The following is a 72,089-nucleotide window of genomic DNA, read 5'->3' as shown; positions in this document are numbered from 1 at the left end:
AAGCGGATATGACTTCCGCGGCGAAAAGGACGAAAAAGGATATTAAGAACGAAAAATGACAAAGATGGACGAAAGAGGCCGAAAAAAGTCGAAAAAGGACATAAAAGGTCGAAAAAGGACTAAGAAGGACGAAAAAGGATAAAAGGGACGAAATAGAACGAAAAAAGAAAGAAAAATGAAGAGAAGGGCGAAAAGGGCAAAAAGAATTTTGGAGGGGAGTAACTATGATTCTACGGCGGGAGCAACTATGATTCCCCGGTGGGAGTAACTATGATTCTCCGGTGGGAGTAACTATGATTCTTCGGTGGGAGTAACTATGATTCCCCGGTGGGAGTAACTATGATTCTCCGGTGGGAGTAACTATGATTCTCCGGTGGGAGTAACTATGATTCTACGGCGGGAGTAACTATGATTCCCCGGTGGGAGTAACTATGATTCTCCGGTGGGAGTAACTATGATTCTACGGCGGGAGTAACTATGATTCCCCGGTGGGAGTAACTATGATTCTACGGTGGGAGTAACTATGATTCTCCGGAGGGAGTAACTATGATTCCCCGGTGGGAGTAACTATGATTCTCCGGTGGGAGTAACTATGATTCTCCGGTGGGAGTAACTATGATTCTCCGGTGGGAGTAACTATGATTCTTCGGTGGGAGTAACTATGATTCCCCGGTGGGAGTAACTATGATTCTCCGGTGGGAGTAACTATGATTCTTCGGTGGGAGTAACTATGACACTCCGATGGGGTGTCATATGACGCGGAATTTCCTCAGGATTACGATTACATATTCGCTTATGATTCTCCGGTGGGAATAACTATGATTCTCCGGTGGGAGTAACTATGATTCTTCGGTGGGAGTAACTATGATTCCCCGGTGGGAGTGACTATGATTCTCCGGTGGGAGTAACTATGATTCTCCGGTGGGAGTAACTATGATTCTCCGGTGGGAGTAACTATGATTCTCCGGTGGGAGTAACTATGATTCCCCGGTGGGAGTGACTATGATTCTCCGGTGGGAGTAACTATGATTCTCCGGTGGGAGTAACTATGACACTCCGATGGGGTATCAAATGACGCGGAATTTCCTCAGGATTACGATTACATGTTCGCTTATGATTCTCCGGTGGGAATAACTATGATTCTCCGGTGGGAGTAACTATGATTCTCCGGTGGGAGTAACTATGATTCTACGGCGGGAGTAACTATGATTCCCCGGTGGGAGTAACTTTGATTCTCCGGTGGGAGTAACTATGATTCTACGGCGGGAGTAACTATGATTCCCCGGTGGGAATAACTATGATTCTCCGGTGGGAGTAACTATGATTCTTCGGTGGGAGTAACTATGATTCCCCGGTGGGAGTAACTATGATTCTCCGGTGGGAATAACTATGATTCTTCGGTGGGAGTAACTATGATTCTCCGGTGGGAGTAACTATGATTCTTCGGTGGGAGTAACTATGATTCCCCGGTGGGAGTAACTATGATTCTCCGGTGGGAGTAACGATGATTCTCCGGTGGGAGTAACTATGATTCTCCGGTGGGAGTAACTATGATTCTCCGGTGGGAGTAACTATGATTCTCCGGTGGGAGTAACTATGATTCTTCGGTGGGAGTAACTATGATTCTCCGGTGGGAGTAACTATGATTCCCCGGCGGGAGTAACTATGATTCTCCGGTGGGAGTAACTATGATTCTTCGGTGGGAGTAACTATGATTCTCCGGTGGGAGTAACTATGATTCTTCGGTGGGAGTAACTATGATTCCCCGGCGGGAGTAACTATGATTCTCCGGTGGGAGTAACTATGATTCTCCGGTGGGAGTAACTATGATTCTCCGGTGGGAGTAACTATGATTCTTCGGTGGGAGTAACTATGATTCTCCGGTGGGAGTAACTATGATTCTTCGGTGGGAGTAACTATGATTCCCCGGCGGGAGTAACTATGATTCTCCGGTGGGAGTAACTATGATTCTTCGGTGGGAGTAACTATGACACTCCGATGGGGTGTCATATGACGCGGAATTTCCTCAGGATTACGATTACATATTCGCTTATGATTCTCCGGTGGGAATAACTATGATTCTCCGGTGGGAGTAACTATGATTCTTCGGTGGGAGTAACTATGATTCTCCGGTGGGATTAACTATGATTCTTCGGTGGGAGTAACTATGATTCCCCGGCGGGAGTAACTATGATTCTCCGGTGGGAGTAACTATGATTCTCCGGTGGGAGTAACTATGATTCTCCGGTGGGAGTAACTATGATTCTCCGGTGGGAGTAACTATGATTCTCCGGTGGAATTAACTATGATTCTTCGGTGGGAGTAACTATGATTCCCCGGCGGGAGTAACTATGATTCTCCGGTGGGAGTAACTATGATTCTCCGGTGGGAGAAACTATGATTCTCCGGTGGGAGTAACTATGATTCTACGGCGGGAGTAACTATGATTCCCCGGTGGGAGTAACTATGATTCTCCGGTGGGAGAAACTATGATTCTCCGGTGGGTGTAACTATGATTACCCGGCGGGAGTAACTATGATTCTCCGGTGGGAGTAACTATGATTCTTCGGTGGGAGTAACTATGATTCTCCGGTGGGATTAACTATGATTCTTCGGTGGGAGTGACTATGATTCCCCGGCGGGAGTAACTATGATTCTCCGGTGGGAGTAACTATGATTCTCCGGTGGGAGTAACTATGATTCTCCGGTGGGAGTAACTATGATTCTCCGGTGGGAGTAACTATGATTCCCCGGCGGGAGTAACTATGATTCCCCGGCGGGAGTAACTATGATTCTCCGGTGGGAGTAACTATGATTCTTCGGTGGGAGTAACTATGACACTCCGATGGGGTGTCATATGACGCGGAATTTCCTCAGGATTACGATTACATATTCGCTTATGATTCTCCGGTGGGAATAACTATGATTCTCCGGTGGGAGTAACTATGATTCTTCGGTGGGAGTAACTATGATTCTCCGGTGGGAGTAACTATGACTCTCCGGTGGGAGTAACTATGATTCTACGGCGGGAGTAACTATGATTCCCCGGTGGGAGTAACTATGATTCTCCGGTGGGAGAAACTATGATTCTCCGGTGGGTGTAACTATGATTACCCGGCGGGAGTAACTATGATTCTCCGGTGGGAGTAACTATGATTCTTCGGTGGGAGTAACTATGATTCTCCGGTGGGATTAACTATGATTCTTCGGTGGGAGTAACTATGATTCCCCGGCGGGAGTAACTATGATTCTCCGGTGGGAGTAACTATGATTCTCCGGTGGGAGTAACTATGATTCTCCGGTGGGAGTAACTATGATTCTCCGGTGGGAGTAACTATGATTCTCCGGTGGGATTAACTATGATTCTTCGGTGGGAGTAACTATGATTCCCCGGCGGGAGTAACTATGATTCTCCGGTGGGAGTAACTATGATTCTCCGGTGGGAGAAACTATGATTCTCCGGTGGGAGTAACTATGATTCCCCGGCGGGAGTAACTATGATTCTCCGGTGGGAGTAACTATGATTCTTCGGTGGGAGTAACTATGATTCTCCGGTGGGAGTAACTATGATTCTTCGGTGGGAGTAACTATGATTCCCCGGCGGGAGTAACTATGATTCTCCGGTGGGAGTAACTATGATTCTCCGGTGGGAGTAACTATGATTCTCCGGTGGGAGTAACTATGATTCTCCGGTGGGAGTAACTATGATTCTTCGGTGGGAGTAACTATGATTCTCCGGTGGGAGTAACTATGATTCTCCGGTGGGAGTAACTATGATTCTTCGGTGGGAGTAACTATGACACTCCGATGGGGTGTCATATGACGCGGAATTTCCTCAGGATTACGATTACATATTCGCTTATGATTCTCCGGTGGGAATAATTATGATTCTCCGGTGGGAGTAACTATGATTCTTCGGTGGGAGTAACTATGATTCCCCGGTGGGTGTAACTATGATTCTTCGGTGGGAGTAACTATGATTCTCCGGTGGGAGTAACTATGATTCTCCGGTGGGAGTAACTATGATTCTTCGGTGGGAGTAACTATGACACTCCGATGGGGTGTCATATGACGCGGAATTTCCTCAGGATTACGATTACATATTCGCTTATGATTCTCCGGTGGGAATAACTATGATTCTCCGGTGGGAGTAACTATGATTCTTCGGTGGGAGTAACTATGATTCTCCGGTGGGAGTAACTATGACTCTCCGGTGGGAGTAACTATGATTCTCCGGTGGGAGTAACTATGATTCTCCGGTGGGAGTAACTATGATTCTCCGGTGGGAGTAACTATGATTCTTCGGTGGGAATAACTATGATTCCCCGGCGGGAGTAACTATGATTTTCCGGTGGGAGTAACTATGATTCTCCGGTGGGAGAAACTATGATTCTCCGGTGGGAGTAACTATGATTCCCCGGCGGGAGTAACTATGATTCTCCGGTGGGAGTAACTATGATTCTTCGGTGGGAGTAACTATGATTCTCCGGTGGGAGTAACTATGATTCTTCGGTGGGAGTAACTATGATTCCCCGGCGGGAGTAACTATGATTCTCCGGTGGGAGTAACTATGATTCTCCGGTGGGAGTAACTATGATTCTCCGGTGGGAGTAACTATGATTCTCCGGTGGGAGTAACTATGATTCTCCGGTGGGAGTAACTATGATTCTCCGGTGGGAGTAACTATGATTCTTCGGTGGGAGTAACTATGACACTCCGATGGGGTGTCATATGACGCGGAATTTCCTCAGGATTACGATTACATATTCGCTTATGATTCTCCGGTGGGAATAACTATGATTCTCCGGTGGGAGTAACTATGATTCTTCGGTGGGAGTAACTATGATTCCCCGGTGGGTGTAACTATGATTCTCCGGTGGGAATAACTATGATTCTCCGGTGGGAGTAACTATGATTCTTCGGTGGGAGTAACTATGATTCCCCGGTGGGAGTAACTATGATTCTCCGGTGGGAGTAACTATGATTCTCCGGTGGGAGTAACTATGATTCTCCGGTGGGAGTAACTATGATTCTCCGGTGGGAGTAACTATGATTCCCCGGTGGGAGTAACTATGATTCTCCGGTGGGAGTAACTATGATTCTCCGGTGGGAGTAACTATGATTCTCCGGTGGGAGTAACTATGATTCTCCGGTGGGAGTAACTATGATTCTCCGTTGGGAGTAACTATAATTCTACGGCGGGAGTAACTATGATTCCCCGGTGGGAGTAACTATGATTCTCCGGTGGGAGTAACTATGATTCTCCGGTGGGAGTAACTATGATTCTCCGGTGGGAGTAACTATGACACTCCGATGGGGTGTCATATGACGCGGAATTTCCTCAGGATTACGATTACATATTCGCTTTTGCCGGATCTCTTCAAATAAACGAGAAAAATGCAAATTTGTTTGGGGGGGAGTAACTATGACTATTCACTTCAAAGGACGATTCTGGAAAAACCAAGGGAGTTATCGAAGAAGTGAAAGCGGACTTTTTTTTTTCAGAATTTTTAAACGACTTTTTCAAAAGTGAAAATTTTCCAATGGTCCCCCCTTCTTCAAATTTCGCCGAAATTTTGACATTTTCGAAACCTAACTGAGTACATTTTCTTGTAGATTACGAGGTCTAGAACTCACTTCCGGCCTCGATTCTTTGATAGCTGCAACAGTTTTTCCAGAATCGACGGTTGAAATATCGAAATTTTTGAAAATTCGATAAATTAAGCATTTCGTACCGATTTTTTCGAAAATGTCGCTCCGCGACCATCAACAGCCTATATTTTTGGAATCAGCACGTCGAGATCTGCGTCCCTGAATTTTTTCAGAATTTTTTAACGACTTTTTCAAAAGTGAAAATTTTCCAATGGTCCCCCCTTCTTCAAATTTCGCCGAAATTTTGACATTTTCGAAACCTAACTGAGTACATTTTCTTGTAGATTTCGAGCTCTAGAACTCACTTCCGGCCTCGATTCTTTGATAGCTGCAACCGTTTTTCCAGAATCGACGGTTGAAATATCGAAATTTTTGAAAATTCGATAAATTAGGCATTTCGTACCGATTTTTTCGAAAATGTCGCTCCGCGACCATCAACAGCCTATATTTTTGGAATCAGCACGTCGAGATCTGCGTCCCTGAATTTTTTCAGAATTTTTAAACGACTTTTTCAAAAGTGAAAATTTTCCAATGGTCCCCCCTTCTTCAAATTTCGCCGAAATTTTGACATTTTCGAAACCTAACTGAGTACATTTTCTTGTAGATTTCGAGCTCTAGAACTCACTTCCGGCCTCGATTCTTTGATAGCTGCAACCGTTTTTCCAGAATCGACGGTTGAAATATCGAAATTTTTGAAAATTCGATAAATTAGGCATTTCGTACCGATTTTTTCGAAAATGTCGCTCCGCGACCATCAACAGCCTATATTTTTGGAATCAGCACGTCGAGATCTACGTCCCTGAATTTTTTCAGAATTTTTAAACGACTTTTTCAAAAGTGAAAATTTTCCAATGGTCCCCCCTTCTTCAAATTTCGCCGAAATTTTGACATTTTCGAAACCTAACTGAGTACATTTTCTTGTAGATTACGAGGTCTAGAACTCACTTCCGGCCTCGATTCTTTGATAGCTGCAACAGTTTTTCCAGAATCGACGGTTGAAATATCGAAATTTTTGAAAATTCGATAAATTAGGCATTTCGTACCGATTTTTTCGAAAATGTCGCTCCGCGACCATCAACAGCCTATATTTTTGGAATCAGCACGTCGAGATCTACGTCCCTGAATTTTTTCAGAATTTTTAAACGACTTTTTCAAAAGTGAAAATTTTCCAATGGTCCCCCTTCTTCAAATTTCGCCGAAATTTTGACATTTTCGAAACCTAACTGAGTACATTTTCTTGTAGATTTCGAGCTCTAGAACTCACTTCCCGCCTCGATTCTTTGATAGTTGCAACCGTTTTTCCAGAATCGACGGTTGAAATATCGAAATTTTTGAAAATTCAATAAATTAGGCATTTCGTACCGATTTTTTCGAAAATGTCGCTCCGCGACCATCAACAGCCTATATTTTTGGAATCAGCACGTCGAGATCTGCGTCCCTGAATTTTTTCAGAATTTTTAAACGACTTTTTCAAAAGTGAAAATTTTCCAATGGTCCCCCCTTCTTCAAATTTCGCCGAAATTTTGACATTTTCGAAACCTAACTGAGTACATTTTCTTGTAGATTTCGAGCTCTAGAACTCACTTCCGGCCTCGATTCTTTGATAGCTGCAACCGTTTTTCCAGAATCGACGGTTGAAATATCGAAATTTTTGAAAATTCGATAAATTAGGCATTTCGTACCGATTTTTTCGAAAATGTCGCTCCGCGACCATCAACAGCCTATATTTTTGGAATCAGCACGTCGAGATCTGCGTCCCTGAATTTTTTCAGAATTTTTAAACGACTTTTTCAAAAGTGAAAATTTTCCAATGGTCCCCCCTTCTTCAAATTTCGCCGAAATTTTGACATTTTCGAAACCTAACTGAGTACATTTTCTTGTAGATTTCGAGCTCTAGAACTCACTTCCGGCCTCGATTCTTTGATAGCTGCAACCGTTTTTCCAGAATCGACGGTTGAAATATCGAAATTTTTGAAAATTCGATAAATTAGGCATTTCGTACCGATTTTTTCGAAAATGTCGCTCCGTGACCATCAACAGCCTATATTTTTGGAATCAGCACGTCGAGATCCCCGTCCCTGTATTTTTTCAGAATTTTTAAGCGACTTTTTCAAAAGTGAAAATTTTCCAATGGTCCCCCCTTCTTCAAATTTCGCCGAAATTTTGACATTTTCGAAACCTAACTGAGTACATTTTCTTGTAGATTTCGAGCTCTAGAACTCACTTCCGGCCTCGATTCTTTGATAGCTGCAACCGTTTTTCCAGAATCGACGGTTGAAATATCGAAATTTTTGAAAATTCGATAAATTAGGCATTTCGTACCGATTTTTTCGAAAATGTCGCTCCGTGACCATCAACAGCCTATATTTTTGGAATCAGCACGTCGAGATCCACGTCCCTGTATTTTTTCAGAATTTTTAAGCGACTTTTTCAAAAGTGAAAATTTTCCAATGGTCCCCCCTTCTTCAAATTTCGCCGAAATTTTGACATTTTCGAAACCTAACTGAGTACATTTTCTTGTAGATTTCGAGCTCTAGAACTCACTTCCGGCCTCGATTCTTTGATAGCTGCAACCGTTTTTCCAGAATCGACGGTTGAAATATCGAAATTTTTGAAAATTCGATAAATTAGGCATTTCGTACCGATTTTTTCGAAAATGTCGCTCCGCGACCATCAACAGCCTATATTTTTGGAATCAGCACGTCGAGATCTACGTCCCTGAATTTTTTCAGAATTTTTAAACGACTTTTTCAAAAGTGAAAATTTTCCAATGGTCCCCCCTTCTTCAAATTTCGCCGAAATTTTGACATTTTCGAAACCTAACTGAGTACATTTTCTTGTAGATTACGAGCTCTAGAACTCACTTCCGGCCTCGATTCTTTGATAGTTGCAACCGTTTTTCCAGAATCGACGGTTGAAATATCGAAATTTTTGAAAATTCGATAAATTAGGCATTTCGTACCGATTTTTTCGAAAATGTCGCTCCGCGACCATCAACAGCCTATATTTTTGGAATCAGCACGTCGAGATCTATGTCCCTGAATTTTTTCAGAATTTTTAAACGACTTTTTCAAAAGTGAAAATTTTCCAATGGTCCCCCCTTCTTCAAATTTCGCCGAAATTTTGACATTTTCGAAACCAAACTGAGTACATTTTCTTGTAGATTTCGAGCTCTAGAACTCACTTCCGGCCTCGATTCTTTGATAGCTGCAACCGTTTTTCCAGAATCGACGGTTGAAATATCGAAATTTTTGAAAATTCGATAAATTAGGCATTTCGTACCGATTTTTTCGAAAATGTCGCTCCGCGACCTTCAACAGCCTATATTTTTGGAATCAGCACGTCGAGATCTACGTCCCTGAATTTTTTCAGAATTTTTAAACGACTTTTTCAAAAGTGAAAATTTTCCAATAGTCCCCCCTTCTTCAAATTTCGCCGAAATTTTGACATTTTCGAAACCTAACTGAGTACATTTTCTTGTAGATTTCGAGCTCTAGAACTCACTTCCGGCCTCGATTCTTTGATAGCTGCAACCGTTTTTCCAGAATCGACGGTTGAAATATCGAAATTTTTGAAAATTCGATAAATTAGGCATTTCGTACCGATTTTTTCGAAAATGTCGCTCCGCGACCATCAACAGCCTATATTTTTGGAATCAGCACGTCGAGATCTACGTCCCTGAATTTTTTCAGAATTTTTAAACGACTTTTTCAAAAGTGAAAATTTTCCAATGGTCCCCCCTTCTTCAAATTTCGCCGAAATTTTGACATTTTCGAAACCAAACTGAGTACATTTTCTTGTAGATTTCGAGCTCTAGATCTCACTTCCGGCCTCGATTCTTTGATAGCTGCAACCGTTTTTCCAGAATCGACGGTTGAAATATCGAAATTTTTGAAAATTCGATAAATTAGGCATTTCGTACCGATTTTTTCGAAAATGTCGCTCCGCGACCATGAACAGCCTATATTTTTGGAATCAGCACGGAGGGAGGGTATGAATAGACTCTTTTGCTTTCTCTCGCTCCTTGTGCTTTTGTAGCTGCCTGAGGAATCTGAACTGATGGTCGAATTTTACACTCGATGGATTTCTTTCCAAGTCCGAGACTGAGAGTTAAGTCGAAACTTACTGCGTCACCTGCAAGTCCAGGAGGGATCGGAGAAGTCTTCCCGGTATCCTTGCTAGTCGTTTAAGTTAACTTAAGGATAAATTTTTGGAAATGCATAAAATCCACCCAAGTTCCGTGGTGAACAGAAAACTGCATTACCGACTGAGTCTGTCAGTTGTCACTTCGATTCCAGGATGAAAACGCTTTTTCGATTTTCCGGCTTTCCCGGGAGTTTTCGAATGCTCAGCTTACCTTCGGAGCCCCCTCGTGATGTCTCCGGGTGAGTACCTTTGATCGTACGAACGGTACTTTTATCGCATCGTCTGTTAACAGTGAACGGAATTTATTCGTCGGAGAGGCGTACTTTTCGAAATTGAAATTGGAATAACTCGAAAACGGCCGGACCAATGGAGACGAGATAGACGGCGTTGGAATCGTCGCGGACCTGACCTGACTTCTGCTTCCCGAAATCTACAAGAAAATGTATTAAGTGAAATTTCGAAAATTTTGTAAAAAATTGATGGAAAATTGGGGTTATTTTGCATATTTCTGAATATTTCAAAGAACGATTCTGTAAAGGCCATTGCAGCTATCGAAGAAGTGAAAGCGGATTTGACTTCTTCTACAAGAAAATATATATATTAAGTGAAATTTCGAATATTTTGTTAAAAATTGTTGGAATATTGAGGTTATTTAGCATATTTTTGAATATTTCAAAAAACGATTCTGGAAAGGCCCTTGGAGTTATCGAAGAAATGAAAGCGGATATGACTTCCGCGGCGAAAAGGACGAAAAAGGATATTAAGAACGAAAAATGACAAAGATGGACGAAAGAGGCCGAAAAAAGTCGAAAAAGGACATAAAAGGTCGAAAAAGGACTAAGAAGGACGAAAAAGGATAAAAGGGACGAAATAGAACGAAAAAAGAAAGAAAAATGAAGAGAAGGGCGAAAAGGGCAAAAAGAATTTTGGAGGGGAGTAACTATGATTCTACGGCGGGAGCAACTATGATTCCCCGGTGGGAGTAACTATGATTCTCCGGTGGGAGTAACTATGATTCCCCGGTGGGAGTAACTATGATTCTCCGGTGGGAGTAACTATGATTCTCCGGTGGGAGTAACTATGATTCTCCGGTGGGAGTAACTATGATTCTCCGGAGGGAGTAACTATGATTCTCCGGTGGGAGTAACTATGATTCTCCGGTGGGAGTAACTATAATTCTACGGCGGGAGTAACTATGATTCCCCGGTGGGAGTAACTATGATTCTCCGGTGGGAGTAACTATGATTCTCCGGTGGGAGTAACTATGATTCTCCGGAGGGAGTAACTATGATTCTCCGGTGGGAGTAACTATGATTCTCCGGTGGGAGTAACTATGATTCTACGGCGGGAGTAACTATGATTCCCCGGTGGGAGTAACTATGATTCTCCGGTGGGAGTAACTATGATTCTTCGGTGGGAGTAACTATGATTCCCCGGCGGGAGTAACTATGATTCTCCGGTGGGAGTAACTATGATTCTCCGGTGGGAGTAACTATGATTCTCCGGTGGGAGTAACTATGATTCTACGGCGGGAGTAACTATGATTCCCCGGTGGGAGTAACTATGATTCTCCGGTGGGAGTAACTATGATTCTTCGGTGGGAGTAACTATGATTCCCCGGCGGGAGTAACTATGATTCTCCGGTGGGAGTAACTATGATTCTCCGGTGGGAGTAACTATGATTCTACGGCGGGAGTAACTATGATTCCCCGGTGGGAGTAACTATGATTCTCCGGTGGGAGTAACTATGATTCTTCGGTGGGAGTAACTATGATTCCTCCGCGGGAGTAACTATGATTCTCCGGTGGGAGTAACTATGATTCTCCGGTGGGAGTAACTATGATTCTCCGGTGGGAGTAACTATGATTCTCCGGTGGGAGTAACTATGATTCCCCTGTGGGAGTAACTATGATTCTCCGATGGGAGTAACTATGATTCTCCGGTGGGAGTAACTATGATTCTCCGGTGGGAGTAACTATGATTCCCCGGTGGGAGTAACTATGATTCTCCGATGGGAGTAACTATGATTCTCCGGTGGGAGTAACTATGATTCCCCGGTGGGAGTAACTATGATTCTCCGGTGGGAGTAACTATGATTCCCCGGTGGGAGTAACTATGATTCTCCGGTGGGAGTAACTATGATTCTCCGGTGGGAGTAACTATGATTCTCCGGTGGGAATAACTATGATTCTCCGGTGGGAGTAACTATGATTCCCCGGTGGGAGTAACTATGATTCTCCGGTGGGAGTAAATATGATTCTTCTGTGGGAGTAACTATGATCCTTCGGTGGGAGTAACTATGATTCTCCGGTGGGAATAACTATGATTCTCCGGAGGGAGTAACTATGATTCTTCGGTGGGAATAACTATGATTCCCCGGTGGGAGTAACTATGATTCTCCGGTGGGAGTAACTGTGATTCTTCGGTGGAAGTAACTATGACACTCCGATGGGGTGTCATATGACGCGGAATTTCCTCAGGATTTCGATTACGTATTCGCTTATGATTCTCCAGTGGGAATAACTATGATTCTCCGGTGGGAGTAACTATGATTCCCCGGTGGGAGTAACTATGATTCTCCGGTGGGAGTAACTATGATTCTCCGGTGGAAGTAACTATGATTCTCCGGTGGGAATAACTATGATTCTCCGGTGGGAGTAACTATGATTCCCCGGTGGGAGTAACTATGAATCTCCGGTGGGAGTAACTATGATTCTCCGGTGGGAGTAACTATGATTCTTCGGTGGGAGTAAATATGATTCTCCGGTGGGAGTAACTATGATTCTCCGGTGGGACTAACTATGATTCTCCGGTGGGAGTAACTATGATTCCCCGGTGGGAGTAACTATGATTCTCCGGTGGGAGTAACTATGATTCTCCGGTGGGACTAACTATGATTCTCCGGTGGGAGTAACTATGATTCCCCGGTGGGAGTAACTATGATTCCCCGGTGGGAGTAACTATGATTCTCCGGTGGGAGTAACTATGATTCTCCGGTGGGAGTAACTATGATTCTTCGGTGGGAGTAACTATGACTCTCCGATGGGGTGTCATATGATGCGGAATTTCCTCAGGATTACGATTACATATTCGCTTATGATTCTCCGGTGGGAATAACTATGATTCTCCGGTGGGAGTAACCATGATTCTTCGGTGGGAGTAACTATGATTCCCCGGTGGGAGTAAATATGATTCTCCGGTGGGAGTAACTATGATTCTCCGGTGGGAGTAACTATGATTCTCCGGTGGAAGTAACTATGATTCTCCGGTGGGAATAACTATGATTCTCCGGTGGGAGTAACTATGATTCCCCGGTGGGAGTAACTATGAATCTCCGGTGGGAGTAACTATGATTCTCCGGTGGGAGTAACTATGATTCTTCGGTGGGAGTAAATATGATTCTCCGGTGGGAGTAACTATGATTCTCCGGTGGGACTAACTATGATTCTCCGGTGGGAGTAACTATGATTCCCCGGTGGGAGTAACTATGATTCTCCGGTGGGAGTAACTATGATTCTCCGGTGGGACTAACTATGATTCTCCGGTGGGAGTAACTATGATTCCCCGGTGGGAGTAACTATGATTCCCCGGTGGGAGTAACTATGATTCTCCGGTGGGAGTAACTATGATTCTCCGGTGGGAGTAACTATGATTCTTCGGTGGGAGTAACTATGACTCTCCGATGGGGTGTCATATGATGCGGAATTTCCTCAGGATTACGATTACATATTCGCTTATGATTCTCCGGTGGGAATAACTATGATTCTCCGGTGGGAGTAACCATGATTCTTCGGTGGGAGTAACTATGATTCCCCGGTGGGAGTAAATATGATTCTCCGGTGGGAGTAACTATGATTCTCCGGTGGGAATAACTATGATTCTCCGGTGGGAGTAACTATGATTCTTCGGTGGGAGTAACTATGATTCCCCGGTGGGAGTAACTATGATTCTCCGGTGGGAGTAACTATGATTCTCCGGTGGAAGTAACTATGATTCTCCGGTGGGAATAACTATGATTCTCCGGTGGGAGTAACTATGATTCCCCGGTGGGAGTAACTATGATTCTCCGGTGGGAGTAACTATGATTCTCCGGTGGGAGTAAATATGATTCTTCGGTGGGAGTAACTATGACACTCCGATGGGGTGTCATATGACGCGGAATTTCCTCAGGATTACGATTACATATTCGCTTATGATTCTCCGGTGGGAATCACTATGATTCCCCGGCGGGAGTAACTATGATTCTCCGGTGGGAGTAAATATGATTCTCCGGTGGGAGTAACTATGATTCTCCGGTGGGAGTAACTATGATTCTCCGGTTGGAGTAACTATGATTCTCCGGTGGGAGTAACTATGATTCTCCGGTGGGACTAACTATGATTCTCCGGTGGGAGTAACTATGATTCCCCGGTGGGAGTAACTATGATTCTCCGGTGGGAGTAACTATGATTCTCCGGTGGGAGTAACTATGATTCTTCGGTGGGAGTAACTATGACTCTCCGATGGGGTGTCATATGATGCGGAATTTCCTCAGGATTACGATTACATATTCGCTTATGATTCTCCGGTGGGAATAACTATGATTCTCCGGTGGGAGTAACCATGATTCTTCGGTGGGAGTAACTATGATTCCCCGGTGGGAGTAACTATGAATCTCCGGTGGGAGTAACTATGATTCTCCGGTGGGAGTAACTATGATTCTTCGGTGGGAGTAGCTATGACACTCCGATGGGGTGTCATATGATGCGGAATTTCCTCAGGATTACGATTACATATTCGCTTATGATTCTCCGGTGGGAATAACTATGATTCTCCTGTGGGAGTAACCATGATTCTTCGGTGGGAGTAACTATGATTCCCCGGTGGAAGTAACTATGAATCTCCGGTGGGAGTAACTATGATTCTCCGGTGGGAGTAACTATGATTTTCCGGTGGGAGTAACTATGATTCTTCGGTGGGAGTAACTATGACACTCCGATGGGGTGTCATATGACGCGGAATTTCCTCAGGATTACGATTACATATTCGCTTTTGCCGGATCTCTTCAAATAAGCGAGAAAAATGCAAATTTGTTTGGGGGGGAGTAACTATGACTATTCACTTCAAAGGACGATTCTGGAAAAACCAAGGGAGTTATCGAAGAAGTGAAAGCGAACTTTTTTTTTTCAGAATTTTTTAACGACTTTTTCAAAAGTGAAAATTTTCCAATGGTCCCCCCTTCTTCAAATTTCGCCGAAATTTTGACATTTTCGAAACCTAACTGAGTACATTTTCTTGTTGATTACGAGGTCTAGAACTCACTTCCGGCCTCGATTCTTTGATAGCTGCAACCGTTTTTCCAGAATCGACGGTTGAAATATCGAAATTTTTGAAAATTAGATAAATTAGGCATTTCGAACCGATTTTTTCGAAAATGTCGCTGCGCGACCATGAACAGCCTATATTTTTGGAATCGGCACGTCGAGATCTGCGTCCCTGAATTTTTTCAGAATTTTTAAACGACTTTTTCAAAAGTGCAAATTTTCCAATGGTCCCCACTTCTTCAAATTTCGACGAAATTTTGACATTTTCGAAACCTAACTGAGTACATTTTCTTGTAGATTTCGAGCTCTAGAACTCACTTCCGGCCTCGATTCTTTGATAGTTGCAACCGTTTTTCCAGAATCGACGGTTGAAATATCGAAATTTTTGAAAATTCGATAAATTAGGCATTTCGTACCGATTTTTTCGAAAATGTCGCTCCGCGACCATCAACAACCTATATTTTTGGAATCAGCACGTCGAGATCTACGTCCCTATATTTTTTCAGAATTTTTAAGCGACTTTTTCAAAAGTGAAAATTTTCCAATGGTCCTCCCTTCTTCAAATTTCGCCGAAATTTTGACATTTTCGAAACCTAACTGAGTACATTTTCTTGTAGATTTCGAGCTCTAGAACTCACTTCCGGCCTCGATTCTTTGATAGCTGCAACCGTTTTTCCAGAATCGACGGTTGAAATATCGAAATTTTTGAAAATTCGATAAATTAGGCATTTCGTACCGATTTTTTCGAAAATGTCGCTCCGCGACCATGAACAGCCTATATTTTTGGAATCAGCACGTCGAGATCTACGTTCCTGAATTTTTTCAGAATTTTTAAACGACTTTTTCAAAAGTGAAAATTTTCCAATGGTCCCCCCTTCTTCAAATTTCGCCGAAATTTTGACATTTTCGAAACCTAACTGAGTACATTTTCTTGTAGATTTCGAGCTCTAGAACTCACTTCCGGCCTCGATTCTTTGATAGCTGCAACCGTTTTTCCAGAATCGACGGTTGAAATATCGAAATTTTTGAAAATTCGATCAATTAGGCATTTCGTACCGATTTTTTCGAAAATGTCGCTCCGCGACCATGAACAGCCTATATTTTTGGAATCAGCACGGAGGGAGGGTATGAATAGACTCTTTTGCTTTCTCTCGCTCCTTGTGCTTTTGTAGCTGCCTGAGGAATCTGAACTGATGGTCGAATTTTACACTCGATGGATTTCTTTCCAAGTCCGAGACTGAGAGTTAAGTCGAAACTTACTGCGTCACCTGCAAGTCCAGGAGGGATCGGAGAAGTCTTCCCGGTATCCTTGCTAGTCGTTTAAGTTAACTTAAGGATAAATTTTTGGAAATGCATAAAATCCACCCAAGTTCCGTGGTGAACAGAAAACTGCATTACCGACTGAGTCTGTCAGTTGTCACTTCGATTCCAGGATGAAAACGCTTTTTCGATTTTCCGGCTTTCCCGGGAGTTTTCGAATGCTCAGCTTACCTTCGGAGCCCCCTCGTGATGTCTCCGGGTGAGTACCTTTGATCGTACGAACGGTACTTTTATCGCATCGTCTGTTAACAGTGAACGGAATTTATTCGTCGGAGAGGCGTACTTTTCGAAATTGAAATTGGAATAACTCGAAAACGGCCGGACCAATGGAGACGAGATAGACGGCGTTGGAATCGTCGCGGACCTGACCTGACTTCTGCTTCCCGAAATCTACAAGAAAATGTATTAAGTGAAATTTCGAAAATTTTGTTAAAAATTGTTGGAATATTGAGGTTATTTAGCATATTTTTGAATATTTCAAAAAACGATTCTGGAAAGGCCCTTGGAGTTATCGAAGAAATGAAAGCGGATATGACTTCCGCGGCGAAAAGGACGAAAAAGGATATTAAGAACGAAAAATGACAAAGATGGACGAAAGAGGACGAAAAAAGTCGAAAAAGGACATAAAAGGTCGAAAAAGGACTAAGAAGGACGAAAAAGGTTAAAAGGGACGAAATAGAACGAAAAAAGAAAGAAAAATGAAGAGAAGGGCGAAAAGGGCAAAAAGAATTTTGGAGGGGAGTAACTATGATTCTACGGCGGGAGCAACTATGATTCCCCGGTGGGAGTAACTATGATTCTCCGGTGGGAGTAACTATGATTCTCCGGTGGGAGTAACTATGATTCCCCGGTGGGAGTAACTATGATTCTCCGGTGGGAGTAACTATGATTCTCCGGTGGGAGTAACTATGATTCTCCGGTGGGAGTAACTATGATTCTCCGGTGGGAATAACTATAATTCTACCTCGGGAGTAACTATGATTCCCCGGTGATAGTAACTATGATTCTTCGGTGGGAGTAACTATGATTCTCCGGTGGGAGTAACTATGATTCTTCGGTGGGAGTAACTATGATTCTCCGGTGGGAATAACTATGATTCCCCGGTGGGAGTAACTATGATTCTCCGGTGGGAGTAACTATGATTCTCCGGTGGGAGTAACTATGATTCTTCGGTGGGAGTAACTATGATTCCCCGGCGGGAGTAACTATGATTCTCCGGTGGGAGTAACTATGATTCTACGGCGGGAGTAACTATGATTCTCCGGTGGGAGCAACTATGAATCTCCGGTGGGAGTAACTATGATTCTACGGCGGGAGTAACTATGATTCCCCGGTGGGAGTAACTATGATTCTCCGGTGGGAGTAACTATGATTCTCCGGTGGGAGTAACTATGATTCTTCGGTGGGAGTAACTATGAAACTCCGATGGGGTGTCATATGACGCGGAATTTCCTCAGGATTACGATTACATATTCGCTTATGATTCTCCGGTGGGAATAACTATGATTCCCCGGCAGGAGTAACTATGATTCTCCGGTGGGAGTAACTATGATTCTCCGGTGGGAGTAACTATGATTCTCCGGTGGGAGTAACTATGATTCTTCGGTGGGAGTAACCATGACACTCCGATGGGGTGTCATATGACGCGGAATTTCCTCAGGATTACGATTACATATTCGCTTATGATTCTCCGGTGGGAATAACTATGATTCTGCGGTGGGAGTAACTATGATTCTTCGGTGGGAGTAACTATGATTCTCCGGTGGGAATAACTATGATTCCCCGGTGGGAGTAACTATGATTCTCCGGTGGGAGTAACTATAATTCTACGGCGGGAGTAACTATGATTCCCCGGTGGGAGTAACGATGATTCTCCGGTGGGAGTAACAATGATTCTCCGGTGGGAGTAACTATGATTCTCCGGTGGGAGTAACTATGATTCTCCGGTGGGAGTAACTATGATTCTCCGGTGGGAGTAACTATGATTCTCCGGTGGGAATAACTATGATTCTCCGGGGGGAGTAACTATGGTTCCCCGGCGGGAGTAACTATGATTCTTCGGTGGGAGTAACTATGATTCTCCGGTGGGAGTAACTATGATTCTTCGGTGGGAGTAACTATGATTCTCCGGTGGGAATAACTATGATTCTCCGGTGGGAGTAACTATGATTCTTCGGTGGGAGTAACTATGATTCCCCGGTGGGAGTAACTATGATTCTCCGGTGGGAGTAACTATGATTCTTCGGTGGGAGTAACTATGACACTCCGATGGGGTGTCATATGACGCGGAATTTCCTCAGGATTACGATTACGTATTCGCTTATGATCCTCCGGTGGGAATAACTATGATTCTCCGTTGGGAGTAACTATGATTCTTCGGTGGGAGTAACTATGATTCTCCGGTGGGAATAACTATGATTCCCCGGTGGGAGTAACTATGATTCTCCGGTGGGAGTAACTATGATTCTCCGGTGGGAGTAACTATGATTCTTCGGTGGGAGTAACTATGATTCCCCGGCGGGAGTAACTATGATTCTCCGGTGGGAGTAACTATGATTCTACGGCGGGAGTAACTATGATTCTCCGGTGGGAGCAACTATGATTCTCCGGTGGGAGTAACTATGATTCTACGGCGGGAGTAACTATGATTCCCCGGTGGGAGTAACTATGATTCTCCGGTGGGAGTAACTATGATTCTCCGGTGGGAGTAACTATGATTCTTCGGTGGGAGTAACTATGAAACTCCGATGGGGTGTCATATGACGCGGAATTTCCTCAGGATTACGATTACATATTCGCTTATGATTCTCCGGTGGGAATAACTATGATTCCCCGGCAGGAGTAACTATGATTCTCCGGTGGGAGTAACTATGATTCTCCGGTGGGAGTAACTATGATTCTCCGGTGGCAGTAACTATGATTCTCCGGTGGGAGTAACTATGATTCTCCGGTGGGAGTAACTATGATTCCCCGGTGGGAGTAACTATGATTCTCCGTTGGGAGTAACTATGATTCTCCGGTGGGAGTAACTATGATTCTCCGGTGGGAGTAACTATGATTCTCCGGTGGGAGTAACTATGATTCTCCGGTGGGAGTAACTATGATTCTTCGGCGGGAGTAACTATGATTCTCCGGTGGGAATAACTATGATTCTCCGGTGGGAGTAACTATGATTCTTCGGTGGGAGTAACTATGATTCCCCGGTGGGAGTAACTATGATTCTCCGGTGGGAGTAACTATGATTCTCCGGTGGGAGTAACTATGATTCTTCGGTGGGAGTAACTATGACACTCCGATGGGGTGTCATATGACGCGGAATTTCCTCAGGATTACGATTACATATTCGCTTATGATTCTCCGGTGGGAATAACTATGATTCTCCGGTGGGAGTAACTATGATTCTTCGGTGGGAGTAACTATGATTCTCCGGTGGGAATAACTATGATTCCCCGGTGGGAGTAACTATGATTCTCCGGTGGGAGTAACTATGATTCTCAGGTGGGAGTAACTATAATTCTACCTCGGGAGTAACTATGATTCCCCGGTGGGAGTAACTATGATTCTCCGGTGGGAGTAACAATGATTCTCCGGTGGGAGTAACTGTGATTCTCCGGTGGAAGTAACTATGATTCTCCGGTGGGAGTAACTATGATTCTCCGGTGGGAGTAACTATGATTCTCCGGTGGGAGTAACTATGATTCTCGGGTGGGAATAAACATGATTCTCCGGTGGGAGTAACTATGATTCCCCGGCGGGAGTAACTATGATTCTTCGGTGGGAGAAACTATGATTCTCCGGTGGGAGTAACTATGATTCTCCTGTGGGAGTAACTATGATTCTTCGGTGGGAGTAACTATGATTCTCCGGTGGGAATAACTATGATTCTCCGGTGGGAGTAACTATGATTCTTCGGTGGGAGTAACTATGATTCCCCAGTGGGAGTAACTATGATTCTCCGGTGGGAGTAACTATGATTCTTCGGTGGGAGTAACTATGACACTCCGATGGGGTGTCATATGACGCGGAATTTCCTCAGGATTACGATTACGTATTCGCTTATGATTCTCCGGTGGGAGTAACTATGATTCTTCGGTGGGAGTAACTATGATTCTCCGGTGGGAATAACGATGATTCCCCGGTGGGAGTAACCATGATTCTCCGGTGGGAGTAACTATGATTCTCCGGTGGGAGTAGCTATAATTCTACGGCGGGAGTAACTATGATTCCCCGGTGGGAGTAACTATGATTCTCCGGTGGGAGTAACTATGATTCTGCGGTGGGAGTAACTATGATTCTTCGGTGGGAGTAACTATGACACTCCGATGGGGTGTCATATGACGCGGAATTTCCTCAGGATTACGATTACATATTCGCTTATGATTCTCCGGTGGGAACAACTATGATTCTCCGGTGGGAGTAACTATGATTCCCCGGTGGGAGTAACTATGATTCTCCGGTGGGAGTAAATATGATTCTTCGGTGGGAGTAACTATGACACTCCGATGGGGTGTCATATGACGCGGAATTTCCTCAGGATTACGATTACATATTCGCTTATGATTCTCCGGTGGGAATAACTATGATTCCCCGGCGGGAGTAACTATGATTCTCCGGTGGGAGTAACTATGATTCTCCGGTGGGAGTAACTATGATTCTCCGGTGGGAGTAACTATGATTCTCCGGTGGGAGTAACTATGATTCTCCGGTGGGAGTAACTATGATTCCCCGGTGGGAGTAACTATGATTCTCCGTTGGGAGTAACTATGATTCTCCGGTGGGAGTAACTATGATTCTCCGGTGGGAGTAACTATGATTCTCCGGTGGGAGTAACTATGATTCTCCGGTGGGAGTAACTATGATTCTTCGGTGGGAGTAACTATGATTCTCCGGTGGGAATAACTATGATTCTCCGGTGGGAGTAACTATGATTCTTCGGTGGGAGTAACTATGATTCCCCGGTGGGAGTAACTATGATTCTCCGGTGGGAGTAACTATGATTCTTCGGTGGGAGTAACTATGATTCTTCGGTGGGAGTAACTATGATTCTCCGGTGGGAATAACTATGATTCTCCGGTGGGAGTAACTATGATTCTTCGGTGGGAGTAACTATGATTCCCCGGTGGGAGTAACTATGATTCTCCGGTGGGAATAACTATGATTCCCCGGTGGGAGTAACTATGATTCTCCGGTGGGAATAACTATAATTCTACCTCGGGAGTAACTATGATTCCCCGGTGATAGTAACTATGATTCTTCGGTGGGAGTAACTATGATTCTCCGGTGGGAGTAACTATGATTCTTCGGTGGGAGTAACTATGATTCTCGGGTGGGAATAACTATGATTCCCCGGTGGGAGTAACTATGATTCTCCGGTGGGAGTAACTATGATTCTCCGGTGGGAGTAACTATGATTCTTCGGCGGGAGTAACTATGATTCTTCGGTGGGAGTAACTATGATTCTCCGGTGGGAGTAACTATGATTCTTCGGTGGGAGTAACTATGATTCTCCGGTGGGAATAACTATGATTCTCCGGTGGGAGTAACTATGATTCTTCGGTGGGAGTAACTATGATTCCCCGGTGGGAGTAACTATGATTCTCCGGTGGGAGTAACTATGATTCTTCGGTGGGAGTAACTATGACACTCCGATGGGGTGTCATATGACGCGGAATTTCCTCAGGATTACGATTACGTATTCGCTTATGATCCTCCGGTGGGAATAACTATGATTCTCCGTTGGGAGTAACTATGATTCTTCGGTGGGAGTAACTATGATTCTCCGGTGGGAATAACTATGATTCCCCGGTGGGAGTAACTATGATTCTCCGGTGGGAGTAACTATGATTCTCCGGTGGGAGTAACTATGATTCTTCGGTGGGAGTAACTATGATTCCCCGGCGGGAGTAACTATGATTCTCCGGTGGGAGTAACTATGATTCTACGGCGGGAGTAACTATGATTCTCCGGTGGGAGCAACTATGATTCTCCGGTGGGAGTAACTATGATTCTACGGCGGGAGTAACTATGATTCCCCGGTGGGAGTAACTATGATTCTCCGGTGGGAGTAACTATGATTCTCCGGTGGGAGTAACTATGATTCTTCGGTGGGAGTAACTATGAAACTCCGATGGGGTGTCATATGACGCGGAATTTCCTCAGGATTACGATTACATATTCGCTTATGATTCTCCGGTGGGAATAACTATGATTCCCCGGCAGGAGTAACTATGATTCTCCGGTGGGAGTAACTATGATTCTCCGGTGGGAGTAACTATGATTCTCCGGTGGCAGTAACTATGATTCTCCGGTGGGAGTAACTATGATTCTCCGGTGGGAGTAACTATGATTCCCCGGTGGGAGTAACTATGATTCTCCGTTGGGAGTAACTATGATTCTCCGGTGGGAGTAACTATGATTCTCCGGTGGGAGTAACTATGATTCTCCGGTGGGAGTAACTATGATTCTCCGGTGGGAGTAACTATGATTCTTCGGCGGGAGTAACTATGATTCTCCGGTGGGAATAACTATGATTCTCCGGTGGGAGTAACTATGATTCTTCGGTGGGAGTAACTATGATTCCCCGGTGGGAGTAACTATGATTCTCCGGTGGGAGTAACTATGATTCTCCGGTGGGAGTAACTATGATTCTTCGGTGGGAGTAACTATGACACTCCGATGGGGTGTCATATGACGCGGAATTTCCTCAGGATTACGATTACATATTCGCTTATGATTCTCCGGTGGGAATAACTATGATTCTCCGGTGGGAGTAACTATGATTCTTCGGTGGGAGTAACTATGATTCTCCGGTGGGAATAACTATGATTCCCCGGTGGGAGTAACTATGATTCTCCGGTGGGAGTAACTATGATTCTCAGGTGGGAGTAACTATAATTCTACCTCGGGAGTAACTATGATTCCCCGGTGGGAGTAACTATGATTCTCCGGTGGGAGTAACAATGATTCTCCGGTGGGAGTAACTGTGATTCTCCGGTGGAAGTAACTATGATTCTCCGGTGGGAGTAACTATGATTCTCCGGTGGGAGTAACTATGATTCTCCGGTGGGAGTAACTATGATTCTCGGGTGGGAATAAACATGATTCTCCGGTGGGAGTAACTATGATTCCCCGGCGGGAGTAACTATGATTCTTCGGTGGGAGAAACTATGATTCTCCGGTGGGAGTAACTATGATTCTCCTGTGGGAGTAACTATGATTCTTCGGTGGGAGTAACTATGATTCTCCGGTGGGAATAACTATGATTCTCCGGTGGGAGTAACTATGATTCTTCGGTGGGAGTAACTATGATTCCCCAGTGGGAGTAACTATGATTCTCCGGTGGGAGTAACTATGATTCTTCGGTGGGAGTAACTATGACACTCCGATGGGGTGTCATATGACGCGGAATTTCCTCAGGATTACGATTACGTATTCGCTTATGATTCTCCGGTGGGAGTAACTATGATTCTTCGGTGGGAGTAACTATGATTCTCCGGTGGGAATAACGATGATTCCCCGGTGGGAGTAACCATGATTCTCCGGTGGGAGTAACTATGATTCTCCGGTGGGAGTAGCTATAATTCTACGGCGGGAGTAACTATGATTCCCCGGTGGGAGTAACTATGATTCTCCGGTGGGAGTAACTATGATTCTGCGGTGGGAGTAACTATGATTCTTCGGTGGGAGTAACTATGACACTCCGATGGGGTGTCATATGACGCGGAATTTCCTCAGGATTACGATTACATATTCGCTTATGATTCTCCGGTGGGAACAACTATGATTCTCCGGTGGGAGTAACTATGATTCCCCGGTGGGAGTAACTATGATTCTCCGGTGGGAGTAAATATGATTCTTCGGTGGGAGTAACTATGACACTCCGATGGGGTGTCATATGACGCGGAATTTCCTCAGGATTACGATTACATATTCGCTTATGATTCTCCGGTGGGAATAACTATGATTCCCCGGCGGGAGTAACTATGATTCTCCGGTGGGAGTAACTATGATTCTCCGGTGGGAGTAACTATGATTCTCCGGTGGGAGTAACTATGATTCTCCGGTGGGAGTAACTATGATTCTCCGGTGGGAGTAACTATGATTCCCCGGTGGGAGTAACTATGATTCTCCGTTGGGAGTAACTATGATTCTCCGGTGGGAGTAACTATGATTCTCCGGTGGGAGTAACTATGATTCTCCGGTGGGAGTAACTATGATTCTCCGGTGGGAGTAACTATGATTCTTCGGTGGGAGTAACTATGATTCTCCGGTGGGAATAACTATGATTCTCCGGTGGGAGTAACTATGATTCTTCGGTGGGAGTAACTATGATTCCCCGGTGGGAGTAACTATGATTCTCCGGTGGGAGTAACTATGATTCTTCGGTGGGAGTAACTATGATTCTTCGGTGGGAGTAACTATGATTCTCCGGTGGGAATAACTATGATTCTCCGGTGGGAGTAACTATGATTCTTCGGTGGGAGTAACTATGATTCCCCGGTGGGAGTAACTATGATTCTCCGGTGGGAATAACTATGATTCCCCGGTGGGAGTAACTATGATTCTCCGGTGGGAGTAACTATGATTCTCCGGTGGGAGTAACTATAATTCTACCTCGGGAGTAACTATGATTCCCCGGTGGGAGTAACTATGATTCTCCGGTGGGAGTAACAATGATTCTCCGGTGGGAGTAACTGTGATTCTCCGGTGGAAGTAACTATGATTCTCCGGTGGGAGTAACTATGATTCTCCGGTGGGAGTAACTATGATTCTCCGGTGGGAGTAACTATGATTCTCCGGTGGGAATAACCATGATTCTCCTGTGGGAGTAACCATGATTCTCCGGCGGGAGTAACTATGATTCTCCGGTGGGAGTAACTATGATACTCCGGTGGGAGTAACTATGATTCCCCGGCGGGAGTAACTATGATTCTCCGGTGGGAGTAACTATGATTCTGCGGTGGGAGTAACTATGATTCTTCGGTGGGAGTAACTATGATTCTCCGGTGGGAATAACTATGATTCCCCGGTGGGAGTAACCATGATTCTCCGGTGGGAGTAACTATGATTCTCCGGTGGGAGTAACTATGATTCCCCGGTGGGAGTAACTATGATTCTCCGTTGGGAGTAACTATGATTCTCCGGTGGGAGTAACTATGATTCTCCGGTGGGAGTAACTATGATTCTCCGGTGGGAGTAACTATGATTCTCCGGTGGGAGTAACTATGATTCTTCGGTGGGAGTAACTATGATTCCCCGGCGGGAGTAACTATGATTCTTCGGTGGGAGAAACTATGATTCTCCGGTGGGAGTAACTATGATTCTCCGGTGGGGGTAACTATGATTCTGCGGTGGGAGTAACTATGATTCTTCGGTGGGAGTAACTATGACACTCCGATGGGGTGTCATATGACGCGGAATTTCCTCAGGATTACGATTACATATTCGCTTATGATTCTCCGGTGGGAATAACTATGATTCTCCGGTGGGAGTAACTATGATTCTTCGGTGGGAGTAACTATGATTCCCCGGTGGGAGTAACTATGATTCTCCGGTGGGAGTAACTATGATTCTCCGGTGGGAGTAACTATGTTCTCCGATGGGAGTAACTATGATTCTCCGGTGGGAGTAACTATGATTCCCCGGTGGGAGTAACTATGATTCTCCGGTGGGAGTAACTATGATTCTCCGGTGGGAGTAACTATGATTCTCCTGTGGGAGTAACCATGATTCTCCGGCGGGAGTAACTATGATTCTCCTGTGGGAGTAACCATGATTCTCCGGCGGGAGTAACTATGATTCTCCGGTGGGAGTAACTATGATACACCGGTGGGAGTAACTATGATTCCCCGGCGGGAGTAACTATGATTCTCCGGTGGGAGTAACTATGATTCTGCGGTGGGAGTAACTATGATTCTTCGGTGGGAGTAACTATGATTCTCCGGTGGGAATAACTATGATTCCCCGGTGGGAGTAACCATGATTCTCCGGTGGGAGTAACTATGATTCTCCGGTGGGAGTAGCTATAATTCTACGGCGGGAGTAACTATGATTCCCCGGTGGGAGTAACTATGATTCTCCGGTGGGAGTAACTATGATTCTGCGGTGGGAGTAACTATGATTCTTCGGTGGGAGTAACTATGACACTCCGATGGGGTGTCATATGACGCGGAATTTCCTCAGGATTACGATTACATATTCGCTTATGATTCTCCGGTGGGAATAACTATGATTCTCCGGTGGGAGTAACTATGATTCTTCGGTGGGAGTAACTATGATTCCCCGGTGGGAGTAACTATGATTCTCCGGTGGGAGTAACTATGATTCTCCGGTGGGAGTAACTATGTTCTCCGATGGGAGTAACTATGATTCTCCGGTGGGAGTAACTATGATTCCCCGGTGGGAGTAACTATGATTCTCCGGTGGGAGTAACTATGATTCTCCGGTGGGAGTAACTATGATTCTCCTGTGGGAGTAACCATGATTCTCCGGCGGGAGTAACTATGATTCTCCTGTGGGAGTAACCAAGATTCTCCGGCGGGAGTAACTATGATTCTCCGGTGGGAGTAACTATGATACTCCGGTGGGAGTAACTATGATTCCCCGGCGGGAGTAACTATGATTCTCCGGTGGGAGTAACTATGATTCTGCGGTGGGAGTAACTATGATTCTTCGGTGGGAGTAACTATGACACTCCGATGGGGTGTCATATGACGCGGAATTTCCTCAGGATTACGATTACATATTCGCTTATGATTCTCCGGTGGGAATAACTATGATTCTCCGGTGGGAGTAACTATGATTCTTCGGTGGGAGTAACTATGATTCCCCGGTGGGAGTAACTATGATTCTCCGGTGGGAGTAACTATGATTCTCCGGTGGGAGTAACTATGTTCTCCGATGGGAGTAACTATGATTCTACGGTGGGAGTAACTATGATTCCCCGGTGGGAGTAACCATGATTCTCCGGTGGGAGTAACTATGATTCTCCGGTGGGAGTAGCTATAATTCTACGGCGGGAGTAACTATGATTCCCCGGTGGGAGTAACTATGATTCTCCGGTGGGAGTAACTATGATTCTGCGGTGGGAGTAACTATGATTCTTCGGTGGGAGTAACTATGACACTCCGATGGGGTGTCATATGACGCGGAATTTCCTCAGGATTACGATTACATATTCGCTTATGATTCTCCGGTGGGAATAACTATGATTCTCCGGTGGGAGTAACTATGATTCTTCGGTGGGAGTAACTATGATTCCCCGGTGGGAGTAACTATGATTCTCCGGTGGGAGTAACTATGATACTCCGGTGGGAGTAACTATGATTCCCCGGCGGGAGTAACTATGATTCTCCGGTGGGAGTAACTATGATTCCCCGGTGGGAGTAACTATGATTCTCCGGTGGGAGTAACTATGATTCTTCGGTGGGAGTAACTATGACACTCCGATGGGGTGTCATATGACGCGGCATTTCCTCAGGATTACGATTACGTATTCGCTTATGATCCTCCGGTGGGAATAACTATGATTCTCCGTTGGGAGTAACTATGATTCTTCGGTGGGAGTAACTATGATTCTCCGGTGGGAATAACTATGATTCCCCGGTGGGAGTAACTATGATTCTCCGGTGGGAGTAACTATGATTCTCCGGTGGGAGTAACTATGATTCTTCGGTGGGAGTAACTATGATTCCCCGGCGGGAGTAACTATGATTCTCCAGTGGGAGTAACTATGATTCTACGGCGGGAGTAACTATGATTCTCCGGTGGGAGCAACTATGATTCTCCGGTGGGAGTAACTATGATTCCCCGGCGGGAGTAACTATGATTCTCCGGTGGGAGTAACTATGATTCTGCGGTGGGAGTAACTATGATTCTCCGGTGGGAGTAACTATGATTCTTCGGTGGGAGTAACTATGACACTCAGATGGGGTGTCATATGACGCGGAATTTCCTCAGGATTACGATTACATATTCGCTTATGATTCTCCGGTGGGAATAACTATGATTCTCCGGTGGGAGTAACTATGATTCTTCGGTGGGAGTAACTATGATTCCCCGGTGGGTGTAACTATGATTCTCCGGTGGGAGTAACTATGATTCTCCGGTGGGAGTAACTATGATTCTCCGGTGGGAGTAACTATGATTCTTCGGTGGGAGTAACTATGATTCCCCGGCGGGAGTAACTATGATTCTCCAGTGGGAGTAACTATGATTCTACGGCGGGAGTAACTATGATTCTCCGGTGGGAGTAACTATGATTCTCCGGTGGGAGTAACTATGATTCTTCGTTGGGAGTAACTATGACACTCAGATGGGGTGTCATATGACGCGGAATTTCCTCAGGATTACGATTACATATTCGCTTATGATTCTCCGGTGGGAATAACTATGATTCTCCGGTGGGAGTAACTATGATTCTTCGGTGGGAGTAACTATGATTCCCCGGTGGGTGTAACTATGATTCTCCGGTGGGAGTAACTATGATTCTCCGGTGGGAGTAACTATGATTCTACGGCGGGAGTAACTATGATTCCCCGGTGGGAGTAACTATGATTCTCCGGTGGGAGTAACTATGATTCTTCGGTGGGAGTAACTATGATTCTTCGGTGGGAGTAACTATGACACTCCGATGGGGTATCATATGACGCGGAATTTCCTCAGGATTACGATTACATATTCGCTTATGATTCTCCGGTGGGAGTAACTATGATTCTCCGGTGGGATGTCATATGACGCGCAATTTCCAAAGGATTACGATTACATATTCGCTTATGATTCTCCGGTGGGAATAACTATGATTCTACGGCAGGAGTAACTATGATTCTTCGGTGGGAGTAACTATGATTCTCCGGTGGGAGTAACTATGATTCTTCGGTGGGAGTAACTATGATTCCCCGGTGGGAGTAACTATGATTCTCCGGTGGGAATAACTATGATTCTTCGGTGGGAGTAACTATGACACTCCGATGGGGTATCAAATGACGCGGAATTTCCTCAGGATTACGATTACATGTTCGCTTATGATTCTCCGGTGGGAATAACTATGATTCTCCGGTGGGAGTAACTATGATTCTCCGGTGGGAGTAACTATGATTCTACGGCGGGAGTAACTATGATTCCCCGGTGGGAGTAACTTTGATTCTCCGGTGGGAGTAACTATGATTCTACGGCGGGAGTAACTATGATTCCCCGGTGGGAATAACTATGATTCTCCGGTGGGAGTAACTATGATTCTTCGGTGGGAGTAACTATGATTCCCCGGTGGGAGTAACTATGATTCTCCGGTGGGAGTAACTATGATTCTCCGGTGGGAGTAACTATGATTCTTCGGTGGGAGTAACTATGATTCTCCGGTGGGAATAACTATGATTCTCCGGTGGGAGTAACTATGATTCTTCGGTGGGAGTAACTATGATTCCCCAGTGGGAGTAACTATGATTCTCCGGTGGGAGTAACTATGATTCTTCGGTGGGAGTAACTATGACACTCCGATGGGGTGTCATATGACGCGGAATTTCCTCAGGATTACGATTACGTATTCGCTTATGATTCTCCGGTGGGAGTAACTATGATTCTTCGGTGGGAGTAACTATGATTCTCCGGTGGGAATAACGATGATTCCCCGGTGGGAGTAACCATGATTCTCCGGTGGGAGTAACTATGATTCTCCGGTGGGAGTAGCTATAATTCTACGGCGGGAGTAACTATGATTCCCCGGTGGGAGTAACTATGATTCTCCGGTGGGAGTAACTATGATTCTGCGGTGGGAGTAACTATGATTCTTCGGTGGGAGTAACTATGACACTCCGATGGGGTGTCATATGACGCGGAATTTCCTCAGGATTACGATTACATATTCGCTTATGATTCTCCGGTGGGAATAACTATGATTCTCCGGTGGGAGTAACTATGATTCCCCGGTGGGAGTAACTATGATTCTCCGGGGGGAGTAAATATGATTCTTCGGTGGGAGTAACTATGACACTCCGATGGGGTGTCATATGACGCGGAATTTCCTCAGGATTACGATTACATATTCGCTTATGATTCTCCGGTGGGAATAACTATGATTCCCGGCGGGAGTAACTATGATTCTCCGGTGGGAGTAACTATGATTCTCCGGTGGGAGTAACTATGATTCTCCGGTGGGAGTAATTATGATTCTCCGGTGGGAGTAACTATGATTCTCCGGTGGGAGTAACTATGATTCTCCGGTGGGAGTAACTATGATTCCCCGGTGGGAGTAACTATGATTCTCCGTTGGGAGTAACTATGATTCTCCGGTGGGAGTAACTATGATTCTCCGGTGGGAGTAACTATGATTCTCCGGTGGGAGTAACTATGATTCTCCGGTGGGAGTAACTATGATTCTTCGGTGGGAGTAACTATGATTCTCCGGTGGGAATAACTATGATTCTCCGGTGGGAGTAACTATGATTCTTCGGTGGGAGTAACTATGATTCCCCGGTGGGAGTAACTATGATTCTCCGGTGGGAGTAACTATGATTCTTCGGTGGGAGTAACTATGACACTCCGATGGGGTGTCATATGACGCGGAATTTCCTCAGGATTACGATTACATATTCGCTTATGATTCTCCGGTGGGAATAACTATGATTCTCCGGTGGGAGTAACTATGATTCTTCGGTGGGAGTAACTATGATTCTCCGGTGGGAATAACTATGATTCCCCGGTGGGAGTAACTATGATTCTCCGGTGGGAGTAACTATGATTCTCCGGTGGGAGTAACTATGATTGTCCGGTGGGAGTAACTATGATTCTTCGGTGGGAGTAACTATGTGGTCTTCGGTGGGAGTAACTATGATTCCCCGGTGGGAATAACTATGATTCTCCGGTGGGAGTAACTATGATTCTACGGCGGGAGTAACTATGATTCCCCGGTGGGAGTAACTATGATTCTCCGGTGGGAGTAACCATGATTCTCCGGTGGGAGTAACTATGATTATTCGGTGGGAGTAACTATGTGGTCTTCGGTGGGAGTAACTATGATTCTTCGGTGGGAGTAACTATGATTCTTCGGTGGGAGTAACTATGATTCTTCGGTGGGAGTAACTATGATTCTCCGGTGGGAGTAACTATGATTCTCCGGTGGGAGTAACTATGATTCTTCGGTGGGAGTAACTATGTGGTCTTCGGTGGGAGTAACTATGATTCCCCGGTGGGAGTAACTATGATTCTCCGGTGGGAGTAACTATGATTCTCCGGTGGGAGTAACTATGATTCTACGGCGGGAGTAACTATGATTCCCCGGTGGGAGTAACTATGATTCCCCGGTGGGAGTAACTATGATTCTCCGGTGGGAATAACTATGATTCTCCGGTGGGAGTAACTATGATTCCCCGGTGGGAGTAACTATGATTCTACGGCGGGAGTAACTATGATTCCCCGGTGGGAGTAACTATGATTCTCCGGTGGGAGTAACTATGATTCTCCGGTGGGAGTAACTATGATTCTACGGCGGGAGTAACTATGATTCCCCGGTGGGAGTAACTATGATTCCCCGGTGGGAGTAACTATGATTCCCCGGTGGGAGTAACCATGATTCTTCGGTGGGAGTAACTATGATTCCCCGGTGGGAGTAACTATGATTCTCCGGTGGGAGTAACTATGATTCTCCGGTGGGAGTAACTATGATTCTTCGGTGGGAGTAACTATGACACTCCGATGGGGTGTCATATGACGCGGAATTTCCTCAGGATTACGATTACATATTCGCTTTTGCCGGATCTCTTCAAATAAGCGAGAAAAATGCAAATTTGTTTGGGGGGGAGTAACTATGACTATTCACTTCAAAGGACAATTCTGGAAAAACCAAGGGAGTTATCGAAGAAGTGAAAGCGGACTTGACTTCTGCGGCCCGAAATCTACAAGAAAATATATTAAGTGAAATTTCGAAAATTTTGTTAAAAATTGGTGGAAAATTGAAGTTATTTTGCATCTTTTTTTTGTTTTTCAAAGCACGATTCTGGGAAAACCATTGGAGTCATCGAAGGAATGAAAACGGATATGACTTCTGCGGCCCGAAATCTGTAAGAAAATGTATTAAGTGAAATTTCGAAAATTTTGTTGAAAATTGGTGGGAAATTGAGGTTATTTTGCATCTATTTGTATATTTCAAAGCACGATTCTGGGAAAACGACTGGAGTAATCGAAGAAATGAAGACGGATATGACTTCAGCGGCCCGAAATTTGCAAGGAAATGTATTAAGTGAAATTTTGAAAATTTTGTTGAAAATTGGTGGGAAATTGAGATTATTTTGCATATTTTTGAATATTTCAAAGAACGATTCTGGAAAGGCCCTTGGAGTTACCGAAGAAATGAAAGCGGATATGACATCCGCGGCGGAAAAGGACGAAAAAGGATTCTAAGAACGAAAAATGACGAAGATGGACGAAAGAGGACGAAAAAAGTCGAAAAAGGACATAAAAGGGCGAAAAAGGACTAAGAAGGACGAAAAAGGATAAAAGGGACGAAAAAGGACGGAATAGAACGAAAAAAAAAGAAAAATGAAGAGAACGGCAAAAAGGGTAAAAAGAATTTTGGAGGGGAGTTACTATGATTCTTCGGTGGGAGTAACTATGATTCCCCGGTGGGAGTAACTATGATTCTCCGGTGGGAGTAACTATGATTGTCCGGTGGGAGTAACTATGATTCTTCGGTGGGAGTAACTATGATTCTCCGGTGGGAATAACTATGATTCTCCGGTGGGAGTAACTATGATTCCCCGGCGGGAGTAACTATGATTCTCCGGTGGGAGTAACTATGATTCTCCGGTGGGAGTAACTATGATTCTACATCGGGAGTAACCATGATTCCCCGGCGGGAGTAACTATGATTCTCCGGTGGGAGTAACTATGATTCTCCGGTGGGAGTAACTATGATTCTCCGGTAGGAATAACTATGATTCTCCGGTGGGAGTAACAATGATTCTCCGGTGGGATTAACTATGATTCTTCGGTGGCAGTAACTTTGATTCTCCGCTGGGAATAACTATGATTCTCCGGTGGGAGTAACTATGATTCTTCGGTGGGAGTAACTATGATTCCCCGGTGGGAGTAACTATGATTCTCCGGTGGGAGTAACTATGATTCTTCGGTGGGAGTAACTGATTCCCCGGTGGGAGTAACTATGATTCTCCGGTGGGAGTAACTATGATTCTCCGGTGGGAGTAACTATGATTCTCCGGTGGGAGTAACTATGATTCTCCGGTGGGAGTAACTATGATTCTTCGGTGGGAGTAACTATGACACTCCGATGGGGTGTCATATGACGCGGAATTTCCTCAGGATTACGATTACATATTCGCTTATGATTCTCCGGTGGGAATAACTATGATTCTCCGGTGGGAGTAACTGTGATTCTTCGGTGGGAGTAACTATGATTCCCCGGTGGGAGTAACTACGATTCTCCGGTGGGAGTAACTATGATTCTTCGGTGCGAGTAACTATGATTCTCCGGTGGGAGTAACTATGATTCTTCGGTGGGAGTAACTATGATTCCCCGGTGGGAGTAACTATGATTCTCCGGTGGGAGTAACAATGATTCTTCGGTGGGAGTAACTATGACACTCCGATGGGGTGTCATATGACGCGGAATTTCCTCAGGATTACGATTACATATTCGCTTATGATTCTCCGGTGGGAATAACTATGATTCTTCGGTGGGAGTAACTATGATTCCCCGGTGGGAGTAACTATGATTCTCCGGTGGGAGTAACTATGATTCTCCGGTGGGAGTAACTATGATTCTACGGCGGGAGTAACTATGATTCCCCGGTGGGAGTAACTATGATTCTCCGGTGGGAATAACTATGATTCTCCGGTTGGAGTAACTATGATTCTTCGGTGGGAGTAACTATGACACTCCGATGGGGTGTCATGACGCGGAATTTCCTCAGGATTACGATTACATATTCGCTTATGATTCTCCGGTGGGAATAACTATGATTCTCCGGTGGGAGTAACTATGATTCTTCGGTGGGAGTAACTATGATTCTCCGGTGGGAGTAACTATGATTCTCCGGTGGCAGTAACTATGATTCTCCGGTGGGAATAACTATGATTCTCCGGTGGGAGTAACTATGATTCCCCGGCGGGAGTAACTATGATTCTCCGGTGGGAGTAACTATGATTCTCCGGTAGGAATAACTATGATTCTCCGGTGGGAGTAACAATGATTCTCCGGTGGGATTAACTATGATTCTTCGGTGGGAGTAACTTTGATTCTCCGCTGGGAATAACTATGATTCTCCGGTGGGAGTAACTATGATTCCTCGGTGGGAGTAACTATGATTCCCCGGTGGGAGTAACTATGATTCTCCGGTGGGAGTAACTATGATTCTTCGGTGGGAGTAACTGATTCCCCGGTGGGAGTAACTATGATTCTCCGGTGGGAGTAACTATGATTCTCCGGTGGGAGTAACTATGATTCTCCGGTGGGAGTAACTATGATTCTCCGGTGGGAGTAACTATGATTCTTCGGTGGGAATAACTATGACACTCCGATGGGGTGTCATATGACGCGGAATTTCCTCAGGATTACGATTACATATTCGCTTATGATTCTCCGGTGGGAATAACTATGATTCTCCGGTGGGAGTAACTGTGATTCTTCGGTGGGAGTAACTATGATTCCCCGGTGGGAGTAACTACGATTCTCCGGTGGGAGTAACTATGATTCTTCGGTGCGAGTAACTATGATTCTCCGGTGGGAGTAACCATGATTCTTCGGTGGGAGTAACTATGATTCCCCGGTGGGAGTAACTATGATTCTCCGGTGGGAGTAACAATGATTCTTCGGTGGGAGTAACTATGACACTCCGATGGGGTGTCATATGACGCGGAATTTCCTCAGGATTACGATTACATATTCGCTTATGATTCTCCGGTGGGAATAACTATGATTCTTCGGTGGGAGTAACTATGATTCCCCGGTGGGAGTAACTATGATTCCCCGGTGGGAGTAACTATGTTTCTCCGGTGGGAGTAACTATGATTCTCCGGTGGGAGTAACTATGATTCTACGGCGGGAGTAACTATGATTCCCCGGTGGGAGTAACTATGATTCTCCGGTGGGAATAACTATGATTCTCCGGTTGGAGTAACTATGATTCTTCGGTGGGAGTAACTATGACACTCCGATGGGGTGTCATGACGCGGAATTTCCTCAGGATTACGATTACATATTCGCTTATGATTCTCCGGTGGGAATAACTATGATTCTCCGGTGGGAGTAACTATGATTCCCCGGCGGGAGTAACTATGATTCTCCGGTGGGAGTAACTATGATTCTCCGGTGGCAGTAACTATGATTCTCCGGTGGGAATAACTATGATTCTCCGGTGGGAGTAACTATGATTCCCCGGCGGGAGTAACTATGATTCTCCGGTGGGAGTAACTATGATTCTCCGGTGGGAGTAACTATGATTCTCCGGTGGGAGTAACTATGATTCTCCGGTGGGAGTAACTATGATTCTCCGGTGGGAGTAACTATGATTCTCCGGTGGGAGTAACTATGATTCTTCGGTGGGAATAACTATGACACTCCGATGGGGTGTCATATGACGCGGAATTTCCTCAGGATTACGATTACATATTCGCTTATGATTCTCCGGTGGGAATAACTATGATTCTCCGGTGGGAGTAACTGTGATTCTTCGGTGGGAGTAACTATGATTCCCCGGTGGGAGTAACTACGATTCTCCGGTGGGAGTAACTATGATTCTTCGGTGCGAGTAACTATGATTCTCCGGTGGGAGTAACCATGATTCTTCGGTGGGAGTAACTATGATTCCCCGGTGGGAGTAACTATGATTCTCCGGTGGGAGTAACTATGATTCTCCGGTGGGAGTAACTATAATTCTACGGCGGGAGTAACTATGATTCCCCGGTGGGAGTAACTATGATTCTCCGGTGGGAGTAACTATGATTCTCCGGTGGGAGTAACTATGATTCTTCGGTGGGAGTAACTATGACACTCCGATGGGGTGTCATATGACGCGGAATTTCCTCAGGATTACGATTACATATTCGCTTATGATTCTCCGGTGGGAATAACTATGGTTCTCCGGTGGGAGTAACTATGATTCTTCGGTGGGAGTAACTACGATTCCCCGGTGGGAGTAACTATGATTCTCCGGTGGGAGTAACTATGATTCTCCGGTGGGAGTAACTATGATTCTCCGGTGGGAGTAACTATGATACTCCGGTGGGAGTAACTATGATTCTTCGGTGGGAGTAACTATGATTCCCCGGTGGGAGTAACTATGATTCTCCGGTGGGAGTAACAATGAATCTTCGGTGGGAGTAACTATGACACTCCGATGGGGTGTCATATGACGCGGAATTTCCTCAGGATTACGATTACATATTCGCTTATGATTCTCCGGTGGGAATAACTATGATTCTTCGGTGGGAGTAACTATGATTCCCCGGTGGGAGTAACTATGATTCCCCGGTGGGAGTAACTATGTTTCTCCGGTGGGAGTAACTATGATTCTCCGGTGGGAGTAACTATGATTCTACGGCGGGAGTAACTATGATTCCCCGGTGGGAGTAACTATGATTCTCCGGTGGGAATAACTATGATTCTCCGGTTGGAGTAACTATGATTCTTCGGTGGGAGTAACTATGACACTCCGATGGGGTGTCATGACGCGGAATTTCCTCAGGATTACGATTACATATTCGCTTATGATTCTCCGGTGGGAATAACTATGATTCTCCGGTGGGAGTAACTATGATTCCCCGGCGGGAGTAACTATGATTCTCCGGTGGGAGTAACTATGATTCTCCGGTGGCAGTAACTATGATTCTCCGGTGGGAATAACTATGATTCTCCGGTGGGAGTAACTATGATTCCCCGGCGGGAGTAACTATGATTCTCCGGTGGGAGTAACTATGATTCTCCGGTGGGAGTAACTATGATTCTTCGGTGGGAGTAACTATGATTCTCCGTTGGGAATAACTATGATTCTCCGGTGGGAGTAACTATGATTCCCCGGTGGGAGGAACTATGATTCTCCGGTGGGAGTAACTATGATTCTCCGGTGGGAGTAACTATAATTCTACGGCGGGAGTAACTATGATTCCCCGGTGGGAGTAACTATGATTCTCCGGTGGGAGTAACTATGATTCTCCGGTGGGAGTAATTATGATTCTTCGGTGGGAGTAACTATGACACTCCGATGGGGTGTCATATGACGCGGAATTTCCTCAGGATTACGATTACATATTCGCTTATGATTCTCCGGTGGGAATAACTATGGTTCTCCGGTGGGAGTAACTATGATTCTTCGGTGGGAGTAACTATGATTCCCCGGTGGGAGTAACTATGATTCTCCGGTGGGAGTAACTATGATTCTCCGGTGGGAGTAACTATGATTCTCCGGTGGGAGTAACTATGATACTCCGGTGGGAGTAACTATGATTCTCCGGTGGGAGTAACTATGATGCTCCGGTGGGAGTAACTATAATTCTACGGCGGGAGTAACTATGATTCCCCGGTGGGAGTAACTATGATTCTCCGGTGGGAGTAACTATGATTCTCCGGTGGGAGTAACTATGATTCTCCGGTGGGATTAACTATGATTCCCCGGCGGGAGTAACTATGATTCTCCGGTGGGAGTAGCTATGATTCTCCGGTGGGAGTAACTATGATTCTCCGGTGGGAGTAACTATGATTCTTCGGTGGGAGTAACTATGATTCTCCGGTGGGAATAACTATGATTCTCCGGTGGGAGTAACTATGATTCTTCGGTGGGAGTAACTATGATTCCCCGGTGGGTGTAACTATGATTCTCCGGTGGGAGTAACTATGATTCTTCGGTGGGAGTATCTATGATACTCCGATGGGGTGTCATATGACGCGGAATTTCCTCAGGATTACGATTACATATTCGCTTATGATTCTCCGGTGGGAATAACTATGATTCTCCGGTGGGAGTAACTATGATTCTTCGGTGGGAGTAACTATGATTCCCCGGTGGGAGTAACTATGATTCTCCGGTGGGAGTAACTATGATTCTCCGGTGGGAGTAACTATAACTCTACGGCGGGAGTAACTATGATTCCCCGGTGGGAGTAACTATGATTCTCCGGTGGGAGTAACTATGATTCTCCGGTGGGAGTAACTATGATTCTACTGCGGGAGTTACTATGATTCTCCGGTGAAAGTAACTATGATTCTCCGGTGGGAGTAAATATGATTCTTCGGTGGGAGTAACTATGACACTCCGATGGGGTGTCATATGACGCGGAATTTCCTCATGATTACGATTACATATTCGCTTATGATTCTCCGGTGGGAATAACTATGATTCTCCGGTGGGAGTAACTATGATTCTTCGGTGGGAGTAACTATGATTCCCCGGTGGGAGTAACTATGATTCTCCGGTGGGAGTAACTATGATTCTCCGGTGGGAGTAACTATAATTCTACGGCGGGAGTAACTATGATTCCTCGGTGGGAGTAACTATGATTCTCCGGTGGGAATAACTATGATTCCCCGGCGGGAGTAACTATGATTCTCCGGTGGGAGTAACTATGATTCTCCGGTGGGAGTAACTATGATTCTCCGGTGGGAGTAACTATGATTCTCCGGTGGGAATAACTATGATTCTCCGGTGGGAGTGACTATGATCCTTCGGTGGGAGTAACTATGATTCTCCGGTGGGAGTAACTATGATTCTACGGCGGAAGTAACTATGATTCTCCGGTGGGAATAACTATGATTCCCCGGCGGGAGTAACTATGATTCTCCGGTGGGAGTAACTATGATTCTCCGGTGGGAGTAACTATGATTCCCCGGTGGGAGTAACTATGATTCTCCGGTGGGAGTAACTATGATTCTCCGGTGGGAGTAACTATACATCTACGGCGGGAGTAACTATGGTTCCCCGGCGGGAGTAACTATGATTCTCCGGTGGGAGTAACTATGATTCTCCGGTGGGAGTAACTATGATTCTTCGGTGGGAGTATCTATGATTCCCCGGTGGGAGTTACTATGATTCTCCGGTGGGAGTAACTATGATTCTCCGGTGGGAGTAACTATAACTCTACGGCGGGAGTAACTATGATTCCCCGGTGGGAGTAACTATGATTCTCCGGTGGGAGTAACTATGATTCTCCGGTGGGAGTAACCATGATTCTACTGCGGGAGTTACTATGATTCTCCGGTGAAAGTAACTATGATTCTCCGGTGGGAGTAAATATGATTCTTCGGTGGGAGTAACTATGACACTCCGATGGGGTGTCATATGACGCGGAATTTCCTCAGGATTACGATTACATATTCGCTTATGATTCTCCGGTGGGAATAACTATGATTCTTCGGTGGGAGTAACTATGATTCCCCGGTGGGAGTAACTATGATTCCCCGGTGGGAGTAACTATGATTCTCCGGTGGGAGTAACTATGATTCTCCGGTGGGAGTAACTATGATTCTACGGCGGGAGTAACTATGATTCCCCGGTGGGAGTAACTATGATTCCCCGGTGGGAGTAACTATGATTCTCCGGTGGGAGTAACTATGATTCTCCGGTGGGAGTAACTATGATTCTCCGGTGGGAGTAACTATGATTCTACGGCGGGAGTAACTATGATTCCCCGGTGGGAGTAACTATGATTCCCCGGTGGGAGGAACTATGATTCTCCGGTGGGAGTAACTATGATTCTCAGGTGGGAGTAACTATAATTCTACGGCGGGAGTAACTATGATTCCCCGGTGGGAGTAACTATGATTCTCCGGTGGGAGTAACTATGATTCTCCGGTGGGAGTAACTATGATTCCCCGGTGGGAGTAACTATGATTCTCCGGTGGGAGTAAATATGATTCTTCGGTGGGAGTAACTATGACACTCCGATGGGGTGTCATATGACGCGGAATTTCCTCAGGATTACGATTACATATTCGCTTATGATTCTCCGGTGGGAATAACTATGATTCCCCGGCGGGAGTAACTATGATTCTCCGGTGGGAGGTACTATGATTCCCCGGTGGGAGTAACTATGACACTCCGATGGGGTGTCATATGACGCGGAATTTCCTCAGGATTACGATTACATATTCGCTTTTGCCGGATCTCTTCAAATAAGCGAGAAAAATGCAAATTTGTTTGGGGGGGAGGAACTATGACTATTCATTTCAAAGGACGATTCTGGGAAAACCATTGGAGTTATCGAAGAAATGAAAACGGATATGACTTCTGCGGCCCGAAATCAGCAAGAAAATGTATTAAGTGAAATTTCGAAAATTTTGTTGAAAATTGGTGGGAAATTGAGGTCATTTTGCATATTTTTGAATATTTCAAAGGACGATTCTGGGAAAACCATTGAAGTTATCGAAGAAATGAAAACGGATATGACTTCTGCGGCTCAAAATGTGCAAGAAAATGTATTAAGTGAAATTTCGAAAATTTTGTTAAACATTGGTGGAAATCGAGGTCATTTTGCATATTTTTGAATATTTCAAAGGACGATTCTGGGAAAACCATTGAAGTTATCGAAGAAATGAAAACGGAAATGAAAACTGTTGCGAAAAAGGACCAAAAAGGATACTAAGAACGAAAAAGGACGAAGAAGGACGAAAAAGGATAAAAGGGACGAAAGAGGACGGAAAAGAACGAAAAAGAAAAAAAAATGAAGAGAAGGGAAAAAGGGTAAAGAGAATTTTGTAGGGGAGTAACTATGATTCTCCGGTGGGAGTAACTATGATTCTTCGGTGGGAGTAACTATGATTCTCCGGTGGGAGTAACTATGATTCTTCGGTGGGAGTAACTATGATTCTTCGGTGGGAGTAACTATGATTCTTCGGTGGGAGTAACTATGATTCTTCGGTGGGAGTAACTATGATTCTCCGGTGGGAGTAACTATGATTCTTCGGTGGGAGTAACTATGATTTTTCGGTGGGAGTAACTATGATTCTCCGGTGGGAGTAACTATGATTCTTCGGTGGGAGTAACTATGATTCTCGGGTGGGAGTAACTATGATTTTTCGGTGGGGGTAACTATGATTCTTCGGTGGGAGTAACTATGATTCTTCGATGGGAGTAACTATGATTCTTCGGTGGGAGTAACTATGAGTCTTCGGTGGTGTATCATATGACGCGGAATTTCCTCAGGATTACGATTCCATATACGCTTTTGCCGGATCTCTTCAAATAAGTGAGAAAAATGCAAAATTGTCTGGGGGGATGTAACTATGACTATGTACTTCAAAGGACGATTCTCGAAAAACCAAGGGAGTTATCGAAGAAGTGAAAGCGGATTTGATTTCTGCGGCCCGAAATCTACAAGAAAATGTATTAAGTGAAATTTCGAAAATTTTGTTGAAAATTGGTGGGAAATTGAGGTCATTTTGCATATTTTTGAATATTTCAAAGAACTATTCTGGGAAAACCATTGGAGTTATCGAACAAATGAAAACGGATATGACTTCTGCGGCCCGAAATGTGCAAAAAAATGTATTAAGTGAAATTTGGAAAATTTTGTTAAACATTGGTGGGAAATTGTGGTCATTTTGCATATTTTTGAATAGTTCAAAAGACGATTCTGGGAAAACCATTGAAGTTATCGAAGAAATGAAATCGGATTATGATTCTTCGATGGGAGTAACTATGATTCTTCGGTGGGAGTAACTATGATTCTCCGGTGGGAGTAACTATGATTCTTCGGTGGGAGTAACAATGATTCTCCGGTGGGAGTAACTATGATTCTTCGGTGGGAGTAACTATGATTCTTCGATGGGAGTAACTATGATTCTTCGGTTGGGTATCATATGACGCGGAATTTCCTCAGGATTACGATTCCATATACGCTTTTGCCGGATCTCTTCAAATAAGCGAGCAAAATGGAAATTTGTCTGGGGGGAAGTAACTATGACTATGTACTTCAAAGGACGATTCTCGAAAAACCAAGGGAGTTATCGAAGAAGTGAAAGCGGATTTGACTTCTGCGGCCCGAAATCTACAAGAAAATGTATTAAGTGAAATTTCGGAAATTTTGTGAAAATTGGAAGGAAATTGAGGTCATTTTGCATATTTTTGAATATTTCAAAGGACGATTCTGGGAAAACCATTGGAGTTATCGAAGAAATGAAAACGGATATGACTTCTGCGGCCCGAAATCAGCAAGAAAATGTATTAAGTGAAATTTCGAAAATTTTGTTGAAAATTGGTGGGAAATTGAGGTCATTTTGCATATTTTTGAATATTTCAAAGGACGATTCTGGGAAAACCATTGAAGTTATCGAAGAAATGAAAACGGATATGACCACTGTGGCGAAAAAGGACGAAAAAGGATACTAAGAACGAAAAAGGACGAAGATGGACGAAAAAGGATAAAAGGGACGAAAAAGGACAGAAAAGAACGAAAAAGAAAGAAAAATGAAGAGAAGGGCAAAAAGGGTAAAGAGAATTTTGGAGGGGAGTAACTATGATTCTTCGCTGGGAATAACTATGATTCTTCGGTGGGAGTAACTATGATTCTTCGGTGGGAGTAACTATGATTCTTCGGTGGGAGTAACTATGATTCTTCGGTGGGAGTAACTATGATTCTTCGGTGGGGTATCATATGACGCGGAATTTCCTCAGGATTACGATTCCATATTCGCTTTTGCCGGATCTCTTCAATTAAGCGAGAAAAATGCAAATTTGTCTGGGGGGAAGTAACTATGACTATGTACTTCAAAAGACGATTCTCGATAAACCAAGGAAGTTATCGAAGAGGTGAAAGCGGATTTGACTTCTGCGGCCCGAAATCTACAAGAAAATGTATTAAGTGAAATTTCGAAAATTTTGTTGAAAATTGGTAGAAAATTGAGGTCATTTTGCATATTTTTGAACATTTCAAAGGACGATTCTGGGAAAACCATTGGAGTTATCGAAGAAATGAAAACGGATATGGCTTCTGCGGCCCGAAATGTGCAAGAAAATGTATTAAGTGAAATTTCGAAAATTTTGTTAAAAATTGATGGGAAATTGAGGTCATTTTGCATATTTTTGAATATTTCAAAGGACGATTCTGGGAAAACCATTGAAGTTATCGAAGAAATGAAAACGGATATGACTACTGTGGCGAAAAAGGACGAAAAAGGATACTAAGAACGAAAAAGGACGAAGATGGACGAAAGAGGACGAAAAAAGTCGAAAAAGGACATAACTTAACAGCAGAGTGCAACGAAGCAGCATTATTCTAATCTCAAATAAACGAAGTGCAGCCGGTAACTGCAATGAATTCCCATCCCGTACGAGCCGTACCGAGTTTGGCCTTGTCTAGCCCGACAGAAATCCGCTCTCTAATCATTATTCACCCCACACCAAATAGATATTAAGTTTTTTTAATTTTTTTTTATCGCTTCAATATGCTAGGCTTATCGCTATCGCTTACTATCAGTATTGATAAGAATTATTTTTATATGCTTTCAACTTTATAAATTTCACTTAGAATTTAACTTTATTTTCTATAATATTCATCTAAATTACTTCAGTTAATTTAATTAAGGTTACTAACTTTATTAATTTTAAGCTGCTTCGCAAATTCTATAATTTTTTTTTACAACTTTTGTACAATAATTAATTATTATAATTCTTTCATTCTTCTGTGATCATTTTATAATTACTTGGAAGTTACAATAATGTTTCATTTTCATTAAACTTAGTAAATCAAATCTGACCGAATTTAGTTTGACCCTCTCGCAGTGCACAGAGTGTTAAAAAAAAAAACATCAGACTTTCAGTAACTTAAGTAGGCGTGACACGGCACAGGTAAGTTACTTGGCGCCCAAAGATTATAGAAATATACATATGAACCCATCACCCTGCTCACCAACACCTAACTGAGCTGCCAGTGTAACAAGTTCAAAATAAATTATCCGATATAACTTACTGTAACGACAGAATTTTTTCACTTCTATCCACTTTAAAAAGAATTCGAAATGAAGATCATTATTTTCAGAAGTAATTTTCTCGTGACTAACCCTGTATACAGTGCATCTTTTTTAAAAGTGGCCATAGGGATTTCCAGGTTAAATTTTCTACCCCATGTTAATTTATGTTTGAGTAAAGATTCAGAGCTGAAATTTTTACTGGATGTAACTTGGGTTATCTTTGGTCGATTTTATTAAAAATCATGTTTTAAATTAAAGGATATTTCTTAAAAAAAAAATAAAATATTTGGATATTTTTGTCGCTAATATTATAGACAGCCATGTAAAATCAGACATTTACCTGACGTTTTTAAACTTTGATTATTCGTACAATTACTGTTGTTTTGTGACCGAAATTCGTCAACATACCGCAGTACATAATTAAAGAAAAAATAGAAATGGTCACTGATGGATACATTAAAGCCTTATCGACAACAGAGAAACTCCGCAAAATTTTGCTGCAGCATTCCCACATCGTTCCATACCCGGCAAGAGCACATTTTGAAAATTTTGTGGCAGATCTACAAACACAGGTTTTTTCGATCTTTGACATGGAATTTGAGTGAAATTATCTTTTATTATCTTCATTTAGGTTTGAATTCCATCATTCCGTTTCTTTTCTAAAAACTGCAATTAAGGTATTTAATGATTAAATCAAAATTATGCTGTCAAAAATGACAAGTTAAAATGATAAGTCAAAACCGTCTATGATGTACCAAAACTTTTTTAATCAAAATAATTTTTATTTTTTAAAGCACAAATTAGCAAATTACTGCAAAAAGTGGTAGTGAAAATTAAAGTAGAACCCTAAGGTTATTTTTTCCGCAAAAATCAACTCTGGGTTTTTACCCTAACAAAAGTTAGCATGGGGTCTAAAATTTAACATGGGAATCCCTATGGCCACTTTTAAAAAAGATGGACTGTATAGATAATTTTTCTATGTATGTGCATCGTTTTTGTATTGTATGTATTAGTTGTACTAGATGCGCGAAGAAATGTGTACCATCCTCGCGAAATTTGAAATTTCAAAATAAAAATCTAATCTCAAGCGCTGTGAAAAATAAGTTTTACATTAGTCGAGCATTTTTGTAATGAGTTTCGTTTAGAAGTCATTATTATTATATTCTAGTATATTCCCCAACAGGCCAGAGGCCCAATTACAGGAGAACAGGAGGACATACACGACACTCAGAGGCAGGGTGTTGTGTATGTCCTCCTGAATTGGAGTTGATGTTTTTGCTGCAAAAATGTCTTTTATTAATAACAGAAAATGATGTCTATTATCATTATATCTCCGTATTCTCCTGAAAATTGTTTGAAATATCTGCTAGAACATTCGTCTTTAAAGAAGTACTGGAGCTGAGAGTCAGAAAACTGACATAATCTCAGTAATGGAACCACTAAAATGGAACTTTCAGTAATTTTACATTTTAACAGAGGCAGCGATAGTGTTATGTTGCTGCCAACTTACATGTCAACTGCCAAGAAATCCCAATCTCTCACCGGAACTACCTACTGGACACACTAGTTTTGGTACTTCTTATTTGATGTTCTACTAATTGTCGAAACCTTCACAAGCTGATGCCCCAGGACCATAGCTTCAACTTTTTGAGTCATCTCTTCATCTGTTGCTGGTTTTGATCTTCCATTTCTGGGATCATCTTCCATGGATTCACGGCTACCCCGAAATTGTTCATACCAAAATTATATTTATTATGTAGTAAACTGACTGTGCATCATTTCCATAAACTGCCACCATCCTCTTACGAACTGTCTTTGTTTGCTGGCCTTCCATTGTATGAAATTTTATAACGCTACGATACTCTAATTTTAATTTGCTTATTTTTCTTTGGATAATACCTTATAAAACTCAAATGAATAACCAAAATTAACTCATATTTTCGGTGCAAGGTAAGAATAACTGCCCATTCACAGTGGACATAAGGCATAATAACGAGCGCATAACATAATTTACGTTTTTGGTTTGTGTCTGGCTTATGCTTATGTACGTTCACAGTGGACAGAATGAACTGTGTAAGAATTGTTAAACTGCACAAACGCAGAACAGAATAACTGCCGGCTAACCATAGAGGTGTGAAATGCCAAGTGCCAACTGTCAAAGGGAATGCAATAGCAGCATTCAAAAGTCCCTAGATTTTAACATAATTGTGACATAATTTGTGCACAAAGTTGAACTTATTTCAGCTTTGTGTACGCACACAAGGATTACATAAAACGTTCATAAGCATAAGCATTACGTTCGTTCACTGTGAACAGGGGTATACGTTTTCCATCGTTGCAACTTTATGTATTTGTGTAAGCTTTAAGTACTTGTTATGCCTTATGACCATTGTGAATGGGCAGTAAATGGCACAATTTAACATATTAACGACAACGGTGTCAACTGGTAGGTAGATAATATTTCTAGTTGCCCTCGTAAGTAAATAGTGACACTACATAAATATATCCTGTATCGCAAAATTTAAATTTAAATTGGGGGGGGGGGGGGGAGTACCAGTTGACGCCTTATAAAGGTGTTTTAAAATGATTTTCATCTAGTTAGCTTTAAAATCGCTTCAACTCCTATCTTTCCCTAGATGAAAATCATTTTGAAACACGTTGTATTATACAGGGTTTCAATAAATGGTTATAGTGTCGCAGTGGGTTATGTAATGTTATTATGTTATGATATCTATACTGTGGTGCCACCTCTCATATTTAACTGTACTAAGACCATAAGCATCTGTATATCTGGTTGCCTAAATGCTTCATATTAAAAAAAAAACTACTTCATTACAATAAAAAGAAAAACATTATTGCAGTTAAACATCACATGAAATGGTGAAAATGCTCATCATTTTGTTCAAGGCACATGTTCACTCTCTTTTTAATTTCAAAAATGTTCTGTAACATTAGAGTCCTCTTCTCTGGTGGACTGAATCTTTCCTCACTGATCGCATTTTCAAAGTCATTGTCGGAAACTATTTTAGTCTTTCCGCTCCAGTTTTAAGTGGCGTCCCTGAGGGCTCCATTTTAGGCCCTCTTCTTTTTATCACATCTGTCACCGATCTCAGTGGTCTATTAAAGTCTTCTCATGCGTTTTATGCAGATGACTTAAAAATATATGGTATTTCATCTGACCATCAGAAAAAAAAAGAGATTTGACTATAACTGAACGATGGTGTGAAGATTGGTTACTTCCTCTCAATACCAGTAAGTGCAAATTATTATATATTGGAAAAAATAATCCTAGGCATAGATACTTTATTATAATAACGTGGAACTCTCGACATGTGATGAGTACCTAGACCTATGGGTGTTGATTACATCAAGTCAAGCATTTAACTCGTGTTACTGCTAAGGCAATTCTGGAAAGAGATAAGAAACTATTGGAATCTACTCAACGCAGAGTAACCAGAATGCCGTATGGTATAAATCGTCCGCAATACTTGGATAGACTAGCCACCACGAACCTATCTTCACTCTCTGTAAGAAGAACAAGAGATGTTATTACAACTTTTCAGGCTTTAACAACTGCAAATTCACCTATTAGGCACCTATTTTCACTCAGTCCTGATACACGAACTAGAGGACATATTTTCAAGCTTCAAAAAGAGAATTTCAAAACCCGGAGTAGACAGCACTTTTTGTCAAATAGAGTTTTTGATCCTTGGAACTCACTAACGGACTATGTAGTTTTAAGTAACTCTGTACTGTCATTTAAAATTAACTACGACCATTTCTGCACTGAATAACTTTATATTGTTACTTTTATTATAGTTTTGTAAATAATAGGCTGCGCGGGCATAACAGATTTAACGTCTACCCGAACGCATTTACTTAATAATAATAATAATAGATTAGCACCAATAGGTCAGAGTAGTGTAGGTCACTTTCCACGTGATGCGCGGATAAATAATCGGTAGTTACGCTAGACTTTTGGGGATGGGGTGAGATTAGAGAATAATAGCAGACTAATTTGTATGCTATAATTTTAGAATCTCGAAAGTTGTTTCGTTAATCTAATCAATGCATATCATTACTTGGTCTTAACACCCGTAATGATAGAAGTCTTGCCTGAATACCGGTCATTTCCGGGTCAGTGGTGGGTCTTAATAACATCCTTTCGTCAAAACTTTGGACCAGTCGTTCAATTGTTCAATTCTGCTCAAGTCGTTTCAAATCATCAATAACGTCCTTAGATACTGAAGGTCTTCCACGAGATTTCCCTTTGTTCACACTGCTCTAACGATGTTTCTTGAATTATTAAATCACGGTATTTGGCCAGATATTCTTGCTTACAAGCGATTACAGAGTACATACACTTTTCGTTTACTAAGTCCCATCGCGATAACAAGATATAACGATGAAAGTGTTTTGTTCGACAGAATAAACCATTTTCCCAGACTTCGCTTCCTAGCACAAAAACCAAATTTTGTTTTTGTTGTTTTGATCTTGGATCAACGACAATTACTATAATTCCCACTTGAAAAACGTTAAAACAATAAAAACGGTTACTTTAAATGGCAGGTTACGAATGACATTAATGTGGCAAATGAGAACTGTTATAATGAGGAATAATTTCAGCGAAGTGGGATTTTTGAAATCCATGCCCAACTACACCCTTCGAATCATTTATAAAAGCCCCGTATTATTGTACCGTTGTGAGCACTTTTGCCACAATTACCACTGTCACGTGATTTACTATGAGCGTTATTATTGGTTATTGTAAATAATTTCGAAAAGTCCATAGATATTGAAGGTGTAGATAGAGTATGCCGTATACTTTCCATATATCAACGTGTGCCTAACATCTCCAGGGTGAAAGGAGTGAGGCGCGGGAGGTTTAATTATGTTCTCTGGTTTAATCTTAGATCATATAATATTATATGATCTAAGGGTTTAATCCCTTGAGGTACAGTGGCTGACGCGTTTCACTTTCATACAATTTCAAGAAAAACAAAAAATATTGGTTTTTAAACAAAATGTGTGGTTAATACACTTCCCATACGTTCGTATATCTGGTCTTATGCAAATATCCACTAAAATCTAGAACAATGACAAATGTATTAAAACTAATAGACACAAATAAAATGTAGTTCCGCCACTGACTCGTTCAATTGCTTATCCGTCAATTCACGAATGTGTACGAACATGATACGCACAGAAGAGAGGGTTTGTATATGTGCGATCCAAAATAATGAGCCCGATACTCTCTCTATGCATTTAAACCTCCTTGGAAAAGTCAAACTCTAACCTCAGTTTCACACGTTTATTTTTCGATTGTTTTTTCACATTTTAGCAAGTGAGGAAAAAATAAAAGGTGTTCCAATATCAATAAATGAAAAATGAAGAATGCAAAAACGTGGCGGTTTTGTCAGTCTGAAGCTGAATTGGTCAAAACTAAAACCAACTGTGAAGCACCAAATGGTTACAACGATGATTCGTTAGTTTTGGAATATGATACAAGCAAGAGGAAAAGAAAAGCACAAGCCCTAATTGATTTAGGTGTGGACAGTGGGGCATCAAAAAGACAGAAGAAAAATACACGTTTGTCACAGGAAAGTGTGATAATGGAGGAAACTACAGAGCCTCCAGTTTCCCTCAAAAAGAAGAAAAAGAAGAAATATGTCAATCAGAGTGAGGTTGAGGAACAGTTGTCCCCAGTTGAGCTCGTAGCAGGTGAAGAAAATAGAAAAAGGAAGAAACATAAGAAGAAAAGAAAAGAAAATGGATGTGAGCAACAAAAAAGTGAAATAAATGTACAGTCTGATGAACTACATGATCACATTCAAATTGAAGCACGCTCTGAAGAAGATACAAAAAGGCACAAACGTAAAAAGAAAAAGAATGTGGTTGAAGAACAGTTCCCTCCAGTTGAGCTTGAAGCACGTGAAGAAAATAGAAAACAGAAGAAACACAAGAAGAAAGGAAAAGAAAATGGATGTGAACAACAAAAAAGTGAAATAAATGTACAGTCTGATGAACTACATGATCACATTCAAATTGAAGCACACTCTGAAGAAGATACAAAAAGGCACAAACGTAAAAAGAAAAAGAATGTGGTTGAAGAACAGTTGCCCCCAGTTGAGCTTGAAGCACGTGAAGAAAATAGAAAAAAGAAGAAACACATGAAGAAAAGAAAAGAAAATGGATGTGAACAACAAGAAAGTGAGATAAATGTACAGTCTGATGAACTAGATGATCACATTCAAATTGAAGCACACTCTGAAGAAGATACAAAAAGGCACAAACGTAAAAAGAAAAAGAATGAAGTTCAGGAACAATCGCCCTCAGATGAGCTTGAAGCACGTGAAGAAAATAGAAAACAGAAGAAACACAAGAAGAAAGGAAAAGAAAATGGATGTGAGCAACAAGAAAGTGAGATGAATGTACAGTCTGATGAGCTAGATGATCACATTCAAATTGAAGCACACTCTGAAGAAGATACAAAAAGGCACAAACGTAAAAAGAAAAAGAATGAAGTCGAGGAACAATCGCCCTCAGATGAGCTTGAAGCACGTGAAGAAAATAGAAAACAGAAGAAACACAAGAAGAAAGAAAAAGAAAATGGATGTGAGCAACAAGAAAGTGAGATAAATGTACAGTCGGATGAGCTAGATGATCACATTCAAATTGAAGCACACTCTGAAGAAGATACAAAAAGGCACAAACGTACAAAGAAAAAGAGTGAGGTTGAGGAACAGTTCCCTCCAGTTGAGCTTGAAGCACGTGAAGAAAACAGAAAACAGAAGAAACACAAGAAGAAAGGAAAAGAAAATGGATGTGAGCAACAAGAAAGTGAGATAAATGTACCGTCTGATGAACTAGATGATCAGATCCAAATTGAAGCACACTCTGAAGAAGATACAAAAAGGCACAAACTTAAAACGAAAAAATATGAAGATGATCAGATTGCAGACTGTAAAACATTCAAAATCAAAATTGAAGTACCACAACAGGAATGTCATGCGTTAGTTGCACCTAAAAAAAAGAAAAACAAAGACAAAAACGAACATGAAATGATCAAAGAACAATTTCCAATAGGCGAAACTAACGTCAGTTCCAAAGAAAACGAAAATCATAAAGAAACTGAAAATAATAAAAAACAGAAACGTAAGACTACACGAAGTAAAATAAAGGAAGAGAAAACTGAAAGAGGACGAAAAGGCAACAGTCTAAAGCAAGAAAACACAAAGTGGAGTGTCGTTTTTTCTCATTATAATTTTGACAGCGATAATGAGGACCTATTAAAAGAAGAGGTTGCTTGGTTGGAAGCACGGGCGGAGGAAATAAAAGAAAAAAATCGATTAAGTAGTGCAGAAGAAAAGGTATTTTATAGAAAGTTAGCACATTTTTCTTAAAACTTTGGTTTGTAGAAATTTAGTGAATTAAGAATAACTGTTCCATGGCCAGTTCCTCCTCTTCATATGATAGAAACCAGAATAACCATGAGACCAAATGAACAACAGAAAAGGGCTATAGAAGAACTGGGGGTACCAATTAAGTCAGCGACTTATTATAGTAAGATCGAAGATGAGCAGATTACCAAAAACTGGAAACATTTTTGCAAGGTGAGTAACTGTACGAAAAAGTCGGTTCTTCAATGTTATACATCAGTTTTTATTTAATATTTATTTTCAAAGATTAAGTTTTGCAAACCTCAAAGATTCATTATAATTTATTCTCCTTTTGTAAAATATATCAACGATTACATAACTCATGAGTGAATCGCTTACAGATGCACGATCTCCCCGAAGACCCCAAACCCTTCCACAACACGGTGAATCCTGACGGTCACGTAATCATTTCAGTGCCGGAAAGGCTCAATTTCGTTCGATTTTTAGCTCACAACCTAGAGGACCGTCTTCTGTGTTCAGTGTACAAGAGATTTCGCCGGTTATTCCCCCAGCAACAACAGAAAACCGGAATGTAAAGATCGTCCAGATTTTTTCCGGCGTTAATGAGAATAATCGTTTTTAGTCGATTTACGCCAGAAGAGGACTCCAAAATCGTCAAATACCTAGCAAAATCGTCGAGCAGGACACCGTGTGCAGACTTGGGGGCTTTACTGGGCCGAAATAAGGACTCCATAGAAAAAAGGGCTCGCATTCTCAGGGAGGAGGCCAGTTTTGGAAACCTTGATGTTAAATGGAACACGGACAGGATTCAAGAGTTTATAAATCACGCTGTGAAGGTCACCCAAGTGAAGAAAGTGAAGCATCTGAAAAAACGGGAAATCACGACCAAAGAATGGCGCTTTTTAGAGAAGAAATTGGGCATCCCAGTGCGTAAGCTACAGAAAGGGTGGGCATGCCGGATTTACCCAATGTTGTTTGCCAAAGCCCACGCGAGTACCAAGCAAGTAAAAGAGAGTCTCATAAGGCTGTAAGTTGCAAGACTGGATGACATCTTTCAACTAAAACCAGTGGTGTTTACGGATTTTTTTTAGACTACTACAGAGGGGTGAACGTGATTTCAAAACACTCGACTGGAATTTAATTCAGAAGGAACTGGGTAAAGACGGTCAGGGTTTCACAGGGAGAGGTCTCCACGAATTGCTACAAGGCATGATTTATCATTGTGTTCCGGTTGGGACACGAAACGACGCAAAAGGTACAAATTTCTGTCTTACTGTATTAGATAATAGTGTGTTTTCAGCGTGTTTAGAGTATCTGCAACAAATTTTAAAAAATGGGGGTCTGAGAGGCCGCAAAATAAGAAAGATAAATGTGAATGACAAGAACGAGATACTCACGCAATGAACCACATAGCGTCGAGCACTCAAAAAATTGCGATATGACTTTATTGTAACTTTACAAACTTATACTTATTACGAAATAAATTTTACTTTTGTGAATACTCATAACTTTGAAGCTTAAAAGAACAAAACTGAATATCCTTTACATAATCTAAGGTATATACCGTGTAGGAGGGTAAAGCGTAAGTGTAGACAAATGCAGGTCGCCATGGTTTTTCTAACGTAAGTTTACTCCTATGTTTTATTTTGTTCTTTTGCCTGCCATTTTTCCTTAATAATGTTTCTAGTTTTATCTTTCATAATAAGTATTAAAATGTTAGTAGTGTTTCCTAATTATTACCTCATCCGTGTTCTTTGCCTCATCCCCTAAATGCAGGTTAGCTCCTTAATTTCCAAGGAAATGAGCCTACCCACAAATGAATAATTTTATTAATGTTCAAATTCTCGGCTGCGGTCAATAAATAATTTGGGTACGACATATTTAGGAATACCAAATGTGCAAAATAGTGGTTAACATATAAATAGGTTCTTAACATTCAAATCTTGCAGATCTGTGCTATTAACGAATTCCTTAATAATTGATAATTACGATCAACTTTTATAAATCGTTTAAATTACTTATAAATAAATAAATTAAAGTCAAAATTGCTTTTATTACCGTTAGTGACTACGTAGACACTTCCTAAATTCTGCGAGAGGTTTTGGTCAGAGTCTGCGCATAAAGTTGTTGGGAATATATTGTTCCGTGTTCCGTGAAATGGCGACTGGCGAGTTGGTGCAGTCGTAGGTTGTTTAAATTGGAGGAGTTTATGCATGCTTCATCAAGCAAGAAGCATTTCATTTTGTTTTGTGTTAAATATTTTTGGAAAATAACGTTTTCTTAGTTGTGGTTGTGACAGTTAAATGTATGGGTTGTGCTTGTTTATCTGGTGGTTAAGCATTGTTACTGTGTTTGTAATGTGGGGAAGAGTTTGCATAAAATGGCTACTTTTATTGCTTATGTCCTGCAGATTGTTAGAAAGGTAAGTTTCGCTTTTAAATCGAATACAATTTTTGTGGGAGCGTGGGGTGGTTGACCTTAACAGATTTTTGCCGTTTCCACTTGTTGATTGTAAATTTGGTAACGTTCATAGTTAGATAATTTTCTTACTAAAAGCCGTTCACAATCAACCGAAAACTGTTACTAATTGCTAAATTTTAAGCAAAGTCAGCAGGTAATGTTTCAATGGAAATAACAACGACTTACAGTTGACACAATTTATTTTCGTTGCTACGTAAGAATATCTAAAGGACGGATTTTAGCCTACAAACAGATAAGCAAACAATTTATTTTTCGTAAAAGTTTACAAATGAAATGACCTATATTTACATACTTATGTTCAGACGTCTCTTACCAGTAAATCCACTCTTAAATTTAAAAAATAATTTTTCTACACAAGTCAACTGTGAATACTACAGCGTGATCAATAATTTATATTTCAGTTTGTACCAATCATGGACCAATGAATATAAAGGACGGAGTGGCGTATCTTACATAAGGGACCTCATCTTAAAATCACATTCAATGAAAACAAAATTTTTTAGAAAGTGATGCGCGATCTTTTGAATAATATTTACAAGCATGTATTAAAAAGTAAGAACATTAGCCAATAATAATCCTACGTAATTTTATTAAAGGCACTAAATGGACAGTATTCCACATAGAGCCAATACCATATTTAAAAAATACATAAATAATTTTGGTATGAAAATACAAAATGTGTAATAACTAATTTACAAGTACTAGATACTTACAATCAAAAACTGGTTGGTAAATAAGATTTCAAATAAATCAACTGATATGAAACTGATTCGTGAACACTACAGTTTAACCTAAATAAATTATGACTTACGAGACATTAGATCTATACAAATATTCGATTTCGTCTTCAAGGGTATACAAAATTTCCGAGAGATTAGTTTTGTGTATGTAAATTATATTTTACAATGTTGATTTTGTTTCAAAAGACTACAGACCTAAGGTTAAAAATTAGAGACTGGATGAACTACAAAATAAAAAAAAAACAGAGAAATAATCCTAAAGTACACATAGCATTTCACATTAAAGGGGCAAGTATTTAAGATGAGGAGTATTTGTCTAATATACCCAATACAGTACGTACTCGAAAAATAAAAATGGCAAATTTTAATAATCTGCAGTGCCTTGAAGAAGAAACGAACTTGCACGTCAACGCAATTAAATATGTTAAAAGTTTTCCTCCATATCATAAAACTTGTTATGAACTAATTATTAACAAACTATTTACAAGAAAATAATATTATAAAAATTATTTTCTTGTTAATAAAATAAATTTTGTAATTTTATTGATCTACTTTTTCACGCTTTAAATTTTATGTAATGTAAATTATAGTTTTACATTTTTATTGAATTAGTATGCAATCGCCCGATTTGGCAATTGTAATTAATTTAAGCCCAAGCTGAACAGTTTTATATTTTCGTAAAATTTTTGCATGCCCATACTGTCGTTTTCACAGTAGTTAATCTTTTTTCTTAAACTTGAAACATCTTTCAAATTGCGATTTTGTTAGACAATTATCTTCTAGTATTCGTTAATTTAAAGCACAACCTTTAATAAAATCGACAAAAATGACGTAAATTACATCCAGTAAACATTTTGAGTCAGAATCTTTACTCAAACATCAGTTAGCATGGGGTATAAAATTTTACATGAGACTTTTAAAAAAGATGTATGTCATTATTCCGTATGGAATAAAGGCTCACTGTTTCCTAGGAAATCATGTAAACAATGAATTCAAATTTTAATAAAACCGTTGTACATATTAACTCTTATCAATTTATTGTTATAGTAACATTACTTGAATTTACCATATTAATAAAAGGACGGCTTTCGCCTGCGTCTTCGATGTTTCTACATGAACATAAATCAGTCCGGAACTATTTTTTTGTAATACCCTTGGTATTGCACCACTTTTGGAAATAAACGTATTCTCACCAACGACTACAAATTACGTCAAAATTTTTTGAAAAATTAACTAGAAAACAGACGTTTCCGTGGCGACCGCTTCTTAAAATAACCAGATAGAGTTTATCATTTTGGTGGAAAAAAAAATCACGAGAAAAATGTTGTATTTTCTTTGGAATAAAACTTCAAAATCCCTCGACTGAAGATGACGAAAACTTTTAGATATACTATTCTATGGATGTATTTTGACATTTTGGTTAATTTCAGCCATCAAAGTGACATTCTAATTTATTTTTACAATTTTGATTTTAAATTAGCCGGGAGTGCAAAAAATTGCGCGTATTTACCACAGGACTGAAGTATCATTTAATAATTTCATCGCCGAAGATAAAGTTTCTCAAATGAGAACGATAGAAATTGCTGCAACAACTGATTTATTTGTAAGTTTTCGTATTCTTGAATGTTACTGTAGCAATAGCTTCATAGAACAGTGCATTACACTCTAGAAGTACGTATGAAAACAATAGTTACCTAACAAGACTGGACGAAGGAACATATTGAAAATCTTATTATTATTTATAGTATTTTTAGCTCCTGAGTTTAGTAGAATAGCTGATGACGTCTTTTGTATAACATTTTTCGCACAAATTGTTTAAATTATTTCAAATTCCTGTTTTTAAATAGTTTGTGACAGTCTAATCAATTGTGTGGGAAATGTCTGTGTATCCATTATACATATAAATAAACAATAATGACAGTTTTGAATTTTTGTAATGATTAGTGCTGAATTGTGATACAAAGTAAATCCGGCATTTTCGAACTAGGTGTACCTAGGTGCTTATACGTAATAAAGTAGTTAGGTATATGCCTAGGTGTAAGTAACCGAGGCTGCAGTGATTGTAGTGCGACCTTTATTTCCCACAAAATTACGGGAAATATATGAAAAAACCTATCAAGTTTTGTGATTGGTGTAGGGAAAAAAGTTAAGAAACATGCATGTACTGCTTCTGGAATTGGAAGGGATACCGTACAATTTTAACAGTATTGTAACGTGTACAATATAATTTTTTCACTATTAGTAAAGTAATGCTCAACTTTTCAATTAATATTATTGTACTGCACCTGTTCAAGTTGTTATACGTGTCCTTGATAAAATGTTGACATCGTCAAAAAAATTGTATATGGAAAAACTCACTACAATGCATACGATGCTTCTTTACCTGTACTTTAACAATCCACGCATATATTAATTTTAGCTCGTAGGGCCACCAGAAACAAAAGTCTTAAAGTTAAATTTGATAATTTTTTGAAGTCGTATTTGTTCGACTGTACTTTAAGGGTGAGGGAAGTTCTGTCGGAATAACCTACGACCAATTCTTTTTCAAATATTTTTTTAAATTACTTGATAACGCCTCATTGTTGAAGTGATTTGTAGCCAAAATGAAAATAAAACAACAGTGGAAAACATTATGTCTTGTTTACAATCGAAAATGTACGTGTAACATTTGTTTTTTTGGATAATAATAATAATAATAAAGAATAATATATTAATATGAATAGGATATTAACAAAAAGAGGCGCAGAATTAAGTTCATGTTTTGTATTTAAAGGGAACACATTTATATATAGGTCATGTCTTATCTTTGACTTAATTATCGTCAAAATTCAGAAACAAAAAACTGCAAAAATTTATGTAGACCGAAAGCGAACATTTTTTTCCACAATTCTCAATCCATCAGCGTCTGCTAGTATCGAAATTGTCAAGTTATTTATATTTACCATTTAAAAATTTTGTTGAGTCAGGGGCATGTCTTTTTCTGAAATTTACAAACCAAAAATGAGTTTAGCCTCAATTTTTGCAAATTTTCTTTTTCCAGATCCAGCAACACATTTCCCTATTCCCGACAACACTTAAATGAAGACCAGAATCAGGTGTGTTTGTTAAAGATATTTTTTTAATTAATGTTTTGTGCATTCTTTTTAATATTACCACTGCCTTTCTTTACTTACAAGCCATGTTCATTCGTTTAGCAACACAGCATCGATTCGTTGCAGTGAGTATGTTTACAGCGCTAAGCTTGTAGTGGGCTGACCCATACTCTGACCCAAATCCGACCTACGTAGTCCTCTTTTAGTCTGCGTTTACATCAGCAATAATGCAAGCTATCCAATCCCATTTTTAGGTCGAATTTAGTCCTAGCCTAAATTTTTTGAAACGCCTTCTCACCACGCATTATTAAAGATTATATTGAGGTTATAGTAACGTCAGTGATCACTGATGATGTAAATAAAACTAGATCAGTGATCGTAAATGTGTTGAGCTACTTTCATAATTTTGGGAGAAACAGTGAGTTACCGAGTCGTAAGCGACGTAAGCCAACCTAAATGAGATAATGCATAGTTATATTTGACATACATATATATATATTTTATACTAATACAAGCTAATAACTAATACGTACCACATAACTACATCCATGCCTACCAGTCGTAGGTGTTTAAAAAATAAACAAAATTTTTATGCAGTCACAATGGCATGTCACATACGATTTAGTAACACACTATTTTAAACAAAACCATGTGCAGATAAAAAATGCATGTTCAATGAGAAAGGCTGGCACTCAGACATCGATAATTTTTTTAATGTTTGGAGTATAGTTTGATACAGCCATTCGAATACAATTATCCAAATGTTCTGTAAGTGGATTGCGGTATTTGTTCTTAATTAACTTCATATTGGAAAAACAAGTAAGTTGAACTAAATAACGCTTTCATTTTCAAGACAACACGACATAGAACTGAATATTTGTCTTTACTTTCTAAAGACCACATTTTGTATTTGAAACCAACGATTTTAAAGTTAAATCATTTTGAAACACAATCATTTCCATTTCTGTAGCCGCGATGTCTTCGCCGAAGTTCGGCATGACAAAAGTTGCAAACTGTTGGATATCAATTTCCATGAAGGGTGAAATAACAAATTGCTCCACTAAAGCAGTAAGCGATTTTTGAACTTATTCTTCAAGTTAGAAACTATTTCTACATGATATTTACTGTCATAGAGTCCCAATCGATTTTGAGATATCTTTTCTGAAAGAATAGGAAAATGCTTGGTATCGCGGTGGATTTAGGTTTTGTACCCAAAAGTCAAGTTTTTTTTTGATAAATGGTTTTATATCAGAAATCATTTCTGCTGGTTCTTTGTCTCTCCCTTGAAACTGCAAATTAAGTTCATTTAATTTTTCTGTAAATTTATTTCACTGCCCACATAACAAAACTTACAAGACAACTTTACATGACCATAATCACATGGCAACTTTTTCTCTACCTTACACACACTCTCCCGTCTCTTCGTTGACTCCTCTATTTATCACTTCCTCGTAACGAGGGCAACTGACCATATTCTTACAAAATGCAGAGGAGTCAGCGATTACAAAACATTTGGACAAGCAACCTAATTTAATATAGCTAACAAAACTATGGCGAAATGAAATTATAATGCAACAATAACCTACTTTACTTTACAACAAAGGGACTGTATACTTTTGCTATTTTCATTAGGAGAAATTCTAACAATATTTTCAGGAATGAAAATTGATAACTCAAAGGCTTCTAACGTTTCAGCGGAGTATCTTTCTCGCAGATCTGTGAGGACAAAATCTAATAAAAGTGCATAAATTGCTACACGGTAGCACGATAAATTTGGCTTCCACCCCGGCGAGGGATCCGCCGAATATTCAGCTCGACACCCAGTTGATCGGCTAGATGTTCTGCACGCTGCCAGACGTTCTTAAAACTAGCGTTCATATTTTCCCGACCAGTGGCAAGAACGGAAATTGTGTTTTACTTGTAGCACTAACATTAAGATCGAGCGCTGTCTTTTGTAATAATCTACTCAGAGACTGCGTTAAAGAGAGTACTTCATCCAGACATAATACTCATACCATGAATTGTGTGTTACATAAAGTTGTAACTAGTGAAGCAGTCTTGCCAGCTGTGCTCTGGTCATGCCACTCCGAAATCTCCTCTAGAGTCTCCACAATCTTTGCGAGGTCAACAGAAAATTGGAGTACACCCTCATTCCGCTCTACCCAACGGGTCTCACAAAGCGATGTAAGCGCACATCCCAAAGTGCTCATGAGGACAGTTTTTCGTTTCGGATGTGATTTAAAGAAAGTAATTACTTCTTTCATAACTGTAACAGCTTCCCGGATAGCAGGGACTTTGGGGCTACGCGAAATGGAGTTATTCAGTTTTCGACAGTGAATAGTTTTCTCGTTTCTCTCCAATCTTCTTCATCGGATTCATAATCATTTTCATGCTAGTTCCTCAAACGCATTTACAAAGCTGACGAAATCCTCACGAATATTACCTTCATACACATATCGTAAGGTAAGGCTTAGCTGGGACAATAGAGATACATCTGTTGTCTCGTCAAAAAGAATTGAATCGTCGTCGTGTCGTCTTGCTTTATATGTAGCATTAGAGGAAGATGATTGTAAATGTTTCTCTAGTTTTCTATCTTTGAAATTTTCTTCATTCACAATCACTTCGGATGCGTTGGTGTTATGACGTATCGGTTCATTATCTCTGTATCCACGAAATGCTAAATTTTGCCGCCCGAGGAAGGTAATAGTTTCAACTATAGGACGAAGTCGTTTCCTGTTTTCTTCCACCTCGTTGAGACGCTGTTGATGTATACGGTTGATTAGTTCCAACTTAGGCTTATTAAAAGTTTGGAGGAATGCCATCCCCTATTCTGCAGCTCGTTTATGAAAAATATAATTAGCATGTGTCTCCAAATTCCCAATTTGTCCTGTAGTATCCTTAAAGTTTATCAATGGTTTCGTCACAAGCTTTTGTAAAGGGACAGTCTTTTGTCCTCCACCAACACCACCAGTTGCGAAAAAAGGACAGTGTTTACAAAATAAACTTTGCTTAGCATGTGAAAACACGAGCCAAGGGTATCTGCTGAGATACTTATGCCCAAAATATCGCCATCACTATATAGTATAAAACAAAGTCGCTTTCCGCTGTCTGTCCCTATGTATGCTTAGATCTTTAAAACTACGCAACGGATTTTGATGCGGTTTTTTTTAATAGAGTGATTCAAGAGGAAGGTTTATATGTATAATAACATCCATTATATAGAGAAATACTGTTATTTTTGAGGTTTCTAATGTGATGTCGTAAATAATTACATTTTTTCCGCTTATATTGCAAACGCAGGCTGAATCCTACGAGATTTATCAAAATAATGTACTAAGTATTGTACATCTTGAAAAGGTCTACAGAAAACTCCGCGATGGTATATGTCTACAAAGCTAGTTGTCTATAATTCGTGGCCTGTAAAATTTAGCTTGCTCCAATTCATATTTCCGTCCCATTTTTTCACCAATAGCTGCATGCAACTTTCTAACTTCACTTTGTTCTTCACACTCCACTATAACATTCCCCTTGTTTGTAGTTTTTAATTTACTTACAGCTACATTCACACTTTCTGAGTATACATTAGTGTTAAGATCCTTTAATATATGTTCCACCCCTGTTCTTGTTTTTTTAACCTAATGAGGCTTGGTTTCTTCTTGACTGCCATGGCGTGTTTTTTACTTTCTACTTGTACCGGTTTTATTTCCGTGTTGTTGACATCCAGTTTCTTTATTCCACCTTCTTGAATTTTACTTATTTGTGATGTAAGCATCTCCATGAATGCTTGCTGATTTTGTATTGTCTTCATTTCTTCAACAACCCTTTCCAATTTGTCAACTTTTTGTTCAAGTTAATAACTGTTGTTATTGAACTTAACCTCACTTTTCAAATCACTGTTTTCTTCACTCACATTGGATACTTTTTCCCCTTCTTTAGATATCCTGTGTATGAGTTCTTGTTTTGTACTACTTGCATCAAGGTCCTTACTTGCAGCAGTTTGCTAGGTCCGGTTTTGATAAGTTATTCAGAGACGCCAAGTTCAAGCAATATTATTAACACAAGAAACACTAAAAAGTTTATGCTTAAAATGCTACTAACACTATAAATCGACACAACAACTATAGCACTTCATAAAACTACCAAAACGATACAACCAAACACGCAAGATTCAAAAACGAAGGAAACGAAGTTTGAAGTGACGTCATCACATGACGTGAACCATAAACCACGTGAATTAACTGACAGATTTGGTGGCGAAACTACGTATAACCCATGTGACTAGTTCACTTGTTTGTCATTTAAATTAAATCCTTCTTTCTTCCCGATATGCTTTCGTTCCATAAACATACATAATTGTGGAATTAATGTTTTTTCCCTACGGGAACGAAATATTCATTAAAAGCTATAATTCCTGGCGTAAAAATAATTTCTTTAAACATATCGCAACGTGGCAGCATTATAACTTTTTGTGAGTCAACAGAAAAAGTGGGCCTTCCGGTATTACAATTTTCAACGTCATTTTGATATTCTTTTCCTGGCATCCAGATATTTTTGGTGATGTTCTTCTCACGTTTCACATTGTAAACAATCAACGCTTAAATGATTTTTACGGTGAGTTGTTTCTTTGACATGAATGTTAAATTTCTCACATTGCTAGCACTGCCTAGGTTTGCAAATGAAATATTATTTTTTTCTAACTTCACGTCGGTAGAGAACATAGGAAATTGTTAAATGTGGGTCAGTTTAACAAAACTTTGATACATTGTTGTCACAGAAATATCACTTGGCAGATAAAGCCTAAGAGGAGCATGCTCACGTAGATAATGAGAAATCATAGGATTATAGCTTTCAATATGATTATGGATACAAACCAAATCAACTTTATTATGTGGCAGAGTTCTCCTTTTCTTAGAAAAGTAAGATATTCCTACTTTTGCCTCTTTTGCAACGGTTCTTAAAATTGAGGACTTATTTTTTGTAAAGCCCCGTGTGTGCAGAAAAAACAATTTATAAATATTTACAGTTTCACAATTTTCGCATATCAATTTATAGGTATAAGTATACGATCGCCGAGATTCTTGCCCGTTGGCAGTTGTCCTTTTTACTGTACTAAAAGATATATGATGATTGATGACGAACAAAGTTTTCTCTTTCGCCGTAATCCAACATCCAAAATTGTTGATTTATTTCACATTATTGCCTGTCTTTTCCTACGTTACAGCAATTTTTTTTTACCTTTACATTTGTTTCTTTTTTTCCTTTCAATTAAAGGAATGTTATAACATTTTCTTTTTCTAACAGTTCCTTTTTTTGTGAATTCATTATTCATTATTTTGGTATTTTCCAGATTTTCCTTAACACTTCTACTATCTTCGCTATCACTCTCACTAACATATTCTTGTACAAAATGCATCTACAATATCTCATGTATTTGACACGAAATTTGAATTGAAAATTTAAATTTACCCTGAGAAACGTCAACAATCAAACTGGTGGTCAAATTATAAATCCATACAAAAATAAACGCAACTTCATACAAATTAAAGAAACTAAACTGAATTATAATTGAAATTTGATAGATCAACTTTTGTTTCATAGTGAACTCGATAAAGTGCAGATAGGTTTTAATTGCTTAGTAAAGTTGATGTAATTGTAGATAAGGTAAATTTTTTTAGCAAGTATTTTTTTATTACATGGCGTGAAAATGTGCGCTTTTTTATTAACTATAATGATAATAAAATTGACTCGAACTCTTTGAATTTATTACAAACTCAATTTAAAAAAAATGCAGGCAAGTCATTTTCGCTTAATGCGACAGTATTGCTACCATGAGCTTTTGTTCCCTTTTCGGAAGTATCAGTTACCAACGTTGTCGTACGTTTACGACATTCTAATGTAAAATGTTCCAAAAGTTTGCAATTCGTGCATTCCCTCTTGGGTTTAGTACACTTGTTCGAAAAATGTCCTGTCTCACCGTAGTTGAAACATTTCTTATGTTTCATGTCTCTCCTATTAGAATGTCCTTCGCGTTCGTTTAATGCCTTCCCTTTTGGATGGACAGGTTCATTTGTTTGCCTAAAACGGTTGGCAAAACGTCTTTCACCCAAGCGACTCTTTATACTAGGTTCGTGTTTTCTGTAGGAATCTTTTTCGGTTAACGTCGTAAAGAATTCTGGCACCAGTTCCCACCACAACATTGTCTATGCCATCTGTAATACATGACACTGTGTTTTTCTCCGAGGAAGTAGAGGGCTGTATTTTGACCATTGCTGCCATAATACAAAGAAATGATTTGGCGAACTATTTTTTAACGCCTAATGGTTTTTTGATTAAAATATGTAAAACGAACGTAAGAAAATATTAGAATACTTAAATTAAATCCATTATTTCCCTTTTTATTTCGTTTCTTTTCCGCATCTCTTCTATTTTTGACAGTTCCACTCCGACTATTTCTCCAAACACTGCTGCCTCGTTTTTATTTTTGTTGTCCATGTTGTCCAACGTTGCTAAAATTTTCTCGTCCACTGCTGAGGTGGTTTGTATTTTCGTCTTCTTTTTTCTACCAAAAGGAGTGTTTGTTAAAATATTTGTCTTTGTGCTAGGCACAGGATCGGCATTCTTAACTGATAGATGAACTGATACTATCATTATTGAAATTAGTTTTTTTAATATCGCTTTCTTGGGTTGCTGTGTTCTCACTGTCGGAATATAAAGAGCTTGACGATAGTTTGTGTTGTATAAGTTCTGGATTATTGGAAACTCCTCACACTGAGCTTTCTACAATAAAAGGAATATTCATTATAATATGGGATTTGATAATAAAGCCGATATAATCTAACATTATTTCCAGCATACAACAACCATCTAAAAATTGCAGTTCTTTAAACCAGACCCCAAGGTCTGGTATTGTCTGCACGCAACTACTATGAGTGATTTTAATTTTTTTGCGCTGCCCTCCAAATCGTTGTCGCAAAGAAGCTCCGTCAAATGTTTGCCAGCCTTTATATATTTATACAATATGGTATGGGTGAACATTGCATGGGTGTGGCCTTGTTCTTTTAATTTACGATGCACTACAAACTGTGAAACGCAACTTCAGCTGCAAGTCGGCGAATGCTGATGTCGGACTCTTCTTCGTTGCGTTCCAAAATTTATTCTTCAGCTTGCAGTATTCCTGCTGTCTTATCACGGCCACGATCGTGAGTTTGAGGTTGAAGGTACCATGATGTCGGAGATACTGTACCACTGATGCAAATGTTCGCGCACACCATAAAGGAGTACCATATCGACATATTCTGAATTGGAAAAATTCACCCTGAAACAACTCCCAACCGTTCGATGCAAGCAACGGTTCATCACTGGCCGTTTTCGTGTTTTTGCACGTTGCTTATTGGTCGCTTTTTTGGTTCTTAATCCGAGTCGTGTGTGCCATTGATTGAAAGCAGTTGATGGAAAACTAGAGGTCCGTATTCTGTTCGTGGTATGACACCAGTTGAAGGAATCTCTGACAAACTTATAACTATTTATAAGTTAGACAAAAAGGGTGAAATGTCGATTAATAAAAAGCACCCTTATTTTACCAAATACAAGGGCAACTACATACTTATTACCCGGAGAGAATATTGCATATTTGGTATTTGGACAGAAAAAAGGAAAAATCGACAAAATCAACTACGACAAAAGTTTCTGTAAAACGATGGTGCAAAAGCTTGAGAAGTTGTAGAAAAATTGTGTGCTTACCGGGTTAGTAGATCTTCGGAGACGCCGCTCTCTTGCTATTGAAATCTCCGATTACATTTTGAAATCACACAGAGAAAGGGAACGAAAACGTGCACGCAATAATAAATGGACTCTTGCGTTAATTACATTGACGGTTTTGTAAAGGTACAACACATTATAATAATTACATAATGACAGCATGTTGTTGACTACTGGACTATTGTTTTAACAATCCTATCTGGGATCAGTAGTAATCTATAATAGCTGCTGATGTGTTAAACAATTCCTATGAATTTTGAAATTATTGTAATTTACATTTGTTATATTATTATTGGCCTGTTACGTATTATTTTGGTCAGACCTACCACTGGTTCCGAAAATTGACTGGCATTCAGGCAAGACCTACATTATTACAAACACGAAGACCAAGTAATGATACCTAGACATTGTTGTAACCTTTAACATGGAACCATTCCTAAGATTATAGAACTACAAACTATAACACTATAAGAATCTTATGTGTGTGTTCTAGTCGAGTTCATATGACGTGCCGTTAGTTTTTTTTCTATCAAGGGTAATAAGAATTAAATTTTACCTTCCCACAGCCTATCTATAATAAAATGCGTGAGATCTTCGACATTATACAGGGTATTGCACAAATCAATACGAGCCCGACTGAATTGAAAATGCAACCCACAATACACCATCCAAGCGTACATGGATATTTTTTTAAGTTTTTTTTTTTAATAATAATGAAAAAACTTTCAGAGTTTAAATAATATATTTGTAGTCACTGCTACACGTGTTTCGGTACACAGTACCGTCTTCAGGCAGAAGAGAAACTGGGGTTTTTACAGAGCTATTCCTGAATTTATACCTGATTTAACAATAGTGTTTACAAATTTATGTTAAGTAAGGGAGATTTGTTTATTTCGGTTTGGTCGTTCATTAGTGTATTTAATCTATTGTACCTATTTATTTCCAGACATTTTAACGCATTTTAAGGCGGCACGTTTACATGACCTACTGAGACCATATAATCATTTATAGAAACCCTGTATAAACCAAGCAGTGGTCAGATAAGCAGGTTGTTTTAACTCGTGTGATAAAATCTTGAGAGCACTACTTACACTGTGACTAATGACATTTGTTGATGTCATAATTTTCATTTGTTTAAAGTGGCTAGGTATTAAATCTTCTTCAGTTAGTTTTGGCGCTAGCTTAAATTTAAGGTTTTGTTGGTGGGTGACAACTTCATTAATGTGTGCTGATACAATTTGTCCACTTTGCAGATGAAATTTTTCTTGGATATCTTCAGGAATTGTAATAATTTTATTAGACATTAACATGGCTTTAATATTTTTAAAAAGATGTGGGACGTCCGCAAAAATATATACATCTTCATCTTGCTTGGATATAAAGTATTTGACGTGGGATTGTATTTATTATCTTTTTGTGTCTTCCTGCCATTATACCTCAAGTTCGGCACATAGCTTTATTGGAGGATCCCGTATCTGAAGTTATACCCAAAATATTTAGATCCAAAAGGACTGCCTTTTCAAAAATGTCTTTTATTATTGTTGTAAAGACAGATCCATCCACTGAATCTTTTGTAAAATAATAGGCAACTACTTGCTTCCACCGTGTAGTTATCCCAGCGAGTAAAAAACTAAAACATGGCAAGTAGTGCCTTACGTCCCCAAAATATTTGTTCAGTGATGTATAATACACTTTTGCTGAAGTTATAACCATTTCATCTAAAACTAGTACACAATCTTTTTCATTTGGCTGAATAGATTCAACTTTTAGTTTAAAAAAATCGAATATTTCGCCAAGAATTCCACTGTCAAAATGAAGATTTTGTAATCTTCTCTGAAGTGTTCGTACAGATGGAAGTGGATAACCTTGTTTCAGCATTTCCTCGTACCCGCCTCCACCATAACTAAATTTCAGTCTTAATGCTTTAATGATGGAATTATTAGACCATTTCATAAATTTGCAAGATTCTTTTAATCTTCTTTTATTCATTATTGAAATTTGGTCATCTGTAAAAACTTGATTCAATAAGTAGTATGATTCTATTTCTTTAAAAGCATCAGTTTTTACATTTTTCAATTTTTTTGTGACGTTCCTTAATTTTTTCTTCAGCATTGTTGCTCTTTGTCTCTGTTTTAAATACCAGTTTTGGTACTGTGACAATGTTTTCATATAAGTGAATTAACTGAATTATCTGATTTAGATTCACTTGAATTTTGTTTTTTGTCAAACTGACATGAAACGGTTGGTTCAGTACAATTAACTGAAGTAGGAATATGGCCTGAACTGGATGGTTGAGATTCAGACGGATTTTCTTGTGAATTATTCTACACAAATTGTCAAGATTTTTATCTAGAGGTTATATGTTGCACAATGTGTTAATCACGGCCCCAAATACGCAATTTACGCATACAAAATATAACAAACCTGGTGTCAATACTTCTTGCGTAAAACTAAATGTTTGTTCACTGCAAATTTAAATTTTAGACTATCAAAAAATAAATTTTCACTCGAAAAACGCACACACTACACTGATCCTCAGGACAACTACTTCATGTGTAACTTGAAGAATAACCTGATTGGTCGAGTAAAAAGAGCGCAGAAATTTGAAAATCTCAAGATTTTATTTTGTTCGTTTCATTGTGCCCCGTGTTTCATAGATTCCCACATGTCCCTACTGTTATTTTATTAAGTGGACGGTAGTCGACACATAATCGCTTGTCACCGCTCTTCATAGTGGCCGTCAGGTGTAATGAAAGCAGTCTTGGCGACACTTGATAAAAACCCGAAAACATGTCAAGTGCTGTAAAGTACTTAAACTTACCACCCTTCCCGTCGCCACCGAGACGATCAAGTTGATCTGCAACGAGCGGGAGTGGATACTTATCTTTAACAGTGATAGCATTCAGTCGTCTATAGTCCACGCACATCCTATAATCACCGGTCTTCTTCTTGACAAGGAGAACTGGGCTGGCGTACTCCGATGTGGATTCTCTAATAATCCCATTAACCAACAAATCGTCAACAATACCTCGTAAGATTTCTTTCTCATGCGGGGACATCCGATACGGGTTGCAAACAACGGGTTCTTGCGTAGTCACTTTGATATTTTCGTCATCCACCACCGTCCCTCGTATCACCGCCTGCGGTTGTCCCACGCGAACTTCGAGTTCGACATCGCCCGTACTAGCGACATAACTCCCGTCAAAACTACGTAAAAGAGTGTGTTCTTGTTTCGGCACTACCTCGAGTTTAGTGGCTACAGACTTACGGATAATTGTACAGGCACTTCCGGTGTCTACCAAACATTTAAATTTCTTGCCGTTCAAAACAACAGGCATAACATAGGGATTCGCAATTTTATCTTTTTCCACTGTATTCACCGTTGAATAACTTTGGCGTCAGGATCTTGAGTCTTTCGTTTGCTCCTTCTTCTTATCAGGGCAGCTCTTCGCGATGTGCCCGAGATGACTGCAGTTGAAGCATTCCAATTTTGGTTTTTTACAGTCTCTGACTCGATGGGGTCCTTTACAATTAAAACACTGCATTTGAGTTTGTGTTCTTTCTAATCTCTCCTGTGAATGGCTCGTGGTCGGGAGATATGGGCGGTGCAAACGTCTTTTGTTGCCAGCCACTTCCGGTTGGGACGGCGTCTTACTGCTGGGCATTTTTCCCAAAGTGCTTAAATAAGCATATATTTCGTTTGAGGTTTGGAAACGGGAGGCTCGGGCCGATCTAGCGATACTTTCATCGGTGACTCCTCCGATGACCGCGTCGACCAAATACTCTTCAGGGATTTTCAGTTTTAGCGATCGTAACTTATCTAATTTATTGAAGCAATACTCGCTTAAGTCTTGCTCCGGTTGGGTTTCGTATAATGCGGCTTCTTTCAAAAGTTTAGCAAACGCAGATCGGGACTCCAAGGTCAATACTGTAGGATCTGCGTACATATGACCCGCCAAAATTATGTTTTTGAAAAATTTTTCGTTTGTATCGGACCTTAGAAAATTAATATTTCCCGTTTTGTACGATTGATGGGACACTGGCACTTTTTGTGCCCCTCTTGACCGCAATCATAACAAAATATTGTTTGCTTACGTTTGGTGGTTGAACACTTTCGCACGCCACTGGGACCAGCCACTTGGTGTGACATTGGTGCTTCTCGTTTTACACCCTGTATCGGTACATTACGCAACTCAAGAGTTTTCAGGTGGCTAGCCAAAACATGGGGATCTCGTATACCCGCTGTTTCGATAGAAAATTTAATTTGTTCGTTATCGATGGCGCCTATTATTAAACTAACTTTATCTTCGTCTTGGAGAGGTATTTTAAGTTTGTTAATTAAGACCAGTTTTTGAAATGTGTACTCGTACAGAGTTTAACCCGACTATGGAACACACGCCATCATTTCTTGTATTAATTTATACAAATTCCGCTTAGGGCGAAAATTTTGTCGCAACATAACTTTCCACACATTCCATGGAAAAAGTCGTGTAGGTAATGCCCGATACCAGACCTCAGCAGGTCCTGCCAATTTATTGAGGGCCAAATGACACATCGTTTTGTCATCCCACCGATAAATGTAAGCAAATTCGTCGACAGAGTCTGCCCACTCTTCGATATTATGAAAACGGAGGTTAAATTCTCCAATGACAGCATTCACTCCAGGAGTAACACTTACCGTATGAGTACCTTCTCTTACCCCCAGATTTTTACCAAATTTGCTCATACCCTCAAAAATTGCTTCTCCCAAACGGGACACAGTTTGGCTAATTCCGGAGCGGTTCTCCAGTTAATAGCTAGCCATAATCACAGCTCCTAAATTGTCTTCATGTATACTAACAGGTTGTTCGAGTTTTACATTAAAAATTTGTATTACATCTCCCACAAGCTTTATCTCACTTCCTATAACGCAACATATTTTGCAAATGTTGGAAGACTTTGTAACACTCGCTTGTTTTCGAGATTTCCAGAATACAACATTTCCAAATAATCTGATAACAAAAATGTATACCTGCGGTCTATACTATCACCTGCCCAATCTACATCTACAAAACAGTCTAGAATTTCGGGGTTTCTATTTCTACAATAACTAAACTTCAGATCTTTTGTCAAGTACAAATAGTTCAAAACCCTTAAAGCATACTGAAAATGGATATTGTTATAACAATTCTAAAATTTACTTAAAAAATTAACATTATAATTTATCAAGTGCCGGTTCTAATTTCAAGTTGACTTCCATTGGTGTCTTATATAACATCGAATTCATTAATATTTCATTATTGGCCAGTTATGTTATTAGTTTTTATTGTTGTTATCGGTAACTGGTCACAGGTGGATAAAAATTAAGACCTAATATTAATTTTGGACGTTTCGGCGATTTTTGAAAAAGACAAATGCCTGACGAAACGTCCAAAATTAATATTAAGTCTTAATGTTTATCAACCTGGGACGAGCTGCCAATAACAACAATAAAAACTAATTACATCGAATTTTAAATCTTATATTTCCTATCTAAAGACTCAATGCAACTTTCCTGACTCAAACTCATTACATTTGTTTTATATTTATACTTAATTATTTTATAATTATACTTAATTTCAATTCCAAGATAGTTCTCTTCTTCACCTAATTCTTTTATATTGAATAGCTTTCACAGCAAGTTCTTAACCTTTTCTGTTTTCTCTTTTCTCTTTTCTTTTACAACAAATTAGTAAGTCGTCAACAAACGCGGTTATATAAATTTTATACGCAGAACATAACGGCAATAATTAAATTCACCTTTTTCAAAACCTTGTTTTCTTAAAAATTCATTAAAAACAATCATACCGTGCTATAGGACATTTGATATTATTGTGCAAGAACTTATACCTCATCCAAAATTTATGAAACACTTTCCTGAATTTGGAGGGCTGTCACAAGTAAATCCTGAAAAATGCTTACTAATTACTGTTTGGGTATTAGCAACACCAGATTTTTATAGATCAGTTAGGGACCGGTTTGATGTGGCAAAGTTTACAGTAAATAGTGTTGTTAACTGTGTCAACAGGTTGCCTTGGGCTCATGAGTTAAATTGTGTCCACTTATGATTAAAATTCATAATTCCTCACTCGTTGAGTAATATACTATTTTCCACTAAATGGATTCTGAAACCGCTAGAAATAACGCTAGCCACTAATTAGATATTTTGTCCGTCAGACGTCAGACTACAGTATAACAGTGTTGTTCCAAGCGGTTTCCATAGACAAGGGAGTTGCGCTGATATACAGCGCAATTCACGAATAGCATCCGCT

At 40.8% G+C, this 72,089-nt stretch overlaps 1 protein-coding gene and 1 long non-coding RNA gene across 2 annotated transcripts; both read left to right on the top strand.

Moving 5' to 3' along the window:
* Positions 1 to 44,131: 44,131 nt before the first annotated feature.
* On the top strand, positions 44,132 to 46,092 carry LOC135133559 (uncharacterized). Its single transcript, XR_010281179.1, has 2 exons — positions 44,132 to 44,206; positions 45,805 to 46,092. It is a non-coding gene; the product is annotated as an uncharacterized LOC135133559 (long non-coding RNA).
* A 3,623-nt stretch (positions 46,093 to 49,715) lies between these two features.
* LOC135133597 (trichohyalin-like) lies at positions 49,716 to 53,132 on the top strand. The gene is made up of 6 exons (XM_064062047.1): positions 49,716 to 51,698; positions 51,747 to 51,941; positions 52,109 to 52,299; positions 52,351 to 52,755; positions 52,820 to 52,983; positions 53,029 to 53,132. Exons 1-6 carry the CDS (start codon positions 49,716 to 49,718, stop codon positions 53,130 to 53,132), a joined length of 3,042 nt encoding a protein of 1,013 aa, XP_063918117.1.
* Positions 53,133 to 72,089: the final 18,957 nt, after the last annotated feature.

Source organism: Zophobas morio, unplaced genomic scaffold (assembly GCF_036711695.1).
Source record: "Zophobas morio isolate AGI-343-1 ecotype UQ-CSIRO unplaced genomic scaffold, CSIRO_AGI_Zmor_V1 ptg000022l, whole genome shotgun sequence".
NCBI classification, from domain to species: domain Eukaryota; kingdom Metazoa; phylum Arthropoda; class Insecta; order Coleoptera; family Tenebrionidae; genus Zophobas; species Zophobas morio.
Note: the sequence above shows the minus strand (reverse complement) of the source record. Positions and strands in the feature narration are given on the sequence as shown.

Coding starts and splice junctions, on each gene's coding strand:
- LOC135133597 (XM_064062047.1), top strand. CDS start 49,716: ATGAAGAATGCAAAAACGTGGCGGTTTTGTCAGTCTGAAGCTGAATTG. Junction 52,300..52,350: donor CAACAACAGAAAACCGGAAT/GTAAAGATCGTC, acceptor AATCGTTTTTAG/TCGATTTACGCCAGAAGAGG. Junction 52,756..52,819: donor AAAGAGAGTCTCATAAGGCT/GTAAGTTGCAAG, acceptor GATTTTTTTTAG/ACTACTACAGAGGGGTGAAC.